We start from the raw sequence: 69,970 nt of genomic DNA on the forward strand, positions 1-69,970 counted from the left end.
TTTAGACTTTTTTTCAGTTTGTTGTGCAACTGATGTCCTAAACTGCTTAGCACGTTTTTACATTCTGTGAATTGCTTAATCTGCTCAACTGGGGTAGACTCTGAGTCGTTTAGCTGATTGTCAATGTGCTTTTGTGCTACTTAAAATATGTCATTGAACACACAAATCTTTGAGTTACAAGGATGGGCAGTGTTCGTCCTTGTGTGCCTTGTATGATTCTTCATTTGGTATATTACTACTACTGTCATAGTACTAGTATGTTTTTCTTCTTATGTCGCTTACTTTCTTGATGTTTTTGCCTGTGGGTTCAAGTCCCCCCAAAAAAAAAAAGTACCTCTGATTGAGCCTTACAACAAGTCTTTTAAACAATTTAGATGGCATTAGTGAAAGACCTCTTTGTTGGTGTGTTAAAGGCCTAAGTTGAATGTTTTTATATTGATACAAAACAAAGTTTAATAACTTTACGAGATAAATTATTAAACTTTAGTGATCTTTTGAGATATTAACTCTGTTTTATTACTTGAGTTTGTTAGATGATATTATGTGGGCAGGCAAGAGCATTTGTATGTAGTCAGTTGATTGTCTGGTTAAATTTCTACTATGTGACTAAACCAGAGTGGTAGATGTAAGCAGTTGATTGTCTAGTAAAAATTCCGCGTAAACTTGAAAAAGACGACTCTATTAAGAAAAATCATTTAAGTACTATTTTTTGGTAAACAAGAAAAAATCATTACCATCTCTTTTGAGAGATTATTATTCATCAATCCACTCTCGTATTAACTAGATAGCATATAAAGTAAACCAAAATAAACAGAATAAAAAACACAACCTAAGATGCTCTCAATGTATATATCTGTTTGTTCTTCATCCAACTCATTAATACTACTACCAACACGTCGAATACTCTCTCTCAGAGTCGGTCTTCTCCCGGCCGTCACGACAGCCACAGGCATCTTGTACCTGCAAACAGGACAGGAACCATGTATCTCCAACCACTGGTTAATACAGTTTGAATGATAACGATGTTTACATGGCATCTCTTTAACTTTTTCCCCAACTTGAAACTCCGACAAGCAAATTGCACATTCACTTTCCTCTTCTATAATTTTAACAATTGGCAGTGCTTCTACTGAAGCCTGTGCCGCTGGTGGTGAAGGCCCGGCTTCATACTGGATGTATGAACTCCTGCGCGCCATCAGAGTGAGATCCCGAAACAACGTTGGCATGGTAAATTGAAGTACTAGGTATAGGATGGATGGTTGTATATAAAGTGTATATTCTCGAACCTAGTTCTAGTTGGATTTGGAATAATAGACTTTTAACAGCACTAATTATAAACCAATATTTAGTAAGGATGTCTAATGGAGGGGTGTATATATAGTGTATATTCTCGAACCTAGTCCTAGTTGGATTGGGAATAATATACTTTTAACAGCACTAATTATAAACCAATATTTTTAGTATTAAGGGTGTATATTCGTAAACCTAGTCCTAGGTGGATTCGGAATAATATACTTTTAATAGCACTAATTGAAAACCGACATTAGAAAGGGTGTCTAATGGTTTAGTTTGGTTAATTGGTTATTCAAAGATATTATATCATATTAATTCTACGGTTATTTTATGAGCAACTTACAAAAATGACTATAGTTATAGGGTTATTGAATTTTAATAGCTATAAGTATGATATTTACCAAAAATGACTACAGTTATATCTATATCTAGCTGTACTTTTGTATAACTTTTATTATTATTATTTATACAACAATACAATTACAATTATAATTCACTAAATAAGGTAATTTATGTTACTATGACAGACAACCCTTTAATTGCTTCCCTAAGACTCTCAACTTTCCATTATTAAATTACCAACTAATATTTACCTATTGAAAACATATTCACTCAAATTCCAAACAAATAAACAAAAATATTGGGATACATTTTACTCCATTGTTCTTACTTCATTGTTCTTATTTAGGCGTCATAAATATATTCATAGAATTTTGTTTAGTTAAATTTATCTATTATATTTGGTGAATTGATTGTATTTGTGAATAAATCTTATTTCTTTCGATTTTAAATAGATGAACTACATGACAAGCATAACTTGTACAATAATTTCGATTTCTATAAATCTACATATGCGACACTTCAAACGAACGATTCACAACATAGAATATGATTTCCTACTAAGAAAAATGTATTATTTATACCGTTAGCATATGAATACTTTGATTTCAAATGGATGCAATGATTTATATAACTTAATGTATTAATATATCTAGGATACAAACCATCATAGAACTTAATGTATTAATATATCAAACTTGGTAAAGTATATCAGTTTAGCATACGAGCACAACAATTTAAATACATTTACCTTATGAATACATCTATATAATATACATATGAATACCCTTGTTGTTAAACAAAAATTAGATACATTGGACAATCCAAAAATAAGAAAAGTAGAACATAACACAATGTGAGTATCCAAGTGTATTCAAATATACTTATATACCCTAATCAACCTTTCAACTTGTGATGATATTTCAATACAATTGGGCAATTAAAAAAAAGAAAAGAAAAAAGACAATGGAATGCAATACAATACAAGTATTCAGATGTATAATTATTTCACTCTATAAAAAATTGAAAATCCCACAATTCACATTGTATTACTTTTTTTTTTACAACTATATACATATGAATACAACTTGTTAATTTTTCCTCCTGTTTTTGTTGTACAACTAAACCTCAATCTCTTTTTCCTTCTGTTCTTGTTGTACTACTTCTTTTCACTGCTATCGAAATCAACGAAGGAAGTTCATCCAACAATTCATCAAATAAATGTATATCAGAGTATTGATTTTTGCCATTATAATGAAAAAAATCTCCAATCGAAATCCTATGAAAATAGATGAAACATATAGATCTATACAAATATTATCTTCATAAAAACAAGAAAAAATGCAATTAGAAGATACCTAATGAAGATGAATCACAAAAATCACTCCTGCAATTATGCAAAAGGATCGTGAATTAGAAGGATTTAAAAAAAAAAACAAAAACAAATTAGTGTTATAGAAATATTGAAAGAGAAAACATTGAAGATGGTAAACATAGGGAACAAGCACCTAAAATATGCCTAGCATAATTGATTAGGCCTGTACTAATTACTTTGCTATTTAATATTTCTTAATATACATATAAAATTGAAAAAAAATGATAATTCATGTATAATTAATTAACTTTGCTATTTAATATTAAAGTGACCCTTCGGGGTGGCCCAGTGGTTTGGGCTTGGGACTTCCATGTTGGAGGTCTCAAGTTCGAAACCCCTTGCCAGCGAAAGCAAGGGGTTTACCTTCTGGGTCGAGCTCGTCGCACCGGGCTTGCCTAGTGCGGGTTACCTCTCCTATGTAGTTTGCGAGCTATTGCATAGGAGCGGGGGTTTTACCCTGTGCGCACCCAAAGGGTAGCGGCTACGGGTTTCCCTTGTCATCAAAAAAAAAAAATTAAAGTGTATCCATATGACACAAAAAAAGTAAACTATAGCTATTCATCTTAAATATATATTAATGTTTGCTATATTCTATAGTATTTCCTTATTTTATTTTATTGTCTATACTTAAAATTTGATTTTTCAAAATCTTGGTTTTTATTGGATATTTTTTTCAGTGCGATTAATTTTCTGTAATGTGATTTTAAAATATCATTTAATAATATGGGGCATAGTAACTAGGTTGTTGTTTATTATGTAAAAAATAATAACTAGTTTCAATGCACTACTAGTTTTAATATACACATATAGGTTAATTATATAAAAAAAATTATAGTGTTACAAAATTAAGAATTTCCAATGTCACAGACTTGATAATTTTGAAAGGTTAAAGCCCAAAAAAAAAGAATATTAATTAAAGCTTAAATTTAGAATTTTATTTATTAACTCTAAATTAAATTAAATTTTATTTATGAAAAGAAAAGGAAGTCAAAATCAAATATTAATCTAATTGGCTACTAATTTATTTTCCCCTTAGATTTTGAAGTTCTAGGTTTCTAATTAAGAATTATTTTGATAAGTATAGTATTAGTTTTGAACTATTTCAAAATATAAAATTACAAACTATCATCTAGAATGTAATTAATTATTCTTATACAAATAAATGATTAAATTATCAATTTATTCTTCTTAATGAGCTCTTTTAAAAATGAAAAAGAAAAAAAGCATAAGGTCAGCAGCCGCAGACATTCGAATGTGCACCTTGACTAGTCCTAAGCACCTCGCATCGCCGGGCTACATCATCTCGTTGTTTTAATGGTGTTCAAAGTGTATAATTTACTCATTTAGAATATCATTATACATAAATTAATCTTTAATAAAAAATTTTGTGTGATTATCTTTAATCTACTATAGCTTTGCTCCTGATTGTCACAATGTATAAATTATATACAAGATTAGTTGTTTGATCAATTTTATTTATATTTGATTTTAGGTGGTTTGTCGCATAAAAACATTAGTGCTTTATAATTGTCTAAATATAAAGACATGACTTATTTAGTACTCTGATTTTTCATCTAGGAAAAAAAGTTTCAAGGCTTGAATGTGTTTCTCTACATTCACTCCTATTTTGGAGTTTATTTTTGTTAGATTTCAATTAATCATAATAAATTTTATTTTCCATATATCATAAAAAAGCTAGAAGATTTTTTTTCTTCTAATATCATTATTATGTGACATTTCAAAATTGGAGCTGATAGAGAAGTATCAATCGCTGTAGTGTAAGTATTAATGGTTATATTAGTAAAACATTGTGTATATGTTTTTACTTCTTTTTGAAAAAATTACTGTATTGTTTGCATTTCGAAAATTGTATAAATGTATAGAAATAACTTTTGATCTACTCACTTTTTCTCCTTATTATAAAGTGGTATAAATAGTTTCATTCCGATTAAACTGAAAAAATTTAGCTCCCTTTCACTTTTAATTTTAACATACAGCAAAATTAAAACTTTGGTCATCATATATTAAGTTCTTCTATAATTGTACGAAGTGCGAGTAATTTCTCTCATCTAATACAATAATAATTAACACACTTATATTGACATGAACTTTTTGCAATTTAGACGGCTAAATTATTGACTAAAATAGACAACTTATGAAAGAATTGGAAGTCTTATATATGGTTCACGGCATCTTATACCTACAAATTGGACAAGATGCATGTATCTCTAACCATCTGTTAATACAATTTGAATGATAGCGATGTTTACATGGCATTTCTTTAGCTGTTTCCTTGACTTGAAATTCTACCAAACAAATAGCACATTCGCTCATCTGTTCTTCTTCTTCTTCTTGTACGATTTCAACATCTGGCAATTTTTCTATTGAAGCCTTTGTCGCTGGTGGTGGTACGGTACTAGTCGTCCTGATTATTGGCTCCCAATTCGTTGCCGTAGGCACTGCCGTCGGAACAACTTCTCTAATGTTTTGTTGGCGCTGGATCCGCGATCGCTCATGCTGCTCCGCCTGAGAGAGTGCGTCGCGCAGCGCGTGGAATCGCGCCATGGCTGCCGGCGGTGGCTGTGGCCGTGGCCGTGGCCGTGGCCGTGGCCGCGGCTGCTCACGGAAAGATCTTCTTCTCGTATTCATAGTATATTTGATGAATCAATTCCCGGACGACAAATTTATAGTATGTATATATTCTTCAACCTAGTTTTAATTGGATTTAGAATAACACAATTCAATTACCGAAATCCTAATTCCTAAACCAGAAGGTAATAGGATAGAAACTCTGTGTTGTTCGTTTAGTAGTTTAGTTTGTTAATTAGTTATCTCAATTTTTATTTTATTGGTAAAATTTTGATTCATCTAATTGGTAACGTTTAATTTCCCACTTTGTAATCCTCTTTTCAATTTCCCCTTGCCCTTATTTATAATTTTAAAAATTTACTCTACGTAATTTAGCTTAACACAAAGTTTAAGAATATAAAAAAAAAAAACTTTCTAATATATCATATGGTCATAAATTAAAGTTAGTTAAACGTATCAAAATGTATAACATTAAATATGTCACGTGAAAAATTGAAAATTAAATTGTTACAATAAATTAAAAAAGGACTTAAATATTTCGAAGTTAGATTCTCTTAAATCTTAATGCACAAAAGTGTGCAACCAATAATAGAGTTGAAAGTGTTGGGTTTAGTAAGGTGTGAATGGGAAATTAAAAAAGAGAAAATGAAAAGTGGAAGAACCAATGAAAAAGGGGAAACCAATTTTGGAGGGAAAAATGAAAAGTCATCATTGCAAAAGTGCAAATGAAAGGTCATTTTTACCATATCGGTAGAAGAAAGGAAATTGTTGTCCTTATATTAGGAAACACTTCCTTTAGTTCTTAAAGGGTTAAGAAGAAGGTACCCCCTCGCGCCGTCGTCGTCGTCGCTCGCTCGGCCTCGGCTTCGGCTTTGGATGTGATTGATTGATAATATTTTTGGACAAAATTTATTTAATCAATCTTGTTAAATCATTTCCTTTCTCTTTTAAATTAATTCAGAATGTTAATTAAATAACAAAATTAATTTGGCGCAACTGAATTTATTTGAAATTCACGTGTAACGGTAATCCTTCCAAAAAGTCGTTACTTTTCCCAAACGGTAATCCTTCCGAAAAGTCGTTACTTTTCCCAAAGGACACAATGTTCTGGAAAAAAAAAATGGGTCTGAACAGACGTATTCCTTGCTGCAAATGGCTATAAATAAGAGGTCTTTTTCGTTTTTTCAAACACTGAAATTTTCCCTCTCTGCATACATTTTCTTACATAAATAAATTTGTCGATCGACTGAGTCTGTGTGTGCTCTTGTTGCTGTTCTTGCGTTCGCTGAAGTTATTAAAGTTTGAGGTACCGCTACTTGTTTAACAGGTTAATCCGTTTTATCTTGGGAGGAATTAATCTGCAACCTCGGGTACAGTGAGGGGATTAAATTTCTTAAGGAAACACAGTGGTTTCTGTGGACTCGGATTAAAAATCATTCTGTCAATTTCATCTTTTTTCTGTTTCTGTATTTTTGACTAACCTGAATACAGGAGATAACAATCTTAAGAAATTTAATAGTTTCTGTATTTGAGGTTTCTGGAGATTAAAACCTTTATGGTTTTCTACTCTGTTTGAATTTTTAAAATTCATTCGGTTAACGATTAAAAGAACATAAAAACTTTATCGTTAAATCAGAAACAGTCTGTGTAAGGATTTAGTCTTTACTGGTAGTATTTCACATACTAAATTGTCTGCCATTTGTGACAGAAAAATGACTAATTCAAGTCTAGTAAATGCTGGAACAGTAAGTGCTGCAACAACATCGGTTGCACACAATCATTCAAATGCTGCCCTAGCACCGGCTGAGAAACCTGCAAAGTTTTCTAGAGTAGACTTCAAGAGATGGCAGCAAAAGATGTTCTTCTATCTGACTACGTTGAGTCTGCAGAGGTTCATTAATGAGAACGTTCCTGTTATGTCGGATGAAACTCCGCCTGAAGAACGATTCTTGGTAACAGAAGCATGGACACATTCTGATTTTTTGTGTAAAAATTATATTCTGAGTGGCCTGCAGGATGATCTGTACAATGTGTACAGTAATATGAAAACCTCAAAAGAACTCTGGGATGCTTTAGAAAAGAAGTACAAAACAGAGGATGCCGGAATGAAGAAGTTTATTGTGGCAAAGTTTCTGGACTATAAGATGATAGACAGTAAGACCGTCGTCACCCAAGTTCAAGAATTGCAGGTCATAATCCATGATCTCCTTGCTGAAGGTATAAATTTATTTAATACCTATGTTGGAAATATTAAGTTTATTCTTAATACTCACATAATCTTTAATGTAGGATTGGTTGTGAATGATGCGTTTCAAGTGGCTGCAATTATTGAGAAGTTACCTCCATTGTGGAAGGACTTCAAAAACTACTTGAAACACAAACGCAAGGAGATGACTGTTGAAGATCTCATGGTAAGGCTGAGAATCGAAGAGGATAACAAGGCCGCAGAAAAGAGATCGCGTGGTAATTCAGCAATATCTGGAGTAAATATTGTTGAAGAAGATCCCACAAAATCAAAGAAAAGAAAGAAAGCATCTGGTCCAAAGAGCAATCCTCCTAAAAAGAAATTCAATGGAAGCTGCTTCAACTGTGGCAAACGTGGTCATAAGGCTACTGAATGTAGGGGTCCCAAGAAGGACAAGAAGAAGGATCAAGCAAATTTGGCTGAATCCAAAGGAGAGATGGACGATCTTTGTGCAATGCTTTCAGAATGCAACTTGGTTGGAAATCCAAGAGAATGGTAGATAGATTCTAGTGCCTCATGCCATGTTTGTGCCAACAAAGAATTATTTTCATCATATACTCCAGCACCTACAGACGAGAAGTTGTTTATGGCAAATTCCGCTGTTGCAAAGGTGGAAGGAACTGGCAAGATCCTCTTAAAGATGACTTCAGGCAAGGTGGTGACTTTGAACAGGGTCTCGTATGTTCCGGAATTGCGAAAGAACCTAGTTTCTATACCAGTTCTGACTAAGAATGGATTCAAATGTGTATTTGTTTCTGATAAAGTTGTAGTAAGTAAGAATGAGATGTATGTAGGAAAAGGTTACCTCACTGAGGGCCTTTTTAAACTCAATGTAATTGCAGTTGATATGAATAAAGATTCTGCTTCTTCTTACTTGCTTGAGTCTAAATGTTTATGGCATGAACGTTTGGGACACGTTAATAACAAAACCTTGCGAAAACTGATTAACTTAAATGTTTTGCCTAAATTTGAGTGCAATAAATCAAAATGTCAAGTTTGCGTTGAATCTAAGTATGCTAAGCATCCTTATAAATCTGTTGCAAGGAGTTCATATCCCTTAGAACTGATTCACACTGACATTTGTGACATGAAGTCAACACCAACACGTGGTGGAAAAAAGTATTTCATAACTTTTATTGACGATTGCACTAAATATTGTTATGTCTATTTGCTAAATGGTAAGGATGAAGCAATAGATGCATTTAGGCAATATAAGACTGAAGTTGAAAATCAATTGGATAGAAAGATCAAAATGATCAGAAGTGATAGAGGTGGAGAATATGAATCTCCATTTGCAGAAATATGTTTGGAAAATGGAATAATCCATCAAACTACTGCTCCTTACTCTCCACAATCTAATGGAATTGCAGAAAGAAAAAACCGAACTTTAAAGGAAATGATGAATGCCTTACTTATAAGTTCAGGTTTACCACAAAACTTGTGGGGGGAGGCTATCCTTACAGCAAATCGAATACTCAATAGAGTGCCTCATACGAAGACACATGTTATTCCATATGAGAAATGGAAAGGTAGAAAACCCAACTTGAAATATTTCAAAGTGTGGGGGTGTCTTGCCAAGGTCCAGGTTCCTATACCTAAGAGGGTGAAAATAGGGCCTAAGACTGTGGATTGTGTATTCATTGGATATGCCACAAATAGTAAGGCATGTCGATTTTTGGTTCATAAGTCCGAACATCCGGATATTCATGATAATACGGTAATGGAATCAGATAATGCTGAATTTTTTGAACATATCTATCCGTATAAAACTAGACTTGAGTCATCTAGTGGGGGGTCTAAACAACCTCGAGAAGAACCAAAAGAGAATGAAACCAATGAAGAGAGTCCAAGGCGCAGTAAACGTCAAAGGACAGCTACTTCATTTGGATCTGATTTTGTAACATTCCTTCTTGAAAGTGAGCCTCAAACATTCAAGGAAGCGATGTTGTCTAGCGACTCAACCTCTTGGAAGGAGGCTGTCAATAGTGAGATTGAATCAATCTTAAGCAATCATACCTGGGAGTTGGTTGATCTTCCTCCAGGGAACAAACCTTTGGGTTCTAAATGGATCTTCAAAAAGAAGATGAAAGATGATGGAACTATTGACAAATATAAAGCAAGACTTGTTGTCAAAGGCTTTAGACAGAAAGAAGGTCTTGATTATTTTGACACATACTCGCCAGTGACTAGGATTACATCAATTCGGATGTTAATTGCCCTAGCTGCAGTATACGGTCTTGAAATCCATCAAATGGATGTGAAAACCGCATTCTTAAATGGAGAGTTGGAGGAAGAAATCTACATGGAACAGCCTGAGGGCTTCGTAGTTCCCGGCAAAGAAAAGAAAGTATGCAAACTTGTTAAGTCACTTTATGGACTAAAACAAGCACCGAAACAATGGCATGCAAAGTTTGATCAAACCATGTTGTCAAATGGATTTAAGATCAATGAGTGTGATAAATGTGTTTACATTAAAGACACTACGGGTCAGGAAGTCATTGTATGCCTATATGTGGATGACATGCTGATAATGAGCAAGGACATTGCCAATATAAAAGCTACTAAGCGTATGCTTGCTAGTAAGTTTGATATGAAAGATCTAGAAGTAGCCGATTTGATATTGGGAATAAAGATTCACAAAACTCCTAGCGGTCTAGCATTGTCTCAATCTCATTATATTCAAAAGGTACTTGAAAAGTTCAAGTATTTGAATTTCAAAAAGGCAAAGACCCCAATTGATGTGAACATTAATCTCGCTAAGAATAAAGGTGAAAGTCAATCTCAATTGGATTACGCAAAAGTATTGGGAAGCTTGATGTATGTCATGAATTGTACACGACCAGACATAGCCTGCGCTATAAGTAAACTGAGTCGATACACAAGTAATCCTAATCAAAATCATTGGTTGGCAATGAAGAGAGTTTTGGGGTACTTAGAAGATACTCAAAACTATGCTTTGCATTACAACAAATATCCAGCAGTTCTTGAAGGATATAGTGATGCAAATTGGATTACTGGGTCAACTGAAACGAAATCCACGAGTGGATATGTTTTCACTATTGGTGGAGGAGCAATTTCTTGGAAATCATCCAAACAAACATGTATAGCTCGCTCTACAATGGAGTCAGAATTCATCGCCTTAGACAAGGCAGGTGAAGAAGCTGAATGGCTCCGGAATTTCTTAGAAGATATTCCGTTTTGGCCCAAACCAATGGCCCCTATATGCATACACTGCGATAGTCAAGCTGCAATAGGAAGGGCTGGAAGTGTTACGTATAACGGGAAGTCTCGTCACATAAGACGAAGACATAACTCTGTTAGACAACTACTCTCTAGTGGAATTATCACAATTGACTATGTAAAGTCAAAGGATAATGTGTCGGATCCACTTACAAAAGGCCTAACTAGAGAGGGAGTTGAGAGATCATCGACGGGAATGGGACTATGGCCGAGAACAAGTCATCGTGGCGGTAACTCTACCTAGAAGACTGGAGATCCCAAGATCTAGGTTCAAGGAGATAAAACAAAGTCATAGATGACGGTTCAACATTGTCAAAACATATTTGATGGTCCATTCTCATGATGAGACAATGTTCAGTAACCAGGATAAAGGCATAAGGACTTTTTAATGGTTTCTAAGTTTGATACAGGGTATATCAAATAGTGTATCTACGGGATAACACAGTTAGAAACCACCTATGTAAGTGTGAAGTGTAAGCCGCTTCAAGGAGAATCAGGTAAGGCCAGTTCTCTAAGCACTTATTAACCGAGATGTGTTCATGGCTGAAACGAACAAAACAATGAGAGCCAAAAACAGTTCAAGGGTTGATTGTGTGACTTATGTTGTCTAGGTATACACTAAAGCTCGACGGTTCAAAGATATCAAATCTACCGATTGACCGAGTATATCCGATATATGTTCACTACGGAAAGTTTAAAGGGAAACCTACTTATCCAGATGCGATTAGCCCTTACTTACAAGACACACAAGTTTTTCATGCATATGTTTTAACAATAGTCATTCCCCATTCATATGGGGGATTGTTGGGTTTAGTAAGGTGTGAATGGGAAATTAAAAAAGAGAAAATGGAAAGTGGAAGAACCAATGAAAAAGGGGGAACCAATTTTGGAAGGAAAAATGAAAAGTCATCATTGCAAAAGTGCAAATGAAAGGTCATTTTTACCGTATCGGTAGAAGAAAGGAAATTGTTGTCCTTATATTAGGAAACACTTCCTTTAGGTTTTAAAGGGTTAAGAAGAAGGTACCCCCTCGCGCCGTCGTCGTCACTCGCTCAGCCTCGGCTTCGGCTTCGTCTTCGGCTTCGGATTCGGATTTGGATTCGAATTTGGATTTGAATTTGGATTTGGATTTGGATTTGGCAAATGATGTGATTGATTGATAATATTTTTAGACAAAATTTATTTAATCAATCTTGTTAAATCATTTCCTTTCTCTTATAAATTAATTTCAGAATGTTAATTAAATAACAGAATTAATTTGGCGCAACTGAATTTATTTGAAATTCACGTGTAACGGTAATCCTTCCAAAAAGTCGTTACTTTTCCCAAACGGTATTTCTTCCGAAAAGTCGTTACTTTTCCCAAAGGACACAATGTTCTGGAAAAAAAAAAACGGGTCTGAACGGATTTTCTGAACAGACGCGTTCCTTGCTGCAAATGGCTATAAATAAGAGGTCTTTTTCGTTTTTTCAAACACTGAAATTTTCCCTCTCTGCATACATTTTCTTACATAAATAAAATTGTCGATCGACTGAGTCTGTGTGTGCTCTTGTTGTTGTTCTTGCGTTCGCTGAAGTTATTGAAGTTTGAGGTACCGCTACTTCTTTAACAGGTTAATCCGTTTTATCTTGGGAGGAATTAATCTGCAACTTCGGGTACAGTGAGGGGATTAAATTTCTTAAGGAAACACAGTGGTTTCTGTAGACTCGGATTAAAAATCATTCTGTCAATTTCATCTTTTTTCTGTTTCTGTATTTTTGACTAACCTGAATACAGGAGATAACAGAAAGTAATTTGCTAAACTAAAACACTTGGCAAATAAAATATGAAAAAAATTGGAAGTCAGAAGCGAATAGTGTCAAAATTTCTTAGTTAATCCAAGCAAAATTGTCCACTAATTCTGGCCTATGGCGGCATCTGTAATATGGACAGGATCCACGTATCTCTAACCTTAATACAATTGGAATGATATCGATGCTTATATGACATCTCTCTAGCTTTATATCTAACTTGAAACTCCAACAAGCAAATCACTCATTTACTTTCCTCTTCTACAATTTCAACAATTGACAGTGCCTATATTGTGTTAGCTAATAAAGTCCTATTTTCCAGCTTTGTCCTAGTCTTTAGGATAGTAGTTTATCATGGATTTGATTCCTATTTTTTAGGATTAATATTACTTAGAGTTTCCAGTTTTATTGCTTAACGTTGTTAATTCTTTGTGCCTATAAAATCTGCAGCCGCAGAGTACTAAATACAGCCAGAAAGAGTTCCTCTTAATTTCAGCGTATCGACTCTCTTCAGTTCTTTTTGCTTTCTGTATATGGTTCATTATTCTGCATCTATTTATAGTGGTATCAGAGCGAGCGTGAGATTCTGCAGTAATATGAAAGAAACAACGATTCTAGAGTGAAAAGAAAATAGCAGCAGCTAAACCTTTTCTTTCTCTTTTCGTTTAACTCATGGCTTCGGATAGTAATTTCATACAAGCAGCGATTCCTCGCTTTGATGGTCATTATGAACATTGGAGCATGCTAATGGAGAATTTCTTACGGTCAAAGGAGTATTGGTCAATTGTTGAGGACGGGATCAGCACTCTGGCAGAAGGCGAAATTTTGACGAATGCTCAAAGGAAGAATTGGAAGCAAAAAAACTGAAAGCGAAGAACAATCTCTTTCAGGCTATCAATCATCCCATCCTAGAAACAATTCTTTGCAAAGAAACTTCTAAGGCTATTTGGGATTCTATGAAGAAAAAATATAAAGGAACTGCCAGAGTGAAGCGTGCACAACTTCAAGCCTTGAGAAGGGATTTCGAGACCTTACAGATGAAGGAAATGGAGTCTGCAAAGAGTTATTGTGCTAGAACAACGGAGATTAGCAACAAAATGCGATTCTATGGCGAGAAGATGAATGATGTCATAATTGTTGAGAAAACTACTACGCTCGCTACGTAAGCGCCACATCATAACCATGTAGGCACCATGTCAATAATCTTTATTTCTTTTTTACTTATTCACTATTTTTTCTGAAACACTTTTTAAAATTAATTATATCAATTGATTAATTTATAAATGCATACCCCCACCCCCACCCCCTCTCTTTCCTCTTCCTTGTTGTTCACCATTATTCCAACCTTCATACTTTCTTTTCTTCTTCTTCACTATTTAACAATTTTTTAAGTCACTTTAAAGAAGAAATTCACATTATCTTCTTCAAAACCTCCCAATGAATTTACCCTCTTGGATGAAGATTGCATAAGAAAGTTGATCCAAAAAAAATATAAATTTTATGAGAAATGTTTGAATGATCTAAAAATCAAAATGGGTCGCTCAAAATTTAAGAAAGTTTACATTTGCCAAATCGATACAAATAATAGAGTGAAATCGACGTCAATAAAATGACATTGCTATTGAATTTTACGATTTAGTAAAAAATTAGTGGAATGAAAATAGTGGATAGAGGTGGGGAAGAAGATGGAGGAAGAGATGTTTTAATGGAGAAAAATGTGTATTGAAGAAGACAACAAAATAAAAATAAAAATAATTTAAAAAAATAAAAAGGGGACCCACTAATTTCATTTACCTCTTAATAAGAAAATTTACATATTTTAAAGATTTAATATATATAAAAAAACTATTTAAATAATTTGCTATATATTGGCCAATAAAAAATGGCCATTTGTAGGGCTTTAAAAATTAACTTTTTTTTTTCTCTTTTTTTACGCACTTTTAGGAAAGTGCACTCACTCTCTCTGCCACATCATCCCTTAGGGGGTGTTTTAATCACTTAAAAGATGTTAAGGGGTATATAAACACCCGTGTAGTTTAAGTACTAAAATAATTTTTCGTGCCAAGTTCAAGAAGGATTTTATGTCTTCTCCCACATATTTACTACATGCTATCTTCATGTTGTCAATATTTGCTACAAAATAATCACTATTTACATATTTCAAACAATTAATTTAAATAATATTCTTAAGTGAAATTAAATAGTAAGATATAATTTTGGGCAATAATATAAAACAATATCAAAATTTTGGAATCATCACTTTCTGAAGAGAGATTTTCTGTGTGGAGGAGTTTTCTCTACATAGTAAAATCATGTTTTATTATTTTAAGTATATGACATCATAGTTTTAGAGAGAACATTGTTAATAGCGTGTTTCTTGCAGGCTGTAATTAACAATGGATTTTGCTTGCCTAAAATGAGGATGAAATACAGTTAAATATTTAATTTATCGATTTAATTATTTTTCTCGTTACTTAAATGATAATTTCTATTGCATGAATTATCTCATGTCATTTTCTAATGACATTTGAAACCATATCAATTATAGGAAACTAATTTAGAACTACAATATGCTATTCTTATTTTTCGAATAGCGAAAGTTTATCGCCATATTCGCCTTATTTTGAAAAATGAAATTAGATATCTCATGATTTTTTTTCAAGTACTCAAATTCTTGATTCATATTAAAATATTATAATAGAATACATGAAGTCTTCAAAATGTTAAAATCACAATAAATCAAGGAAAAGAAAAATTAAGAAGGCATAAACAATATAACAACAAAGGAAAAAGAGGTTACGATGCACCTTTAAATCTTGGCTTCCTTGAAAAATTTAGCACACCACTTTCCTTCATTTTTATCACAAGAAAACTCAAACTCCTCCCACTCAAAAAGAACTGCAACATGCTATTTTTGTCACCATATACGTCTCATTTTTGAAAAAAGAAATTGAATACCTTATAAAAAAAATTCAATGTTCTACTAAAATACATGAAGTCTTCAAAAGGTTAAAATCACAATAATACGAAAAAAGAAAGAATAAATAATATAATAACGAAAAAAAGAGGTTTCAGATACCCCTTTGAATATTGACTTCCTTGAAAAATGTAGCACATCATTTTTCTTCATTTTTATCACTAGAAAGCTCAAGCTCTTACCACTCAAAAGAAATGAAGTGAGGAACTACAAAATTATGAATATTTTATGGGAATGAGAGGAAGGTTAAAAGGTTTGTAACCGATTCGAAATTCTAATGAGTAATTAGTAAAACTCAATTAATAAGAAATAAATGTGATTGAAATTTATCATAATTTAAGATGTGTTTTAATTTTTAATGAATGAAAAAAATATGAGAGAAGGAAGAGGAAGGGTTTTAGGAAAGATCAATTAATATAATCGTTTCATTCAGGTTAAACTGAAAAAATTTGTCTCACTTTCACTTTTACTTTAACGTACAGCAACTAATTTTTTTTAAAATCAAAATTAAAACTTTGGTCATCATATTTTAAGTTCTTCGAAAGAATTCCGTCGGATAATAGGAGAGAAACTCTGTGTTGTTCGTTTAGTAACTTAGTTTGTTAGTTATCTCAACTTTTACTTTATTGGTAAAGGTTTGATTCATCTTTGATTTCCCACTTTGTAATATTTCCCCTTGCCCCTACTCTTTATTTTAAAAATTTACTCCATCTAATTTGACTTTACATAGAATTTAAGAATATAAAAAAACTATGAAATTTTTCAATATATTTTATGCTCATTAATTAAAATTATGTTAAATATATCAAATTGTATGACATTGAATATGTCACGTGGAAAACTGAAACTAAAATATTTTCCAAAAAGTAAAAAGGACTTAGAAGTTAGATTCTCTCAAATCTTAATGCACAAAAATGCGCAACCAATCATAGAATTGAAAGTAATTTTCTAAACAAAAACACTTCGTAAAGAAAATATGGAAAAAATGGAAGTCAGCGGCTAGTCAAAGAAGCGAATAGTGTCAAAGTTTCTTGGTTAATCCAAGTCAAAATTGTCCACTAATTCTGGCCTCTCTTATACATGCAAAATGCACAGCATTCACATATCTCTAATCACATGTTAATACAATTGGAATGATAGCGATGCTTACATGGCATCTCTTTAGCTTTATCCCCTTCTTGAAACCCCAACAAGCAAATCACACATTCACTTTCCTGTTATAATTTCAACAATTGGCAGGGGAAGACACCACTCAGCACCCGCTTCGTGGGGTGGGTTTCAATGCCTAACAAAAAGGGGAGAGAGGGAGACCACTGATTCTGTTGGCTCAGCTCTAAAAACTGAGTGACGAGAATCTATCTTTACTTAAACTTACGAAAGTTCCCCTTAAGCTGATCACTCAGATCTTGCGCCTTTATCGAAACCTATGTGGCAGTTAATAGTCCCTCCTTTTCAATGTATTCGAAATTTCGCGGTAATGGTGAGAATGCAAGTATTAAATAAACAAATAACCACATTGAAGAGTCCATTACTATCAATCCATTGTTTGAATTTGATACCTACAAAATAAAATAAGGTGGTTATGGTTGTGGCATGTTATAAGTAACGACATGGTCTATAGTTGCAAATACGTATGAAGAAGACAGGCCCTTTATGTGTGTGTATAAATAGTATCATGAAGAACCTAGGGTTGATATTCAATAACAATGATTTTGATTTTTATAATTTTGGTATCCCGGTCAGTAGTAAGGGTGTACAAAATCGAAAATTGAGTCAAACAAAAAAAAATCCGACTAATGGTTTGGTATTAGAAAAAAAAATCGACTATACTTGAGTTGGTTTGGTTTTAACTAAAAAAAGTCAACTCGAGACTAAACCAACCCGAAATTATATATATAATTTTTAAAATTTATTTTATAAATAAAAGTATTTATTTTGATGAAATTTCTAAATATTACTATATACGTTTTCATAATTTTTATCTTTTAACATATTTTTTCAAGTTTTTTGAGACTTAAAATTTTGAATGGTCCAATAAATGTTATAGTCCATAGATATTAGTAACTCTAATAAAGCTCAATGCCAAATCAAATCAATACTATATTGCTAACAAAATAAATTAATTCAACACTAAGAATGGCGATAATGTTGAATATTTGTTCTTTAGTTTTACATTGGTTTAGACATTTAAAATACATAATCTAATTTTTAATTTTTTTTTAATGTTTAATCATATAACTAATACTTACTATTAGACTTATTTTACTATAATTTAGTACTTTTAAATTACGTTCATTTTCATTATGACTTTGCAATATTTATTTTATATGATGATTTCTTTATTATTTTTTATTGAATATTTTAGTGTCACCACTGATCTCATATTTTGTGTTATTTTCTTAAGAAACACTTTAGATAGTTGTATTTTGGTTGAAATAAAGAAATATTTAGAGCACAAGTTAATTATCTGTTTGTATGCATACTTTACCGGAAAAATCCAAGGTTTATTAGTTTGGTTTGATTTAAAATTTTAAAAATTCAACACATGGTTTGGTTTGGTATTTGAAAAATTCGAATCAACCCGAGGTTGGAAAACCAGAAAAAAAACCCGAATTTTATTAATTTAATTTGGTTTATATATTTAAAAATTTTACACAAATAATTTGATTTGATATTTGAAAAACTCAAACCAATCAAGTCATGCACACCCCTATCGGTCAGCTTGCGTACACCTCTTGAAACCTCATGATTATTAACCTCTTTATTAGCCAATATCCTTCATGGAAGTTTTTTAGCTCACTTGTTTCCACATTAAAATTTTCTTTTTGCAACACTAATGTCCTAAACTGCGCAGCACTTCAACTTTATACATACAACAGCTTAATTAATCCTCTTGACTATATTCTCCACTTATAGTATCGTGTTTTTCTTCTTATGTTGTTTTCTTATGTTTTTGCATCATGTGGGTTTAATTTCCAAATAGATACACTGATTTAACCTTAAATTGATATTTAAGGCCCTAGAAGCTATTTTACTTGGTTAATAGTGTGCTTAATTTGCAGTTAAATTTGTTCAAATTTCTACAAAAACGTGACTAAGACTAGAATGATGGAGGTAGGCGAGTTGATTGTCTTGTGAAGATTTCATGTAAACTTGAAAAAGAAAACTTTATTAAGAAGCAATAGTGTCAAAATTTGTTGGTTAATACAAGTATAAATTGTCAATTAATTCTGGCCTCTGGCTCCTTCTACAAGGTCGACAGATCAGACGGCATCTTATACCTACAAATTGGACAGGATCCCCGTATCTCTAACCACCTCTTAATACATTTGGAATGATATCGATGCTTACATGGCGTCTCTTTTGCTTTTTCCCCAACTTGAAATTCCACTAAACAAATTGCACATTCACTCATTTGTTCTTCTTGTACGATTTCAACATCTGGCAATTCTTGTGGTGGTGAAGGCCAGCTTTGCCCTATCCTACGTCTCATCAGGAGTAGGATCTGCTCCAAAGCTTCTCTGCCTATCCGGACCTGCTCCAAAACTTCTCTGCTTATCAGGTTCGGGCGATTTTCCTGCCGGGTTCTAGATCTCCGACGCCGCCGCTCTAGGAATGGATCCAAAGAGTCTCCTCTCGAATCCATGAAACTTGATGAATCAATTGTCGGGGTCGAAGTTCTTAATTGTCCATCGGCTGGGTATATATACATAGTATTCTCAAACCTAATTTTGGTTGGATTTGGAATACTATACCTTCAATTCACTAACCGGAGTAATTATAAACCAACCTGTAACAGGGAATAAATTTTAAACACACACAATACATGCACTAAAGCCGAAGTAAGACATTGTGTTGTTTTTGTGGTACGTTTTGGGTTCCCATTCAAGGTTGAGTATTCATATTGAAGCCCATTAACTTTTGATTTGCTCTCTACCAATAATTTATTCATTAATTAAAATTTAATAATATCCATTTTCAACTTATTAACTTTTATATGTTACTATTTAAATAAATAATTTGTATTCATTAACAATAATTATACTCAATCATAAGAACTAGATAATTAGTTCCTTTTAGTATAGAAATAAGTTTTCAAAACACTTTCAAACTTGATATGAATTGTAATAATTGGTTCCTTTTAGTATAGAAATAAGTTTTCAAAACACTCTCAAACTTGATATGAATTATTAATTTATTCCTTCAATTATTGATAGTCTTGAAAATATACATTTATTTGATTAAGTAAATTTAAAAACACTCCTCTTATACCACATGTCATCCACCCATGTATATGTGGATTTTTTTTTTTGCTAATGTGGGGTACACATAATATATATATTAAAAACAAATATTAAAGAATTAAATGCTAAAGTTTAGTAAAGAAGATCTTTTAAAAAAAATAAATTTTTTTCTTATTCCACCCCATCCCCCTACCGAGGGTACCCAAAAAAAAGGATTACTTTTAAAATAAAATTAAAAAAATTCTTACCCTATCCACACATCCCTACCCCCCCCCCCCCCCCCCNNNCCCCCCCCCCCCCCCCCCCCCCCCCCCCCCCCCCGCAAAAAAAAGTTGAAAAGATTTTTTTTTGGGGTTGGGTCGGTAGTGAGGTGGGGTTGGGGTACTGGATAGGGGTGAGGTGGCGTGCTAAAAAGTTTTAATTTTTTTAAAAGAAAAAAAAATCTTCTTTTCTTTTTTAATGGCTTAATTCTTAAAAATTAATTATATAAATATTTTTAAAATGTATCTTTTATTATATATCTATGTGTACACCAAATCAACATAAAATTCTGCATATATGCTTATATGGATGACATGTGGCATACAAAGAGTGTTTTTAAATTCACTTAATTAAGTAAATGCGTGTTTTTAAGGTTGTCAATAATGAAAAAATTGTATGAAATAACAAACTATTAATTCAAATTAAATGTTATAGCCATAATTTGTTTTAATTGTAATTCGTAGCAAACATCCCATTTTTTTGTCATCTGATTCGGTATACAATTAGTCATTTTCAGTATACAATTAGCCATTTTATACATTTTGGTATAAAATGTATAAAATGTGTTTGTGTTTGTATTAAGCGAGAGAAAAGTGTATATACAAATATAAATACATATATTTTCGTTTTATACACTTGTAATTATACAAATACAGATCTTATTATACAAATTACAATGTATAAATAAATTTATACAAAACTGAACAATTTGTATAAAATTGGATGTTTCCAGCGAATTATACAAATCAAAAGCTCCATAGCAAACATAAAATTTGCTATGGAACACAATTATGCAAACTATAGCTATAACATACAAATATAATTTTTATATTTGTTATATGTGAAAGTTGCTCGTCAATAATTGGGGGACTAAATAATAATTCACGTCAAATTTAACATTTTTTTCAATATCTATTTCTTTAGTTTTTTTTTTTAAAAAAAATAATCAAACACATCAACCGCTTATTTCTAACATTTTAATCCATGCATCTACTTATTTATTCAATTCTTATAAGAGACAAGTGTCAAAAACACACATAAATTATCTTCTCTTTTTTTTAGTTTCATACCTCTACTATTGAGAGTGTGAGTTTCATACCTAAACTATCACTTTTTAGTTTGAGAAACACACATCGATGGTGTGTGTAATACACTCTCTCTTTTATTTGAAAAAAACATTGACAAATGACATTCCAAACTAAAAAGTGACAGTTTAGGTATGAAACTCACACTCTCAATAATTTAGATATGAAACTCAAAAAAATTGATATAGTTTATATGTGTTTCTGAAACTTATCTCATTCTTATAAATCTCTCATTCAAATGATGCGATAAGTCTTTGAGAAAACATGCATTAACAAATCATAATCATGTAAATTCATCACGTAAAATGAAACATATATTTATATAATCCATTTGAGAACGTTTCTTGTGCTCATGTGCCCTAAACATAGGCACACTTAATTCTAGTCAAAATCCAAATACGAATCAATCACAGGCATTTGAAATCTACAAATTGGACATGACCGAACCATGTATTTTGATATGAGGCCAAAATACATATTTTTAATTATTATTTATCTCATATTTATTATTTATATTTGTTCTTTTTGAGCCTGAATTTTATAAATTGTGTTAAATAATATATTTTTATTTGTAGGATTGAATTGGTGAAAAGATGAAGAGGTTTGAAGCTAAAACAAATTAAAAATGAAAGGTTGAAAAAGGAAATCAAGCAAGTAGCTTAATAAATTAAATTAATATAATAATATATAATATATAAAGTGCAAATATTTCAAATTGCTAATGGCGATTCAGCGAATAAAAGTCCTGCCACGTGTCACTCACGACGGAAGCTACAGTGAAAACTTTTGAGGCGGTTCAAGCGGAGAGGAATTCTTACTCCGCTTGGTTTTGGTTTTCCGATTTATTTTGGACTCAATTATTTAATTTAGTGTTTTCAACATCTATAAATAGTCCATAGAAATAATTATTGGACGAAAAACCAATATAGAGTAAGAAGACACTTTTGAAGAGAAAATCATCAATACTTTTTAGGGTTCTTTTCTTCTTGTTGTTTTTCTAGACATTAGTACCTAAAGCTTTTGTTCTGGGGCTGTAACTACGGATTCAATGTTGATTATTTAAGGTTTTTGAATTAATTCTTGGTTGTCATTACAAGTTACTTCTGTATTCTTGTTTTAGTATTTTATGCTTGCGCACCATAAGATAAATACATTGTCTAATCTTAAAATCGAGAGAGGAGGGATTGGATAGATCAGAGAATATAGAGAGCTCGGTCCACCCATTAGATTGAGGTGATTAGTGTTCCAGAGTGACGTCCAGACGAACACCTTGCTTGGTTACAAAATAGGATGAAATATAAATGCTCGCCAGTTAGTCTATTTATCTCCGCTCAACGATGTAGTTAGATAGCTAATTGGGGTAGGCGACAAGAGGCGTATAACTCGGATCATATCATCAACCCTATAAACTAGTAACTTGACAACTGAAATTAGTTATAAGCCAAAAATATGATACATGAAATCCAATACATGCTACAGCCCTGGGATTTTCCAACTATTGTAGGTAATTTTATTATTTTGTTCTTACATTCTTCTCTTTTGGCTCTCTTAAATAAATAATTAGATCAGTATAATTTAGTAAAAATAGTTAATTGACAAGTCATTTGGGTTCGATAATATGGTTCTTTTAAGAGCCACTATATTACTTGCGCAACCGCATACACTGAGCAACAAGTTTTTACCAGCCACTTGTTAATACAATTGTAATGATGAAGACGCTTACAAGACATCCTCTTAGGTTTATCCTTAACCTGAAACTCCAACAAACAAATTGCACATTCACTCTCCTCTCGAAGAATTTCAATAATTGGCAGTGTCTCCATTGAAGCCTCTGTTGTAGGTAAAGACCCTCGTTTTCAACGTTTTTAAAATTTATCGATGATGGATTTCTTATAATCATATTAATACAATTCATTGTTTGAATTTAATACCTACTAAATTAAATAAGGTAGATATAGTGGTAAGCGATGACATGATTTATCATTGCAAATACTTTTGAAGAAGACATGTCATTTATGCGTGTATCTATTGTAATGAAAAACCTAATTTTGGTTTGGATTTGAAATAAATATATATTCATTAAAGTCATGCACACAAATGAGCAAAGGGGTAAGTAATCAATTGTGAAAGATAGTTTCTATGTTGTGTAATTGTATACCATATGGTTAAATTATAGAAGAAAGATTTATGTATCATATTTCTAGATAAAGAAGTTTGGATCGGTTTATCTAAGAAGCTAAAGAAATTTTGAGAATTTATACAGTAAATTAATTTGTGGGAAAGCATAAGAGAAATTTTACTATTTAGTTGATAATTTATACCATTTATAAATGAAGTTTTTGAAGATTGGTATTTGCCCTTCACTGACATTTCACATATTATTTCTATTCGTATCAATCATGACATCATATAATCATATATCCTTCATCACCAAATAACTATGCAAAACATTCACCATATGAAAATATAAAATATTGAATCCATCTAGTTATTATTATAATTATTATGAAAAAATAAAAGAGCAATTAAAGGACAAACAAGGATATTTGAAGTGTTGAAGTATTTTATTTTTTTTGGGTTAAAAGGAGTATTAAATTATTAAAATTAACTACATTTGAAAAATAATTTTGAAATAATTTAACTTTAATTTTTTTATTTTACTATTAATAACATAATAATTTCATTAGTATTATGTAGTTTTTAGAAGAATATCTTTCTCCCCAAGAGCCACAATAGTTCCGTTAAATTGAATGAATATTTTGTTTGTTTAAATATATATAAAAAATAATAAACCCAATGAAGCGAAGGATCATGACTCATGATGGTGTCACTTCGAACTACAAATATTAGTATCAGAATATTCCGATAACGGTGCAGATAAATTGTGTCCCAATTCAAAAGAAGCAAAATCAATCGATAACTGGAAATAAAGCTTTGTGTTTCTATCTTTGAATTAGGGTTCTATATTGCGAACCCTAAAATTCCAGTTTTTTCCTAATTCTTGTAGCCATGGACTCTCCCGCTGCAAATCACTTGGATATATTCGATATCTATAGCCGATACTGTGGTATTTTAATCAAGATTCCATTTCTTGTAGTTTTAATTTCGTAATTTTTGTTTCTCTTTATGGATTATCATTAATTTAATGCTACTACTGAATTCCAAACTAGTTGAGTTGTTTATATGAATTGAACCGATTTCATTCAAGAAATCATGCAAGGTTTCATACTTTTGTTTTTGATCTGGAAGTTCGGTTGTCCCTTTAATTACTTAGGTCTCCGTGTTTTTATGTGAAGGCCTTGATGTTCTTGTTTTGCACGTATTTAACTTTTCGTAATTTGTTTGAATTTTTTCGAACACTTTATGTTTATTATATATAAACAAGTCAGGTTTATGTAATTAATTGGTGTTTTTTAACTTATGTTGCTCTGCTTACTGATGGATTTGCTTTGCAGATATCATGTCAGGGGCATATGCTACCAGGAACCTAGTAGATGAATTGCAGAAAGCGAGATTTACAAGAGAGGCATTGAACCAGCTTACGAAATTAGTGGATTCAAGTTTGCATATAAGGCATGTATTTGGTAGGACATGGAACTAGCAGCATCTTTTGGGTCTTCTTTAAAGAGTAGAAATAGATTCACAAAAAAACTGTAGAACTAGGGATTACTGGGGTAAAAGAGTTTGCTAGACTTAAATCCTTTATGTATTTAAGGATCCCAAGAGTCCAAAACTATATCTACGAGAGTTGAACCAAGAGTTTCAATTTCCGCTTTCCACTTGAAACACCGACATGCAAACTTGCAAATGCTTGACCCATATCAAAGAAAAGTTGGGACTTCTGTATGCATACTACCTTTTAAAAATAAAAAATACTTACGGCGATTGCTCTTTCTGTCTTGCAAAGACAAATGTCTAACAGTAGAGAGAATAACAATAACTCAAATGGATTTTCTTGAACGGGTTCTAACAGATTTTTGGTTGATTTTATTAGTTTTGATACTTAGGTCCTTTAAAAAAGAAATTTTCATGTCACTTCTGCTTTGAGTAGGGATATGTGTTTGATATTACATTGGAAAGACTGATACATTTACCAGGTGTACCAAGTGATTCCCAAGACCAATGCCGATATCCTTGTTCTGCTGTTACATTTTTATCGGTGCTTTCTGTCTAAATTCTTATGTGATCATGTGGCTTACTTGTGTTAGTCTTAGATTATAGGTCATAGATAGGTCATTAGAGGTTGACAATATTGACAAATTTGTTTTCAACCATGGCAGGGCAACTATCTTTGAAGAAGTGTACAAGCTTAAGTTGCGGTTGAATTTGGAGGTTTGTTGATTAGATGATGTTATGATGACTGGATTTTCTTTAGTTTGAACTATCTTATATTTGTTAATAAATATAGGAGCTTGGGTTGGAGAAGGGGGGATTTCTTTTCCTGCTTTTCTGTTTCTTCTGTGTGCGCTTGTGTTTTGGGTGGAGGGGTGAAGATTGTGGGTTCTGTTTCATATTCATATCCACGTCCATCTCTTTTACAGTTGGCCATAAAACATTACAAAGTATTTTAATCATCAAAAAAGGAACTTACATTGTATTTCCTTTTGTAGGCAGACTTCTCTGAGTTCTCGCGTTTCTATGATTTTGTCTTCTTCGTTTTCAGAGAAAATGGACAAAAGAACATAAGTAAGTTGATTACTTGTAGATGATTTTGCAGCAGTGTGCTTATTCTTCATAAAGCATTCGTAGTGCAGTTAGTTCTATTTTCAACTTATGTTGAGTTTAAAATATTTTCAGCTATAAGCAAAGCTGTTACTGGTTGGAAAATAGTTTTAGCTGGTAGGTTTCGGCTACTTGATCACTGGTGCGACTTTGTTGAGGTAAGTGTCAGTGGCCCTAATTGATTTGTTGTCATGTGTTCAAACTTCAAATTGCATTGTTCATCTGTTTGTATGTGTTCGAATTATGGAATTTTAAGACTCAATAAATTCATCGATTACAGAGGAGCCATGTGCTTGCTTGTAACTTTGCTTCGTTAAGGTTATTTGAGTAGACAATTAAGTCTACTTTATCAAGTTTGTCTTAAGGGTCAATGGAATAGAAACAATAAGGTTTTGTCTGCTGATGAATAGACGTCGAAGATCGTGGGATGTCACGTCATTAGCACCCATGTGAGTCATAGGCTTATGGAAAGAAGAAACCGGAGAAGTTTTGATGGGATAGAACACGTCTCTGTATATTGAGGAACATCCTCTCATTTGTAGTTTCTTCTTTGATCCATGAAATTCTTGTTTGTATAAAACGTTAGGAGTTATTAGTAGAGAATCCTATTAGTTGTAGATTCTCTGCTAATACATGTACTGCTTGTATACATGAGATTTTCATAGCAGCAACAATAATTAAGCTTGAGTTCCAAACATGTGAGGATTCATCATGAAATTGTCTAGTTTTTGGTTGGCTGGTTGCCTACTGCAACTCCGCTCCTTTTATCCAACTTTAGGACTGGCAATGTGAGCAAGCTTTACCAGCTGGACTGCTGGAGTTACACATCTGATTTTCCCATTATTAAATAAAATTTGCAAAAGAAAAAAAGGTTTTTCCATCTGGTAGATTTTCTTCTTTGTGTTCTTTGTGATTATGGTTGTTTTAGTTGTCTTGTGTTTTTGGTTTGGGCATTGAGGTTTTCAGTTGTAGTTGGATTGGCAGCCAATGCATTATTTAGGCTTGTATTTGTCAACTTAACTCCATGGTGGTACCTTACTTTACAAAGAATGATGTTCTACTTTGTGGTTGGGTGACTGCAGAATGTTGGTAACTGGCAATTTTTCTATATAGTGATTATTTTTTACTGAAATCTCCAGATAAACCAGCGATACAATATATCTGAGGATACTTGGCAGCAAGTTTTGGCCTTCAGCCGTTCTGTGCATGAAAATCTTGAAGGATATGATCGGGAAGGTATTAAATTTATGCAGTTAATTATCACCATCCAGGACATGTCAATGTTACCCTTAAATCACCATCCAGGACATGTCATTGTTACCCTTAAATCATACTTAATTAATAGAGAAGTATTGTAGTTTGGTTCCTGAATTTGGTATTTTATATTTTTTCTATTTAAGAAGTAGCTTCTCTTTTTTTTTCCAATCTTCTGCTAGTTGGTATCATCTATGCATCCTTTACTTCTGTGATGTTCTATTTATGCTATTATCAGAGATTTAAACATAAGTTATTTGCAAGAAGATAGCAGCAAAATGTGGGTTCTTAGTTTTGAAAGAAAGGAAATTAAAAGTTACTCTATTTCGTGGTAGTCTGATCATCAAAGTTTAATTTGAAAGTTTGATTTGTGTATTAAATTGGTAAGATCATGCAAGCATAGTTAATGATGCAAAAACATCACTTCATTGTTTAACTGAGTCTGAATTTTGTATGAAGAGTCTTATAGAATTCTATTATTTTCTTGAAATGTGTCAAACTTGTTGAGAAGTCCTAAGAATGAAAGACTATCATATAAAAATAGGGTAGGAAGGAGAAACATTTTTCAGGTCCCAGAAGTAGGAAGGTTAATGTTGTTTTCCGCTGCCACAATTATTTTCTGTTCTGCCTTGTCATTCTTTTCTGTTGAGTAATTAGTCCTTTACGATATATAATATTGGAATGAATTTGCACTTCTTTGGTATTGTGGAAAGATGATTATGTTTAGAATAGCTGCTTCCTTTTTCGCATATTATGTGTTTCGATCTTACTAACCCCACCGGCCCACTCCTTTAATCGTTATGTTTTTTTGTGGTGATGTTCTCTACAGGAGCTTGGCCTGTTTTGATTGATGACTTTGTTGAGCACATGTACAGGTTGGCTACTAACCAATTTTTCTCCTGGAAATTAATTCCAATGTGTTGCTACTTCTTTCATCTAGATTATATTGGTCCTGTTTAGAAATATTTACTTGGAACAGTAATGGGTTCTCTTCCCTTTTATCTTCACTTTTGGGGCACGAAGAGGTTAGACCATGTCTGGCATGTGTATCTTAGAGATGTAATTACCCCCTATTGCTCATGCTTAGAGAAGATAAGCATGGTATGATATGATTCAGGAGATTGATCTTCATCATTCACTTGTATCATTTAAGATATTCATCTTATTGGATGAATAAGTTCGGGGGACTAACTCAGGTGACTGATGTATAGAACTTTGTGGATTTGGAGTCTGTCTTGGACCGTCATGGTTGGGTCGCTCATGGCTATACAACTTGTGGTTGGTTCCTTCCATGGAATTTCATTGCATGGTCTATTTTTCTTTTACATGGAGGATGTGTCTAGATTTAGATTCAGATTCAGACTGCAGCATAAACAAATAGAGAAATCTTGGCATTGCTTTAGCTATCTTTAGAAAGCCAAACAATTTGCACTGCACTTTTTAAACTAGATTTGACGAGGCAGATTTGTTATGCAGGATTGGAGGAGTCGATACTATTTCTAACTCATTTTGTTGTAGCTGTGGTGATTCGGGAGCCCAGCCATTTGAGGATTCTTTCCCTGGTAATTGCGGCTGAAGATACTGTCTTAGATCACACTGAATTATCTACACTATTTATTACTTACTGTGTTCTTGGTGCAGGATTGAAAAATTTTCCTGGTATGAAGAGGAAAAAATCTTGTGGCAATTTACAAAGAGTAGAAGAATCATCTCATGGACATCCAGACATGGATGTGATTGTCAATTCCAAGAGGAGGAACATTAATTTTGGCAACCAAAATGTTGACTGGACAGAAAACCAATCACATGGTTGCTTGGAAATGGTTAAAGCAAATAGCCCATTAAATCATTCTGCATCTCCATGCGCTGTTGAAGGTTGTTTGTCCAAGGGTTTTGCGGGACTGTTGTCAGGCCCTTCATGTTTGCAGTTTGATAAAGAAAGGAGAACTTCCTATACATAGAAGGTTTTTGATCTTGTTCATTACTGCAAAATATATCAGAAGTAGGAAGCAGGAACCATTATGTAAAAAATTTCGGGGGGTTACATGAAACTGTGTTATGTGTCATTCTTTTTCTTGTTGTTCAACTAGTTTTCCACGTGTTCAAATCTGCTCTCTGGTAACTAATTCTGTGCTTCTTGTCGCAGAACGTCCGGTGATCTGGAAAGAGTGTTAATTGCCATTGGTGATCTCCCAAATTCTATTTCATGCAGATGGATAAGCTTGAAGTGAAGTAGAACTGGGAATATGTAGGTTTGGTATCTAGGATTATCAACAGAGCACAATCAGAAAGTGGCATCTTTGATTTCCGGAGGGAATATGTAGGTGTGACATGAGAAAGTATTTTTTATTTTTGAAAAAAATCAATTCGAACTGTAATATTATATCTGCCAGTGGGTAATGAATTACAGTCTCTTTTTCGGTAACAATCTTTCTGATGCTTATTTTAATCCTCTTGGGTGTGTCTAGGACGCATGCCATTTGTTGAGCAAATCGAGAGGTGCTCTCTGGTATAAAAAAAAGTATGTGATTTAGAAAAATAGTTTGATATATATAAGCTATCCCTAACTATTGCTTTCATGATGATTACTTCTAAATATTCTTGAATTTGCAAGTGGAATTGTAAATTTTATTAGTTGATAAATATTCAATTACTAGGGAATTGGAATTGTTTCGGAGGCTAATAAACTGAGCAAAGGGCGCAAGTGAAAATCATGGATTTGTGTTAAATTATTAGGGAATTTAGGAATGAAGATTGTGTAGGAAACCATGATTAGTTAGGTAGGATTTGATAATTTATTCATGTCTAAATAGGATTCACAATACGAAATTATATATGAATAGGTTTTCCTGTTTTGATTAAAAATATGTTTTATATTATAATAAGGGAAATGAACCTAATATACCTCTCAACTTTGTCATTTGGAGCTGATATGCCCTCATTATGAAAGTGGCTCATATATACCGTTACTGTTATACAAACAACTTATATATACTCCTACCGTTTCAAAATGTGCTCACATATGCCCTTTCATTTAACGGAAATGAAAAAAATTAGTTTTAAATTTATATTTTTTACTTTTAATTTAAAAAAAATTCATGTAGGGATATATATATGATTCTTCTAGCAAAGTTCAAGTTATATTTTAATTTTTTTTCATACATAAATTTTTTTTTGACTTCTTTAATTATCATTATTTGAGTTACTTGTTCTTATTTTATTTTTTTCTTTCATTCTTTGATGTAAAGAAAAAAAATTAAAATTGGTTTCTTTTGTGGCTAATTATAATTTAAAACTATTTTTTCGGCTATATTGTAATTTAGTTTTTGCATTTGAAAAAAAATGGTCATCTATAATAAATTTACAAGAAAATTAGTGAAACACAAATAAATTTGACCATCAAAATAATACATTTAAATTAGTCATTAAAATTAAAAAAAAATACACGTGAGGAGGGTTAAATATACCCGTATGAATTATATTATTTTTTTTTCACTTTCGTTAGAGGAAAAGGGTATATGTAAGTCATTTGTATAACAATAGGATATATATGAATTACTTTCATAACGAGGTATATGAGCTCTAAATGACAAAATTGAGGGTCAGTCTGCTAAAAGCTTACTTGAGTTATGTGAGGATATGTTAATCAAAATAGGGAAAATTGTATGAAATAATAAATTATTAATTCAAATTAAATGTTATAGTCATAGTTTATTTTATTTGTAATTCGTAGCAAATATCCCATTTTTTTGCTATCTGATTCGGTATACAATTAACCATTTTCGGTATACAATTACCCATTCGGTATACAAATGTATAAGATGCGTTTGTGTTTGTATAAAGCGAGATAAAAGTATAAATACATATATTTTTGTCCTATACACTTATAATTATATAAATACAAATCTTATTATACAAATTACAATGTATAAATGAATTTTTACAAAACTGAACAATTTGTATAAAATTGGATGTTTGTAGCGAATTATACAAATCAAAAAATTTGCTATGAAGTGCAATTATGCAAACTATAGTTATAACATACAAATATGATTTTTATGTTTGCTATAGGTAAAAGTTGCTCATCATTGGTCAATTTTCTTGGCAGGGGAGTGAGTGTATATTATTGCTGAGGATTTAGGAAAATCAGAAGGTTTATAATCATGCAACAATGTCCTTTCAGATGCATTCCTGATCTCCTAATTGTAAGATTTTTGCAATTGGAATTCGAACTGTAATAATTTATCAGCACAGAGGTAATAATGTATCTGGCAGTGGTGTTAGATTACACTTTTTTCGGCAAAAACTAACGACTTTCTGATGCTTCGTTTAATCCCCAGGTGTGTGTGTGTAGACGTGTGATGTTTCTGATGTGTGTATCCAACAGAAATGTGCTCTACGGTTTTAAGTGTTTCGAATGGTAACTGGGAATAAATCGATGTACAAACTCTCATGCATCAGGCTCATTCCAGGATACAAGTGCAATGTCATGAGCCTAACTTACCAGAGAGAATACATCTTGAAACTAAAATTGAGGTCGCTGATTATTTGACACTAAAACTTTCAACAAATATAGAGTAGAAATTGCAACATGTAAACTACATTTTGCTAACAAAAGAGTACATACATGATTATATGATCAAGTGCGGCAATCATTCCTGACGTGGTAGTAGTATGATAGTTAGCCAACTTGTTGCATGCATCCTCTCGTGTCGATACCAGAAACATGTCTCTGAAATCCCATCATTAGAACTTGATACAATGGCCAAAATCCCCAAATATCTACAAGTAATGAACCTCACCACTGATACTTAGCAGCGATGAGAACTTCTTCATAGTTTTGAGCAGCATTATCCCAACTTAAGTCTTGTGTCATACAACGTGTCTGAATCCCCTCCCAACTCTTTTTGTACTCACGATAAGTCAGTAAGCAATTTCCTAATGCGTGGATCAGCTGGCTAGCTTCAGCCTTACTGAAGGTCCACCCCAGTCCTGACTCATTAAAAGGATCAAAGGGCTGCACAGTATCTCTGAGTCCTCCTACTGCATGAACAACAGGAATAGTCCCATATTTCATTGCATAAAGCTGGTTCAGTCCGCAAGGCTCAAATCTAGAAGGCATGAGCAGAATGTCTGCACCAGCAGTTATACGATGAGAAGTCTTCACAGAGAAACCAACCCATCCTCTAATTTTATCATTGTGTTGACACTCAAATTGCCTTAGCATCTGTTCAAGGTCACGCCTCCCCGTCCCCAACATGACCAGTTGTACATCCTGACCCATCATCCAAGGCACTGCCTCAGCAATCAGATCAACACCCTTTTGTGGGTCAAGCCTCCCAATGAAACCAATCAGTGGGACATCATCACGAACTGGTAAACCAAGTTCCTTCTGCAATGCAGCTTTACATTGAGGCTTGCCAGTCTGCAGTGTGTCCATGGAGTAGTTCACGTAACCATCTGATTGTAAGTGAACGTCCAACTCAGGGTTCCACTCTTTTGTATCAATCCCATTCACAATACCCCGTAATTTCCAATCGTTCTCATTAATTATCTGATGCAATCCCCAACCACCTTGGGAAGTCTTTAGTTCCCATGAATATCCATGACTAACTGTAACTACACGATCTGCTGTCTTTAGACCAGCCGCAAAAATGTTGAAATGCTCACCTCCTACTGGGTCATACAACTTGAAAGGGTCCATATAGTGTGGTGGAAGATCTACATATGAAAAATCCTCCAAAGGACCACGACCCTGAATGAAATGGAACAAATTATAGAGCTGAAAATGATAGAAAGCTGGCTAAGATTGCTATATAACCCTTATTCACGTCACAGAAAGATAAAATAAATGACACAAATCAGAAAATACTAACAAAATCCAGAACTTGGATAGAGATAACTCCAATTACTCTACTGTTTTATATTCCAAATTATTATTTTACACTCTTCACGTTATACTTAAAGTTATAATCTACCAGACATTTCAAAACAATTGCACAGGTCAAAGTAGGTCATGTTTAATTGGACGAACAGAGTATTTCTAGTTCTCTGCTGCTTATATTACATGTGTAAAATCTTGCTCACTCCATAACTGCTCTTTGTAACTTTCATGAAGAAAATTCATTATAAAATGAAAGTTGTATTCAAATACATATCAAAGGAGGAAAGGAAAATAAAATAAAAAGATGATAACTAGTAGTAGAAGCAAAATGCATCAGTGTCTTAACCATAGCACGTGAGGAAAAGGTAGAGTTGTACTTTGTTAATATAAGGCATCATGTACGACATATATTTTGGTAACTTCTGCGAGATTTTCTTTTGTTCTTTGTCGGATTGATCTCATATTGCTGTAGATCATTACAAATCAAAGCATAATCCAGTATGAAGCTTAAAGGCATCTTCGTCTACCGGCTCACGCCCAGAGATGAGAGAACAACTTTTCAAGGAATTTCACATATCAGGCAATACTCCTAAACAAGTCTAAGGATGGTCTGTGCATGATAAAAAATGCTTTACCTGTAACTAAATTCATTGATAACCTGATACAGTAACTCCCAGTGGGTACCTAAGCTATTGGAACTTAGTGATGCGGAAGTAATAATTATGTCCCAAGAACACCTAGTAGATATATAATATCAAACTAGTCATCGTTATTATTTTATTTTGATAACCGAGAAATCCTCGAGGCCTTCCACAGTTCAAAACTCAGTGGATAATGGGCCCACCCATCGGTTTTCCTATCAAGGTAATCATTTGTTTAAACCTTATGCTTAGTAGTCATAGAAATCATGATATATGACCAACCTCCATTGGAACTTAAAAAATGGCTATACTGTTAAACCATTGGAAATAAAAATGCACAGGTGGATTAGAAAACTGCTATAGTTGCTGATGAAACTGACCTGATGAGCGATGTTATGAATCACCAGGACAGATCTTGTATAGTTCATAATTCCATTGTCACGATAATAAGCTTTCAGATATACTGGCAATAAAGCAGTATGCCAATCATTAGCAATGAACACTAAATTTCCATCTCCATAGCAGACCCCACCACATGGAACATGCCAAGGAACCTGAAATTGCAAATCAGCAAAATGTATTTTGAAATCAAAGCAATAGTAGTGGGCCAAATGTTATGACAGGGTGTGCAGTAAACATGGATAATCATGCCCAAATAGAATGGCTAGGTTTATTTTGCAGTGTTGGTTACAAAGATTGATTAAAGGTTTGCAGTGTCTTTTTTCTGGCCACTGTGGCGTATTGTAGACAAATAGTGTAGGGAGCAATTGGTCAATAATTAGTGCAAGGTTCCTTAAACATCAGAAGTCATACCTCAATTGCTGCTTTGCAAAATAAAACCATGCGTTTTAAAATATCCTGCAACAGGAAGAGAAATAAAGAAGTTAAAAACAGCCAGATAGGTACAGCCAAAACTATTTATGAGAAGGGGATAAACAATTCAAATAAAGCTTCAAGACTGATACATCAATGAATGATGTACAATGCAAAGACGGTAGCTCAAAGTCAATACCAGTGCTCACCAAAGGGATCGTTATCACAATCTCCCTGTTTGTACAGAACATCATTTTAAACCTCTCTCTTAAACTCCCCCACCCAGAAAGAGAAAGGAAAAGTGAAGACACAATCATCTAAGACATCCCAATCCCACAAGGCCCAGATTTTGGTGACAAGGGAAAACATTATGTCAGGCAATTATACAGAGGACTCATTAATAGATTTCAATGTAAATCAAGGAGTCTGAAATTCCAGGATTAAAATGAAACTAAAAATTCAGAAGAAAAGTGAGTGCGGGGATTTACCACACGGTTCCCTCCGTAAATGTTGTTCCCAATGTGTCTAAACATATGACTGTCAATGAAAACAAAATCCACACCATCAATAAAAGCGTGGAAGTAAGTCACTTCCACATCCTGCACAGTTCAAAACTTAAATGCTTAGATATGGATAGTCTTGTGGCCATGAAATCACAAGCATAAATTAAAGACTGCATCTAATTAATGCAGTCAAGCATACCTGACCATCAACTTTATAAATTTTTCTTACACCAGAATCTTGAGGTTCAGGATAGTTGTCATAACGAGGTGCCACAACCTAAGTTTCAGGGAAATGGGGGGAGAAAAAGGAAACTCCATCGTCAGATAACTTTACATCCCATGTGTTTGGAATGGGAAGGCAAAATTCTAAGTACTAAGCAATCTATAGAGTTGTCTGTTTGATGTGTCAAAAAGAAACAAATATTGTCACAAAATTTTTATTATATGATATGATCTATCAAGAGGTTCATATGGTGTCGATAATCTGGTTAGAGAGCATATGTTTTGGAAAGCTTGTGAATTTATATCACAGACTAACTAGTCCAATGGTTAGAAAGATGAAGGATAGAGAATATAACACCTCGTGCAGAACATTCTGAGACTTCATAGACAATTTCTCTCTGTGCTACATTCTACTTGATACATCATTCTTATGAACCCAGCAATTCACAAGGTGAAGGATTAAACTAGTTACCATAACTCTGTGGCCACGTCGAGCCAAAGCTTTGGGTAATGCTCCAGCAACATCTCCAAGCCCACCTAAAAAACTCTTCACAAGTAAAAGATATGCTTGCACTGATATGTATCGAGAGACATAAACACAATAGAATTCATGCAACATCGAAGTCCGAAAAATATGTACGAGCATGATTATATATACGTGCACAGAGCTCATTAGTTTTTAAATGAAGATAACAGAAAAGTTAACAAACAAAATCAAAGTTTGAGAAACCAACAAATCCACCACCCATCCTCAACCATTCAGAAGGCAACAATACTACAGTAGTGAAGAAAGGCAGAATAAATATAGATCTTTTTTCTTTTGACAATCACCTATTCATTTCACTTTGGACGATCAGTGATGGTTTTTCATTTTTCTTAAATGCCTTTTATCACATTATTAAGAAAATGTCACATAATACTTTTGATAGGTATGATAATAATAGATCCTTTTTCTTTTGACGTTCACCTTCTCATTTCACTTTGGACGATCAGTGATGGTTTTTCATTTTTCTTAAATGCCTTTTATCACATTACTAAGAAAATGTCACATAATACTTTTGATAGGTATGATAATATGTTAATCCTTCTACTAATTAGTTATCTTGTTTATCTAGAGATGATGGAATACTGAAAACTTCATGAACACTATAAGTAGGTGAAAAGAAACAACAAGCACCTCATTTTCAATATCTTAATGCTGGTCCTACTCTTTTGCAGTTCCTACGAATTTGAAGTATCATCAACTATATTAGGATACAAACTGTCATAGAAAACTCAACTGTGGATAATGCACCAACTTACGCACTTGTCCCTGGACAGAAGATACATATCCAGTGTAAAATATACCTGTTTTAGACCATGGAGCACATTCTGAAGCCACCAAAATAATGTTCATAACATTTGTTCCTGCCAATGGAGGGGGTTTCTCATCTATATTCACAGGATCTTCAGTCTCTTCGTTTGCCTCAGCACTTGATCCTTGAAGATTTTCATTCCTCTGTTCCACATGGGATGCTGAGGATTCTTTACGTAATGAAGGCATATAAGACTGGATCTTCTTTCCAGGAACATCGACTAAACTTTTGTGTGAATTCACATCCAAAAGTGTCTCTTGACTGGACTTCGGAGTTTCTGGAGAGACATTCAACGTTCTTTTGGAACTTACAGTAGAGGAAATCTGGCTACTGGCTGTGATAGATGATCTTTCATCGGCCAGGTCCCTTTTGATTTCTCTTTTACTTTCAACAAAATCTTGGCTTATAGCAGGCGGTGTATTTTTATCGACAGCAGTAATTGGAGTAGCAGCAGTACTAGGTACAGTAACATTATAATCTTTATCCACGTCAGGGATATCAACATCTGATAAGCTACCATTCCCACCATCATAAGTACCTTTGGCATTGGCAAGACTGCTTTTTATTGAAGAGACTACTTTTCTTCTTTCTGCAATCTGATATGCAAAGAATTCAAGGATGAAGACACTTCAAGAATGTAAATAGTGTTTCTAAACCCACTATAATAAATTGCAAACCAAAACATATGCAATGCTCAGGAAGACAATTAAACCAACAAAAAACCATATGAACTACAGTAACAAATTATCATACAGGCGAACTTCTCCTCTTCTAAATCAGAACACGGTTACAATCTTTATCCACAACATACTGAAACAAATTCTCAGACAACAGTCATATCATACAGATTTCTAAGTTATTTAAATATAGATTTATTTTCAAAATTGACATTCTTGAAAAAATCCTTGAAAATAAATCTCTGTAAACAAGAGGTGATTGTTTCATTTACAGAAATTAGAACATGTGTAATATCTTAAATCAGAATTTTTCTATTCATTATTAGCATATGATGATAACTATATCGCTTCTATCCGCATTTGAGGAAAAACAGTCAAAAGACCCTAAAACAAGTACATCTTTTACTTCTTTATCTTTCTGACTAGGAAAAAGAAATATTTCTTTTCACTTTATGATTGAGTACCAAAAGGATTACCTGTTGAAGTAGGTCCTGTTGCATGGCTAAAACCTTTTTGCTCTTTTCAATTGTAACCTGTAAGGCATCATTCGATTCATCAGCACTTGCAGCTTCCCCAGAATTTTCACCTGTTGCTTTAACGCGCTTGATCCTCCACATTTGCTCTCTACTGGAGCCATGAATTAGAGTGAATTTTTTGGGCCTAAGTGCGAAAAGGGGTAAGTTGGGGTGGAACTGATTTCCACTATGAAGAAGAATGGAATTCTCCATTACAGTAGAAATCACAAAAGATGAAGTTCACAGGGATAATAGGAATCCAAGATTTCAAGAACCAGAGTGACCTAGTGGAAATAGAAGCCGACCCAATAGAGATAATTGACAAGTAAAGAAAACCCAATTGAGATAGAGATTAGTACAGAGAATTAGGGATTGTGAAGCAATATTAAAAGAGAAACCAAGAAGTAACGACAATGGAAGTCAATGTCAAAAACGTTTGGTGAAAAATGGGTCCCCGAAGAGAGGAAAATCATGGAAGCAAGCTCAGCCTCTGAGTAGAAACCAGAAACTTCGAGTTTTTGGACGATGGAATTTAAGCTAGGGCCCTCTTATGAACTCTATTTAATTGTAATTGTAATTGTATTGGGAATATCACGTGTAAATTATGGCTTTGTCACTCGCTAACCCACTTGCTACTCACTACATCCTAATGTATCGCTCTACCCAATCCAAATTTTTTGCCACTCTCCGTCAAAGAGGATTCTATCCGAATTTTAGTTCATACCTATATAAACGATAATTAAATATTACATTAATTTGATATTTTAAACAAAAAAATTAAATATTAAAAACTATACGAAAAGTATCATACATTCCATTTTTTTGTATATGAATATGATGATAAAATACATCATAAAATATTAATCAAAGTTATTATCATTTGATTCTAAAAAAGGAAACTATAACAATTAAAAATGAACGAAGATAATACTGTTTTCTGAATTGGGAGGACAAATAGAATTGTGAGTATGATTTTGCATTTCAGTTGAGCACTGATTATGCTTTACATTTACTATCCAATGATTTTATCCATTTTGTATGTGAAGAAGAACATGTTTTCTTTTCGGCTTAAGTCATCTACAGACACTTAAAGTTGTTCGCATAATTCACTTAGACACTTGAATTCAAATTTGTACCTATTGAACACCTCTACTCCTTAGAATTTGAACCATTTGAACATTTTTTCAACAATCAACTAAAAATATAAAATGAGTGAAATACACTCGTGCTGACGTGGCAATTTGACAAATTAAATAATGACATGTGTTATTTGGATCTCATTAAATTATTTTAAAATGTATTATATGTGAAAGAAAAAGAAAATTATTACTACTTAAAAAAAATAAAAAAAAATAAAAAAAGTACATGTAACCCCACCCTCCCACCACCCAAACCCTTTCCCTGCTATCCCATCACCGTACCACTTTCCAGTTTCCACCACGTCCATTAAGCTTCGGTGTCGTTAAAATCTTCAATAATTAATTTCATACTAACTGCACTTCACATAATAAGATGAAAAAGGATAATAGCTAATTTCTTATTGCCTATCCATTTAGATTAGTATTTTGCTGCTCCAATTGAAAAAAAAAAAAAAAGAAGAATAAATTACAGAGAAATTTAACTCGAAAAAGGCGTCAAGCGCAGATGAAAGCTCAAAAGATGAAGAAACTGGGCTTGAAAAAACTTATAACGATTATGTGGAACTTTATCGTTTTCATTGTCATTTTCATTGTCGTACTGAGGTTCTTGTTGTTCTTCCTCTGGCAAAAAGTAGCCTTGTATGAGTGACAAACTCATCATCACCAGCCGGCAGGATCTGAATAAGCAGAAAGATAAGAAGGGTGTTATTGGTGGATGATTGTGGCCGCGACGACAACAACTACTTGGTTGTAAGGTGGAGGCGTAATGGCAACAAGCAAAAGGAAGAAGAAAGGTGGAGGCGTAATGGCAATAAGCAAAAGGAAGAAGAAAGGTGGAGGAGTAATGGCGCGCATAAGGAGGAAGACAAACTTTTTTTAAAAAAAAAATGTAAGAAAATGCTTTCACGCGCTCATTAGCCGTGTATCACACTCAAAATGTCATGTAGGTAAAAAGTGTTCAAGTGGTATTAATTTAATGTGGGAGAGATGTTCAATAGGTACAAGTCTCAATTCAGGTGTCTAAGTGAATAATGCGGACAACTTTGGCTGGCCAGAGATGACTTAAGCCTTTCTTTTCCAACTTCCTATGATGTGATGAAACGGCATAAATTCTCCCATCAACTTGTATCGAAAAGTCAGTTACACATTTTAACTATTATGACAATCTATTACATACATATTCTTGTTCAAAGTGTAATTAATATCACCTCAAAACTAATGTGAAAATAAAATTTAAAATAAAATTAAATTAGGCACGTCTGAGGTTGAAAATAAAGTCAAAAAAGTATTATTTTTTTAACCCCCAGCCTCTGTTTTCTTCTTTTTCATGGTCCTCTTCTCTTATTTTCCTTCAGAATTTTTCTTCTTTGCACAATTTTTCAATTTGTCACTTAATTTCATCTTTTCTTATCACATTTCTACAATTTTTCACTCAATTTCATCATTATACCTAGAAAAAATAATTTTTTAATTCAAATTTCACAATGATTCTAGAAAGTCGAGACTTTGTTCTCCTAATCTTTCCACTTTCACCTTTAAATTTTCAGCAAAATACAAGCAAAGCCTCCAACCTTAAAATCCCCAAATATACTTGTAGCCTGTAGGCATGCATATACATACACCCACTTGCCTTTTTTTTTATAGTTAAAATTGATTTCTTTTCATATATTTGTATGTGCATATTCACACGCCCACTTGCCTTATTTGTTGGTTGTTCAGATTTGGTAGCACAAAGCTTACTCAAACGTCATGGATCTGAAAAATGAAGCTCATTGAAACGTCATTAGATCCATGGTTAAAGCTTTGAGCTCATCGAAACACCTGCAATAAAAACTAAAAGTAAGAAAATTGAAAAGGGATAAGGTAAAGGGGTTTGATTCGGTGTTCGTCAATGATTGATTTGGAGTTTTGGGTGGCTGTNAAACGAAGCTCATTGAAACGTCATTAGATCCATGGTTAAAGCTTTGAGCTCGTCGAAACACCTGCAATAAAAACTAAAAGTAAGAAAATTGAAAAGGGATAAGGTAAAGGGGTTTGATTCGGTGTTCGTCAATGATTGATTTGGAGTTTTGGGTGGCTGTTTGTGGTGGCTTAGGTAGCTGTTTGGTGGTTGTTCTTTGTCAGAGATGGGTTGGTTGTCGGGAAAAGAGGAGGGGATGACGTTATGGAGGTAGGTTTGTGGTGGTGATAGGTTGATTGTTCTTCGCCGGAGAAGACAGAGAATTGTGATATAACTTCAAATGAATAATTATTCTAGTCAGATTAAGGATAAAAGTGGGTAGGATTTAGATTGGAAGAAGATATGATTATTAGAGAATTTTAATAATTTGTTAGGGATTAATTAGTGTAAAATAGAGTTAACAAAAAAAAGTTAATTAATAAAGAAAAGAAAATAAAAAATTATAATTTATAATGTGGAGTTGACGTGGTGTTGACGTGACAGCGAGTGTAATACACCACATACTGTGAGAGTGGTGTTATGCATCTCAAGGTGGTATTAAATTCACTTTTAAATAGTAAGAGTGTGTAATAGGTCGTCATAATAGTTGAAGTGTGAAACTGACTTTTCGGTACAAGTTTGAGGGAGAATTTATGCCTTTTCCCATGCTAATAAACTGTTTTGTTACTCCTTCTGTCCCTTTTTACTCATTAAAGTTTTACTCTTCTAAAAGTTGCTAGCCAAAAAAAAGTTACCGCTAAAAATTATTTTTGTCGTAAAGGATGCAATTCAGAACCGTATATATATTATATTATATACATCACAGAAAAGCTAGCTAGAGTACAATTTACAAACTAGTAAGAAAATGTGATCTGATCAAGATGGGAACAGCGGTAGGGTAGTAGGGCTCCTTAAAATCTGACCATTTTTGAACTCTATATTATCTAGCTTTTGTTTGCACCATTTGAAATGAGAAGTAGAAATAATGGACATATAGAGAATCCTTGATACCAGCTTCATGTCTATCAATGTTAACACAAACTCTATTTTGCTCAAGTCTTCTTGTTGAGGCTTTATTGCTCTTCTCAGCCAACATTTTCTCTTACCTTTCACGTCCTTCATCCATAACTCTTTCTTCAGGATAACCAATAAAAAATAAATCATCTTGAGTTAGAAAATATTATCCCATGTTTGATTGGAGAGCGAAAAATATTTATATAAGAAAAAAAACAATGATATATATATACAAAGTCATTTTTCCTCTTTTTGCGAAAAAATGTTTATTCCTGATAATCAAACACCAGAACATGACTAATGTTGTTAAAAATATTTTCTTTTATAGAACCTTGTGAGAGGCGTACCATTTGAAGTTTCCTAGTTAAGTCAGGCAGGAGCAGTATGTCTCTGGGGTCTTCAACACGAGATTGACTCCACAAAAATTTATTCTTTTTCTTGCAATCTGTTCTTACATAAAACCAGAAAGCATATATGCATTTCTCTATGGCCTTTAGCACTTCTATTGGCTTGGTTATTTCTCCATCCTGTCTTTCATTTGATTCTACATATCCTACAAAATAGAAGTACGTATATTCAAAATTTTAAGTTTATGAGTTCTGAATTTTAAAATCGACATGTAATTTAATGAGTTATGAATAAAATATTACAGTACATAAAAAGGTCAAAAAGATAATAGTATTGCATATAGTGTTAAATATCCTTGAAGAAATTTCTGACTTTGCCATGTTCTATCTTTTTTTTTAACACTAACAATATTTTTCTTTAAGAGAGCTCTTATAAAATATTTGAAGATAATTAAGTAGTAATTTCTTGGGTATATAGGAACGCAACGTACGAAATAAACTATTTAGGTATTAGGTGGGGGAGTGATTAGTTTTAATTACTCCCCTTTTAGCAGCAGAATAAATCAATGGCGACTGAGATCTTCTTAATACTAATTTGTAATTATTGAAATTGCATGTACCCAAAATAAAATACTATTTCGTATAAGCTTGTAATAAAAAAAAAAGTTGTATAAGCTAAGCTAGAAGACAGTGGGTCTATTCAACTTTGATAATAAAGTTTTTACATATAAGTACTAGTAATTATTTAATGAAAGAAGTTCTATCAGTGTTAATTAATACTCCTACAAGAAATGGAGATCTAGTCGTTACACGTAGGAACTAGATAAGCGACGCACTAATGAATCTCAACTTGCCATGTAAGTCAAAATTAGAGGGTCCAATCAAATTTAGGAATAATAATATTAGAAATTAGTAACTAGATTTTGGATTTACTTCTTTATATATATATATATATATATCTAGTTGATTATTTAATACAAACAGAAAGTTTGGATCTTAGCTATTAGATTTTTAGGTAATCTTTCAGCTCAACCCCTAATTTATATATATTGAAAGTATACAACAACACTCAATATATTTAGCAGGTAATTTATCATTTTTGAGGTTACTATTTTTACATGAATGAGAGCTTGTAATTGATATTTAATTTAGGTGACTTGAAAATGTAACAATTTGTGTTACGTCATGTTCCGGGGGTTTTGGGAAATAGTCTGTATTTTTTATCTATATAAGGTCTATGTGCACTGTATCTTTTCCAGGCAATAGTGATTTCACATAGAAATTGAATTCTTCAAAAAATGTCTAAGTGGCAAAAGATTACCAGAAATCTCTGGAACTTGGAGGAGATTCTTTTGGGAAAATCTTGTATGAACATAATTCAAATGCCTTTTGCCTCCACAGCTATCATCTTCCACAAATCTTTCTAGCAGTACTTGGAATTTCTGAAATGTTGCTGCCACATTACCATAAAAGACCCCATTTTTTGAAGTTGAACAACAAAGAGCCTTTACTTTTTTATACTGATGATGAAGTGCTTCCCATGACAAACATGATTGTGCCACATAAACCAACTCTAAATCACTCTCTAAGCTTCTCACAATTTTTTTTCTATCCACTTTGCTCAATGAAATATATTGGACAGGCAAACCAACTGTAGGCTCCATTTCATACTCAAATGAATTTGGACTTGACAAGTGCTTCCTCAATACTGCACCTAATTAAATTATAACCAACAATTAATAACATTGTTAAGGATTACTTAAGCATACTATAATATACATAGAGGGACCTATAGTTCAAGAAACACATATAAAAAAATATTTACATAGAGGGACCTATAGTTCAAGAAACACATATAAAAAAATATGAAGAAAAATATTGCAACCAGGATGTGGCCTACTGGTCAATAATAACATGAAAAAAATCATGATAGATCAGGGTTTAATTTTTCATACGACTTTGTCATTTCATTCCATCTCCCCGAACTTTGGTGGATAGTGTTACTTTATATTTGTGTGGCTGTGCTAGTAGAAAGTACTAAGTATCTGGTCAAATAGTCGAGCAGCGCACAAGTTGGACAAAACAACATGGTTATAATATAAGAAATTTTAAAAAAAAAAAAAGTAATTGAGCAAAAGGAGAAACTCACTTAAGGCACATAGCTTTTCATGATTGAGAACATCAAACCAGCTCATTCTTTCAGCATATTTCTTGTATAACAAATCTACTTCTTCCTCTGCACAACTTGTGTACTCATGACCCAGCTGTTGATCCATTTCCATAACATTTGTATAGCTATTAAGTGACGGAAAATTTTGGTTCATCGTGCCATAATCCAAAGGGGACGGAAAATTTTGGTTCATCGTGCCATAATCCAAAGGGGACGAAAAATTAGAGCTACTAGGAGATGGAAAATATTCGTCAAACCCCTGACGATTAATACCTGGTGACAAACTGGAAACAGAACTCGATAGGGAAAACTCAAGTTCTAGCTCTGTTTCAGATAAAACTGAACCAGGAGATAAAGGGGCAATATTATATTTATCAAATAAATTCATTTTTTCATCGACAGAAGAAATGACTGAACAACAGTCAATAAGTACTTCACTAGGATCCTTTTCATGTTCTTCATCAAGTTCCATAAACTCACCTTGATTAGGTTCAACAAACGAACTAATCTTGTGATCTTTATCGAACATTTGAGAGACTCTAGATTGAAAATCATATACGTAGATCATGTCATCATACGATTTATTTTTCATGTTGAAATAATGGACTGTTTCATACGATTCACTAGAACTTCGTCTCATGTTCAAGCTCGTATAAAGGATGATTTCATTTTGGTTTTCAGTATTTGGTATAACATCATAGTACTCCTCAACTTCTTCAATAGGGATATGATTATTTTTTCTATTTGGTAAGATGAAGTTACACTTCTTGAAGAAGAGAAGGCAGAATTTTGGAACATATGAAATTAAGAAACAAGAGGACTTATAAACAAAAAGAATGAAGGTTAATAGATATTTTTGTAACACTTTGATCAAAAGATAAAGTTGGCAGAAAGGAAGAAGAAAAGGGTGGATATAGAAACTCAAAAAATACCACTTTAGATATCCATGTGGGATCACGTATAGTTCAATCAAAAGCCAACAGGTCGATAACGGTGTCATTTCAGAAATCTAAAGACTCCCAGAAACAATGAAGGAGCAAGATTGGTTTGAGAGTACTGCCCTCTGTGCCAATTTATATTACCCTACTTCCTTTTTAGTCCGTCTAAAAAAAATAACATATTTTTATATTTAGCAACAATATAATTTTGAAATGATTTATAAACACACAAACATCTATGACTTATTTTAGATCATAGGTTTCAAAAGTCAGTTTTTCTTTACTAAACTTCTTGTCAAATCACATAAATTGGGATGGATATATGATTTTGGACTTAATTATTTTCTTAACTTGAGGCTGGAAATGCGTGCAGGGAAGTTATCCAATTGAAGGAGCTTGCTTCCGTTGACTAGATGATACGTACAATAGTTGTTAGTTGGTCATTATATTGATAGTTTTTTGTTGAGGGGTTTTCAACTTTCTCAGCAGGACGGAACAAACGTGGCTCATAATGCAGTTGGTGAGCATACTTAAACTGTGCATTACTACAAACCATAAGTTTATAATATTTACAAATTAAGAAGTTTCCCTTGGTCAATATTATAATACAGCCATGAGTCATGACGCTACTGTTTGAATCATGTCACCCCAAGAAGCAAATGCATAGCTGAGATTTCCAAATCTTAGCTTGAATCCTTGTCTTTTTTAAATTAAGGATTCAGAATTTAATATTCGTTGAAACTTCTGTGATTGTTTTTGTTGAACTCATAAAAAAGGCTGCATGCAGCATGTCCCTCCATTAAGAAGTGACTCGTCGATCTTATTGAGAAGCTCCACATACCAAAGGTGTTATTAATTAAATGATCAAATTCATTTGCTAGAATCTTGGTTATTGACAGGAAGGTTGAAAGAATCATAATGAAAACTGCAAGGAAAGTTCTCTATGATAAGATTAGGTACACTGAAAACTTTAATAAATGTCAACATAATAAGATAAAGAAATGAGAATTGTCTTTTGGAGAGGCAATCAGTTAAGGTTGGGGCCGTTTGGCGCAAGGCCATTTACACGAGTCCGCTCCTTTTTTAATGGAGGTAAATCTAAGTATTCGTCCCACTAGGCACTAACTTATATGAGAAAACATGTGGAGCCTAAATATGAAATTAAACTAGGAGGATGCCATGTCATTATCTTGTCTGGTCTTACCTCAAAGCTGAATAAGAAAGATAATCGTGGATCAAGTCAATTGCGTCTACACCTTTGGCGCATATTCAAACTTTATATTTAGATAATTGTTAACTTACTGTTCCTGTAATAGTGATGGGACTTGGGAGTGCACATCCTGGCTCCTGCACAGAAACTGAAACCGTACATGTGGCTCTAGGGACACAAGTCGCATAACTGAAAACAATCTCATACATGTGGCTTTAGGGACACAAGTCACATATATATTATCTTTTTCGTCAAAAATTCTAAAATAATAATAATTGTTTTGACTGTCTTATACCCATGGCAGCGACATCAACTAATAATTAATTGATATGAAGTGTGTTGGTACACGCAAACCACTGTCCATATAGTCTTCAACAACAGTTGTTACTATATTGTAGAACTTAAATTAATCAAATACGTTTACAAATGCAGTTCTAATCCTGTCAGTTGAATCTGAACCAGTTACTAAGAGTAGGATCACCGGAACTACAGTAAAGCGTACTCACAACCACTAACTCAAATCCAAGTTTCAAACAAGTGCCTATAATCTTCAAGTAAAATTGAAATCGTGACACTCGGAAATACTCCCATTAATGCTATGCAACATCAAAATTTGACTGTTTAAAAATATATTCTAATAGAAAGTAGCCATTAACTACAAACACAAACTTTCATTAATCATATCAATAAGTATTCCGTAACTCATTAGATGAAATATACATATTACAATGACTTCCAACAAAATACAGAACTTACCATGTTAGCTTAAGGTGTTAATCAACCAGATTCTTGTCAGCACAGGGAAGATAGAAGAAAGGGATCAGAAATTCTAAAACAACCTCAAGCAACTTTCTGAGAAACTACAAAGCTTCCTGGATTGATAGTAATGCTCTTGGTGCAGTTATCCGTTTTGTAGATTCCAACTAGCCTATCTGCTAGCTCAAACATATTGTTTCTAAGGCTGCATATCATCAAAACAAAAATTAGATAACTATAGCTTCTTAGTGCTTGTTTCTTTGAATCGGACAAATGCCAATACAGTACCTTATGATTATGAACTGTGCATCTTTAGTTCTGTCCTTGACATAATGCCCCACAATTGAGACATTCTTAAAATCTGTGACATACAAGGAAATCACAAAGAAAGCATGAAGATATTGGGAGCTTGATCTTTATTAGCCAAATGCAACAAGCAGAAAAAGAACATACCCAAAGCAGCATCAATCTCATCCATCACATAAAGTGGAGTGGGTTTATAGTGGTGGAGTGCAAAAACAAGAGCCAATGAGCTGAGGGTCTGAAATTAACATTGCTATTAGAAACCGGATTGCTTTTATACAATGTTTCACTAACATACAAAAACCACCATAGCCACTCTTTGACACTCACCTTTTCACCACCTGATAAGTTAGCAATATTCTTCCAGCTTTTCTTTGGAGGTCTAACACTGAAAACAACACCTTCAGAAAACGGATCAAGAGAATCCACTAATTCCAGTTCTGCGTCGCCTCCAAGGGTGATCATCTGGGGAGATCACCAAAAGAAGTAATACACTATTAATCTAGGTGTATATTTCATGCAGGTAATAACTTTACAATTTGCTATTTTATTTTATTTTTTGATGACAACAATTTGCTATTTTTGCTATTATATTTAAAAGGTTCTTTTACTTAGAAATGGTTAACTAGTTGTATATCATGAACTAAAAGAGTCCCCAAAACCCAAAAGGATAACCATCAACATACTTGCTTTTCCATAACATGGAAAGAAATTTGAAGCGAAAATTTTTTTTTTTTGGCACACAACATAAATCCCAATTTCTAAACAAATAGGTCCATGCACCAGAAAAATGAGCAAATATCCAAATCAGACATAACAAGAAAATAAGAAGAAGATGCCCTGCAACTACAGGATTAATAAAAGGAAAACAATCAAGATGATGTACAATATTAAGTGATATAATCACTTACCCAGAAGAAATTCAACTCAAGTACTAGATGGGCAAAACTTTAATATAAGAAAACATGTCAAATATGAGTTGAATACCTGATACATGCAACTACAGGATTAAGAACAGGAAAACAATTGCACCCAAGGGTGTGGCCTAGTGGTCCATAAAGTGGTTGAGAACCCTAAGGTCTCAGGTTTAAAACTCAGCGGGAGACAAAAAAACACTAAATGATTCTTCCCATCTGTCCTAGCCTTGGTGGACAGAATTACATGGTACCTATTGCTGATGGGAGGTGGCAGGTATCCAGTGGAATTAGTCGAGGTGCGCGAAAGTTGGCCCGTACACCACAGTCATAAAAAGAAAACAAAAATATATATACCCTACTATCTTTGCTAAAGCACACTTTACTCCTCTACACCTAAAATTATGAATGGCAGAATCACTGATCCAGATGAAATTCAACTCGAGTATTACATGGGGAAAACTTTCATATTAAAAAACAAGTCAAAAATGAGCTGAATACCTGATACATTTCTTTAAGCTTCAAAGATATGGTATTAAAGCCCTCCATGAACTCATCCAACCTACAGAGATGTTCTAAGCTAATGAAGGAAAACATTGGCAAATGGAAGAGAGAAATCTAATTTGTAGGATGGACGGAACTTACCTTCTCTTTCTCCACTCATCATATTGTTTTTTAATATCATCACGCTCTTGAGTAACAGAATTAAGCTCTTGAGCTCTTTCATTGTACACAGATACTTTCTTCCGATACCTAGTGACAGTAGAGACTATTAGCAATTAATATCAAGAAACATAGTCATGCTACTAGCTTCTCTATAAATGAGTACAAGTGTTTACTCAGAAATTGAGTCAAGATTTGGGTTCATCTCTTTCAGTTGAGCCTCTAGAAGTGAAACTGTCTCAAGAGCTGTCTTAAGATCACAAGTCTGAGCAAGAGTTTCGTCACTTAGAGTTGCCTGAAGCTTTTCCGGGTCCACCAAGTCTTTTTGAATTCTATACACAGATAAAGTACAAAAAAAAAAAAATAATAACAGATGAGGGGGTCTGTGTGTATCAGAAAGAGATTGGAAGCTGACAATGTGATGACATGTTTTGCCTCAGAAAGAAATCTCCCGGACTTACTGCTCAATATGCTTTGACAGAGCAGTATGCAAATCATCGAGTTTTTTCTTGTATCCTTTCCCTTTGAGTTCCAAGTCTTTATAAACCTTCTTCATATCTTGTAACTTGTAGTCCGCATCTACCTGCAGCTCCACTTGCATTAGATCACATAAGCATTTATAAATGAAAGGAAGAAAAAATGTCAAAATGAGTGCCATAAAACCTCTGATGACCGCATCTCATCCATAGTCTTCTTCAAATTTTCATATTCATTTTTAGCACCATTCAGAGCATCTTTGTGCTGATCAATGAGCTAGAAAATCATTAAAACAAAAACATTAGGAAAAAAAATAGAAATTTGCAAAAACAATCAAAGCAACTTGCACAATCATATGATGCACATCTTAACATGAAATAATGGTACAACCTCCTGTATCTTTTTATAGTCCTCCTGAACAGTAAAAGCTTTCTGTTCGACCTCTTTGAAGATGGAAAGTAACTTCTCCTTCTCAGCAAGTAGACTTTCCTTCTCTTTGTTTGATTCCTCAATCCCCTTTGTCAGTTTTTTAATCATTTTCTGTCCTGTTTCAATCTGAACCTTACGACGGTTGATCTCTGTGCTCTTTTTATCGATATCCTACAGCGGGGAAAAAGTGTGTGTAAACAGTAAATCACATAAGCTTAGCATGCACAAAGATCAGTTTTCCACTTACAGATTGTATTTTAGTAACTTTTGCCTTTTGATTTTTCAATCGCTCGCCACCTGCATTCTCTATTTTATTCTGAAGTTCTGAAGCCTGAAGACATAAAACATTGGATTTTGAAACAGCCTTTGGAGCTAGCTTCACTTGAAAATAATAATAGAATGGTCTTAAGAAAAGGATAAACTGCTAGACATGTTATATCACCTTCTCTTTCAGCTGTTTTGAACCTTGTGTAAGCCTGTCCATTTCTTTTTCTTCAGCAGAAATTATCTTCTTGAGTTCCTTCAATCTATTAACTTCATCCTTACTAGGTTCTGATGCACTTCTCAAGGAATCCAGTTGCTTTTTTAGATCATCGCATTGGGACTTCAGGCTGTCAATCTGTACAGAAAGCAAAAAAGCATTTAGCTCTGATGGTGCAAGACAAACATTAAGAGAGATTAAAAATAGTCATAGAAAACAATTGCAAATAACATCAATCAAACATGCACGTCAGACCTCTTTTTTGCATTTGGCTAATTCCATCTCGCCAAGAGAAAGAGCCTTCTCTGAGGCCTGGTAACACTTCACAGCATCAGTAATTCTTTGGCGTACATTATCCAAGTTTTCGGCTATCTGTGAAAGTTCTTTTTCAGCAGCAGATATAGCCTCTGGTGAAACACTAGCAGCACGGATAGATGTGCCCATTTTACCACCACGAGGTTTACCCCCTCCACCACTCATTGTTCCAGATTTTTCAAAAAGAGCACCTTCAAGTGTTACAACACGGCGAAACTCTCTGTCCCCACCATATGCAATACGTGATGCCTGCAAAATTAACAGTGTCGCAAATTCTTGATCCAGCAATTGTGACTAACAATGAAAATACATATAATGCATGTTGTCCGAGTCTTGACGTACAATTATAGCAATCAGCAATCCTTACAAAAATAGTATTTGAAATCTCCATGTTATTGTATGTCCAAAAATAGATAACTGGAGAACCCCAGCTAAAATCTCGTTTCAAGACGTCCAAGTGTTAAATTTCTCAATCTTCCATTTTGGCGGCAAAGAAAATAATCATTGCATTTGCTAATCAGTCAAAATGTTGACTAGAGATAATTTTACCAAGCAGGTCAAGAAATAGTATGACAAGCCAAATAGTCAATGCAGTTTTATTCATCACGAAAGAATTAAAAGAATTATGTAAACATCACCTGATCAATATCTTCTGCAACAACTGTATTTCCTAATGCCGCAAAAAATGCTAGTTTCATCCTCTCATCTCGGACCTTAACCAAATCAAAAAGGCGTGGGACTCCTTCTGGCGTTCTGACTTTCTCTTTGATTTTAGGCAAATAATGAGCTTGTTTTTCCTGCGAAAAATATGTAAAATCAAATATACATTTGAAATAATACCAATGATTTTACTTTTCAGGGGCTCCTTCCCAATGTGTTTTTTGGAAGTGTAATTTTTAAAGGTAATAACACACTTTCTAGTTCAAATCAAATACATTTAATCCCCAAAATCAATGTGAGATTTATCTACTATTTGAATGCAATACTTTTATCCACTTAATTTCAATTTTTTTTGTAGCCAACTAGCATTAGGAAAATACTACCAACTACAAAAGTACTGTGATCCTCACGGAGGTCAATTTATGATCCAGCTTCTTATTTAATTTTCACTGAAGCAATCATATTCTTTCATATGTTCAACAGAGACAGTAAGATTTCAATCCAATTATAGACCAGTTGGTTAGCTTCTCTAAAGGTGGTGCATAGTTTAAGAAGCTACAAAAATAAAGGAGACATACCAAAATCATGAAAGTTGCTACACCAAGGGTTTTGCTTCGAAGAAGCTCCACGCAAGCTTGTGCTGCTTCTGTAGTTTCTACAACAATATATTCAAGCCCAGCACATGCGGTTGATATGGCAACATCATACTTTGCTGTGGGAAAATAAAATATTCAGTAATTTATGCTCAAATTATGTGAGCTATAGTTCAGCTCTTAATTTCACTCTGTCAACAAATGAAACAATAATAAAGCAAAGAACACGAACTAGTTTTAAATGTGACACGAATATGCTCACCATCAATCGCACCCAAGTCACCCATTCGACCATAAATGCCATCTATCACATTTGCCTCCTTAGCATGCATTATTGCTTTTAGGACAGATCCCTGGCTCTTCTCAGATTCCATAACAGATGAAAGCTCAGTAAGCTTTTGTCTGGCAGCTTGTTCTAGAGGTATCAATAATTCTTGCTCTTGAAGGCATTCCTACAACCAGTCAAGTACATCACATCCCAGAACAAATTCAAGAGCTGGTTAAAATGACAAATGGTAGAGATAGTCAAAACACATACCTTTTCAACAGCTCGAGCCTCAAGTGCTTTAAGCTTGTGCTTCTCAAGCTCATTGGCGATGTTTTTTGTGCTTGCCGATTTCATCTCTACTCGTTTCTGTATTTCCACAATCTGCTCTTGTGCTTCAATATACGCAGCACGCCCAGCCTCATGCTGAAAGCATTAATGACAAACCCCATTAGTGAAAGATTAAATAGCTAGCTTAAGGAAGTGTGTATTATTCTGAAAAACTGCTAGTGGAACTTGACATGAGGTAATGCGCTTGGCATTTTAAGCGTCAATGTTGGAATAAGACAGGTCATGACTAAAATACTTCATGCAGCTTCAGTTAAAAAGTGCAGATCTCATAGAGTAAGTGAATCATATTGTAAGGAATGAGCTGCCGGTGTATGAGTAGAGAGGAGATCTTAAATGTTATAATCAGCAAATACCTTCTCACTCAAAAGTTTACTTTCAGTTGATGCCACTTCAAGCTTTCCCTTGTGCTCAATTAAGTGCTTTTCCCAAGGCTCTAATTCAGATCGAACAGCAGAAAGCTCACTGCGGAAAGCCTCGGTTTCAACTATTTGGAAACAATTGTACAAGAGTGAGACCAATATATTTTGATAAGTTAGAGCTAGACCAATAAATAAGGCTGTTATTAGCAATAAGCACCAACGGTTTCATGCAAAAGTGACCTTATGTAATAACTAATAACTTAAATTGCTAATCATCTAACTCTTACCCAAAACCACCAATAAGAACAACCATTAATTATCAAACCAAGGAAATATTTTCTAAAGAGGTCAAAAAGAAAAGGAGACCTTTAAAATGAGAAACGAGCCAGCAGCTTAAAGTCAAGAAGGCTTCTGAGTGTGATGCCACTCCATATGTACTGATCAAGAGTTATGAGAAAATAACCTTATAACCGATACGGTGATATCAATTACTTTGAAAAAGGAATGGTAATTGTTGTTGCTGTTACACTCACTTCTGATCTTAAGTTCTTAAAAGGTATTTACTCTGGTCAGGAACTTACATGCCTGGGCAGCAGAGATAAGTGTGAGATCTAGAGATCCCTAACTGGACAAAATAATGTAGAACCAAACATAAGAATATAGCCGACCCCAACTAATTGGAATTGAGGTGTAGTTGAAAGATTAACTAATTGTAAAATGTTGCATAATGGCAATAGGACAAATTCAGAGTATTTGACATACAAACCTCCAAACAAGCACTTGGTTCAAGTACAATACCTTTAGAATTCTCCTTTATTTCCTCTAAAAATTTCTCCTCACCCACCAAAAGTTGTTGCAAGCTTGGAATATCTTTCTCCAATTTTGGAATAAGATTTGCAGACTCCTCGCACTCATTAGTTGTGTCAGCAATTTTACGAGAATCCTTTCAAAATGAAATAAAAACAGTAAGATTACGAGTAACTAAGATTCTCTTCTTCACAAAGATGTATTTATTTGTAATCTAAGGTACAACTTTCAGCATATCATACCTTATCAATTTTATCAGTCAGTTTCTTTATCTTCTGCTTCAAGTGATTTAAATCTTCTCGATACTTTACATCTTGCCTCTCAAATTCCTTGAACTCATCCTTGCAGCGCCTTAGACTGTTATCAAGCTCCTACAAGTTTCGAACAAAATAAATCTGTATTCTTTGACCATTGTAATAGTACTCAAACCAATTAATCAAGATACTTAATTCAACTCAGCAAGTAGGAGAAGAATCCACCTCATTCTGGTTTATCAGATTTAAAACCATAAGATCGTAATGCTTACGGATTCCCAAAGAAACCACCTCATTCTTAATTACATGATAATATGCAAAGGGTATACACACTTTTTATTCCATACCTCTTGTCTTTTCAGAAACTTTGAATGCTTTGACTCAAGGTCCTTCAATGCCTTGCTATTTTCCTTAATTTTCTCCCTGGAAAGTTAAAACATTCATTGAGTTCAGCACTCAATGAAAGCACTATTGTAATGAAGGGGGGTTGTATTGAAATGAAGAAATGTAACTACAGGCACTGATAGAGGAATTCGCCTCTTTTCTTGCAAAGAAACTAAGGGAAAAAAGGGAAAACAAAGAAGGGAGGGAAGTTCCATATTTATTCTAAGTAAACAACAAATAATAAAGCACTATGCTCTTGCATAGCCCTCACAAAATATAGTAAACCACCTTTCACTTTTAAGGTTCTCTTCTTGTCCAGAAATGTTCGCCTGCATCTCCGTAATTCGCGTTGAATTATCTTCAAAAGCCAATTTTGTTGCTTTCTCTTGCCATTTGAGAAGTGATAATTCTTTAAGCATGTAGGCTTCTGCGTCATTTTTTACTCCCTGTTATTGAAGAAATGGACAACATGAACACATTTCTAAGAGCACAAGCAAATCATAAATTATGTAATGGTCTAACCTTACCTCCAAGTTATCTCTTTCTTTCTCAGCTAACTTAACCATTTGAACAACACCAGACCTTCTTTCATTGAGGGATTCTAGCCTATGATAGCATCAAAAAATAGTGAATGCAGATTCTAGAGGCATCAAGTGCATCTTTTTAGGCACATAATCTTCTCACTGAGGATGCAAAACATACACAACGGAGAAGGAAAGAACATACTGGTAAGGAAAAGAGTAGCATAACTATTATGATATCACAAGATTCAGTTTGAAACTAAGAACATTTTTTGTGCCAAAAAGAATTTCATTTCAGAGTGAGAACTAACTGCTTGAATGATTCATCAATCTTCTCAACGTATTTTTCGGTTCCGATAATATCCTCTAAATACTCAAGAAAGCCTTCATCATGTGGTCCTTGTCCTCTAGGTTTCATCAGTGATATTTGTTCAACCTCACCCTGCAAAAGAACCACCTATTTAGTGTGGTTCGTTCAAGAAATTCCTACCTCTCTATCTATCTATGAGAAGTTTGGATTTTTCAAAATTCCATGGACATCTCCATATGAATAGAATCCAATTTGTGAATTAACAAAGATCACATGACAAAAACAATATAGACCTGAAGAATCAGAAATCGGTTGTTATCTAGATCAATCCCTTTCCCTTTTAGCATCTTAGTGACCTCTGTGAAGTTACTTGTCCGGTCATTGATATAGTACTTAGAGGAATTATCTCGAAATGCCACACGTGTAATTACAAAATCACTTCCAGGAACAGCTTCATATGTCTCATCATCCTATTTAAACAAAAGAAACACTTAGAATATAACAGAGATTCTAAATAGTTATCTCAGAAACAGGAAAATACACATTTACCAAATCAATAATCTCCTGAAAATGAACAGACACGCCAGCACTTTCCAAATTCTGGTGGTTAGTTGAATTGTGGATGAGCTCTGACACTTTGTTTAGACGCATCTGCAGAGTTTATCATTGAAGCTCAAATTTCAATAAGCATACAGATGGAACGGTCCATTTTAAAAGGCTTGTTGTCCCCAAGCTCCAACATAGCAGAGCTAACAGCCGTTTACAATCATACAGGTTAGTGAGTTTTACATCAAAGGTAACTAAGCTAGTGATCAACTAATTTTGTAGCATAGTCAACTTTTACTTTATTCACCAAGAGAATAATATTTTAGAAGTTATGACAATGAGTTTTCCAATTTTGTCAGTCATGGTGCCAAAAAACACGGAAAAAAAAAATACTCATAATCTTACCTGTTTGGCCCGCTTTCCGAAGACGAAGAGCATTGCGTCGATGACATTACTCTTTCCACTACCATTAGGACCAACAACTGCAGAAAAACTCTGTACAGTGGGAAATTTTATTACATAAAAGGAATGAACTTAATTTCTAAAATATTCAATTACCACCTAATTCCTGAAATACTCAATTACTGGAAAATATGTAAAAGCAAACCCTAACCTTATGGAATGGGCCAACGCGCTGTTCGCCCGCATAAGATTTGAAGTTTCTCATCACCATCTCTTTAATGAATAGCCTGGGAGGTCTAGATCCAGGATGAGATGACTCATTTTTGGATTCGTGGGAGTTCGAGAATTCCTTATCTACGGCCATGTTTACTCCCGGAGAATAGCTTTAGGCTGTACCGAAAAGAAGGACGGAAAGACTGGCTACTGAAGGTCAACTCCAGCGAAGTGCTGGAGTAGAAGAGGAGTCCGGCGAAGTGCTGGGGTAGAAGAGGAGCGTGAGAGAAGATTTGAACTACCTTTTTTTTTTTTTTTAGTGGTAGCGTAAGAATTTAAATTTTTGGTAAGAACAACTAGGAATAGATGGGCGGGAAACTCCGGTATGATTTAGCCTCTTATAATGGGCTCTTCTAAGCCAAAGCCCAGCCCAGTCAATTGAACCGTTTGAACGTCGTAAACGGCATCGCGTCGGCCTAATTTCCTGATGCCCAAATAATCCTTTCCTGGCCTAAATCTTGGTACGCGTAGGTCCATAAGGTTTGGAATCTCAATTTCATAGTTTTTATTTGAAATCAGTGTATGCTTATGAAAATTGCTTAAAATTTCAAATTCTAAATTCTTCAAAATTCAAATTGTAATTTCAAAATTTTTGAACTCTAAAACATGGCTTTGTATCATGTGAAAAAATTATTTTGAATACTAGCTAACTAATTAGCACTATCATTGATTAGTGGATCTTTGTATAACTATGTGTATTTGAAATTTTGTAATAGCGTGTAGTTGCAGACATCCATTTGTAAAATAAAAATGAAAACATGTGATTTATTAATGTGGTGCCTTGAGATATTTTGATACCTATGATGTATGATTTGCTCTTTGATAATATATTGTTTGAGAAGGCCTTGTTTGAGAACTTAATGTCAAGTTCAACAAAGAGAAGGTGACAATTTGAAGATACCTTAGACACTTGAAAGTTGAAATGGTTCAAAGAAACTATTTAAACGTCAATTGAGGTACTGTATAATTCAATGTGTAAGCATCGTAATACTAATCCATTATGAATACAAGCTGTATATATATCTCATTCTATATAAGCTAGCGTTTCGTCATAGATTTTCAAATATTCTTGGCAAATATAAATTTTACCATGTGTTTAGCCATAATATTTGGAAAATATATTTCATTTTTTTAGAAAAATATAATTTATACCCATAAGTTTTAAAAACTATCAAAACTAACCATAATTTGGTATTACAAGTCAATTGGATCTTCGTTGCAACAAATAACAAGTAGTGTCCATGACACTAGAGCAATGTGGTAGTTTGGAGTGAGTGCAACAAGCATCGTGAAGTAGACATAACACATGATTTTGTTACCCTGAGCCGATTGTTCATCATTTTCATCAACAACCATATCATCACTTTCATATTTCATCACTATTTTGGTGTTCACGTAAAAAATTATGTAATACAACGCAAATAACTATTATAGAGGGTGTTTTTGTAAAATATAAAAGTTTGGTGTAAAATTTTAATTTTCAAAAGATCCTAAATAATGAGATTTGGCCCAAATACTAGAAAAAACTAGTGTTTGGGAATTTGGGATATTTGCCAAAAATATTTGTCAAATAATGACAAATTGTACGGATAAACACTATTTGCCAAAATTTTATCTAAATATTATTTGGGAAATCTATGGTCAGACGGGCCTTAAGTGAGCCTCTTTTACCTTACTTAAAATTACGTGTCTATTCACTAGATACCCATCTGGCTACAATTTCCATTTTTCCAAACATATCTGTTCCTATTGGACTGCAATTGAATTCTCATCTGTCTACACTTCAAAAAAAAATTGGTAGCTAGGAAAGTGGCGCCTATGGCTTTTTTTGTTTTTTTTGCTTTTCTTTGCAAACTATACAACACGACATAAAATCTTAAATTATTTAGATGGATAAAAATAAAGAATAGAATACGTAGTGTTTTATTTATCAAGCACACCATTTGCTAATTGAGTGGTATTAAGGTATCATTTTCATCCCTCAAATGTGGAGGCCATGAGAATCCACAACCATACAAAAAATTAAATCATGCAGAATGGTTTGAAACTGCATTTGCGGAATGGGACTAATTATCAAAAATACCTGAAGTGCTGACATATATGGTTAAAAGTTGAAACTTAAAGACGTGTTTTGTTAGCTTGATATTGTTTCAATTTTCAAATAAGTAAATAAACTTAGAAAAAAATTAAAACTTAAAGAGTATAATTTGAATAGCGACCTCAAAATTATGTCTGCTCCTGCATGAACAAGCCTAGAATAATGTGTTCGAATTATTTTCAGGCCAATGTAAAATTGTGTTTGGCCCACTGATCGAGAAAAAAACTGCAACTCTAAATTTTAGATAGATTTCACCACTGAAAAATATGAAATGATATTGTACATTTTTCCTTATTTCTTTCATTTTGAATATGATTGAGTTAGATAATTTTTCCTTATTTCTATTTCTTGCACATTTTTGTTAGTTTCATTCAAATGGACAGTCCTTAAATTTGGCCTAAGATAAATGATTTATCACTATCAGGAGCATAGAATGATCAAGAATGAATGCACTAAATGTCGCCATAGTACTTTCTCCAATGAGTTTAATTAGCAAGTTAGCTCATCATATAACATGAACAATAAGGGATCGTTTGGTGTGAGGAATAAAAATAAATAATGATAGGATAAAAAATTTGTATCTTGTTTGGTTGTCATCTTTGAGATAACTTATCCCACCATTTATATCATAGTGATGGGATAAGTTATCCCATATACATGGTGGATAAATTATCCCAGGATAGCTAACCCCAAGATAACTAATCCTGGGATAACTTATTTCCAATCAAACGACCCCTAATAGATCTGGGTGAAGACCATGTAAAAAAGAGAAAAAAGAATACCCACTCTTTAATTATACATATTGTACCGTAACTTTTACTGGGGAAATTTGGTACAAAATTAAAGTATTTCACATTCACACAAGATTTGGAAAAGAGCTGAGTCACACTCCAAAGGCAGTGTGATGTAGGTAGTGCAAATTAACAGTCTATCTCAATACACATAATGATTGATTGTACTGCTCGAATTCATAGCCTATAAATCACATGGAGAAAATAAATTTACATTGACGTTAAGTGGAACTGCAAGCTAAATTAAAGAAAGTAGAGGAATTTCCGAAAAAAAACATGCGGCTGTTAGGCTTCAAAAATTCATAGATTTGACACATACCTGATTAAAAATTAACACTTACCTAAAGCTTTGTTCCCTTCCATAATACCTAACTCTATCTAAGATGTATATATCACACAATTGTGCTGGTCTTATCCAGCCACATGCAATCTTAAGAACATGACATATATTGTTGTGCTCGTTTTAATAAGAGCGCACCAAACGTGAGTCTTTTTGCAATATCTCCCCCTTCTGTTAATTTTCCCTAGCACTTACAATTATCAGCCACATATAATTTGGGGTATATGGAGAATGATGTTGAGAAATTTGCTGCCATACTCTTTTAATAACTTAGCTTTGTTTTCTTGAAAGAACTTGGGTAAAAGAATCATTTGGGTTATATAACAAAAAACATGATAACATATACTCAAGGGATGCAGAAGATTAGTAAGCAATCGAACATAAATTAAAATAGCTTACCCACTACATTAAGGATAGAATTCCAAGACAATATCAAATTTATGTAGAGACTTGAGCAAAACTTGACACTTATAATGCCATTTGCTCTATCCATCTTGTTAAAGAATGACAAAAGTCCCACATCGGTGGTTAATGAGATGGGTGGACTCCTTATAAGACTTGGGCATTCCTCCTCCCTTTGAGCTAGCTTTTGAGGTGTGAGTTAGGCCTAAGACCTAATTTAACACATCTCTGATTAAAAAATAACTCAATAACATGACACGACACCATCATGGCAACTTCTACATAATCAGTTCAATAACATGACACGACACCATCATGGCAACTTCTACATAATCAGTTAGTCACTATATATGTAAGGGGAATTCTTATCATCACCTAATAAAGATGACCATTACAAGAAAAGCATTCGGACTTAATCAATGGCTGAGACAGAATTTTCATCATCGTCCTACTCCCCTCCCAATCAAAGCTCCAATTCAAACAACATCATAATCTTTAACTGATATCCACAAGTTTGGAATAACTTTAATTTTGTTTGGCACAAACAAATTTTTTGATAACACAAAATGCTTATGTCATACTTAACACATCACATATAAAAAAAATTGAGAAACAAACCATCAAGTCTAATCAAAATAGAAACACATTTTTTCTCCCCTAAATTCATTACTAATTTATTACATATAAATAAAAGGTTCATTCTTGACCATCAACATCCAAATCATTACAAACGATTTCACACCTTATTCACACACACACACACATATATGTTTATAAAACACAAGCTTCCAAATAGGGAAATTAGAAACCCCTCCCCATAAATTTCTTCACTCCTTCAACACAAACACACAAGAGACAAATCCCATTAAAAATTAAACTTACTTCTTCATGTAGTAGTGGAAGAAGCAGAAGTACATTCAGAAGCAACATCAGTTTCCACTTCCCTTCTGTGGAAATTGCGGTGGCAGCCACAGGCTGCACAATTTAGGGTGCCGGAAGTACTGCCCTGGGGCATGTACTCCCGGCACCCGTCGATGACATATCCACCGACACTAGCAGCATGATTTCTCTGGCACTCTACATATCTCACTGTCCTCATGGTAAAGGATGAATTTGTAGAGTTTCTTGAGTAGTCATTTCTCCTCAAAACTTTTTTCATCTCTTCTAATAATTCAGCCAAATGAGAAAATTGAATATGGCATATGGGTTACTGGAACAGAATAATAAAACACCCTTTGCTTATCTGGAAAACCCTAACCCTAGAAGGCATATTTATACAACAACCTAATGAACCTTTTTCTTTGTATCCATATAATAGTAGTTAAGTAATTAAAATAAGACGTTCTTTTGTAAATCTTAATTATTACAGTGTTTTTACTGTTACGTTCTTTTATTAATGCCATGGTAATCTTTTTTCTATATATAGTTATATTTGTAATGAATTGATTGAGCCAACTTCTAATCACGTAGTATCAAACTATCTAGATTGCTTTAAAAGGATTTGCCGCCACTAGTTTTTTGGAAAAATATTAATAATTCATTACATTATAATTACCTATGGTTATTGGTGATGGATTTTTATGGAATGGCAGCTATATATTTTTACTACTTACTGTTTAAGACTAATTAAAGTAGTGTGGCCCTCACTGATGATAATTAAAGTCATAGTCTATTTCTAATTATCAAAGGCTACCAAGAAAGTTCAAGAGTCTATTAATCAAAAATATGCAATTTGATTATTTGTAGTATAACCTACCAAAATTGCGTAGACAAACCTTTTGTCCTCCCCTCGAGTTTATTTCCATGCAGATGTAAGAAGAAAAAATGTTTAGCGTAGTAATTACACAAATTAATATGATGGTCCATTGATATTCAAATTTAAGTAACTACATTTTTTTTGGTTCATACCATTAATTTAACTAACTATTGAATATTCCAATTACTACGTACGCTGTACGCATATATTAAAAATGAACGAACTCTATATTCTTCATTTGGTTATTAGGAATAAACTCTCTTTTTCAGCATCTTTTTTCCAGTGTATAAATCATCATCATTTTTATTATTGAAACCAATTGTCGTATATCAAATTCTATGACTAGTTATTTAGACACATTTATGATGAATAAGCAAGACTACTATATACTTGTATTATACAATGAGAGAATTATTAAAAACAATCTTGAACTTGACGCGAATTATTAGTTTCGTTCCTGAACTACCTTTTTATACTTGACTAACTGAAATTAAGTACACCTCTGATCTGCTACATGGCGTGGCAAGTGGTCTCAAACTAAGAGCTTGGAACTGATCTTAGATTCTTAATACATAAAAAAAATCAAGAGAAATAACGAAAATTATTAATTTCGTTCCCGAACTATTTGCATAAACAACCCGAAAATTAGGCCTCACATGTAATAACATTTGATTCATCGAGACAATGTGTTTGGCAATGTTGGATAACGACCTCAACGAGCCTTAAAAGTTTTTCACCCATTTATGTTTCACTTATATAGATCGGTTCAAGTTCCAATTTAAAGGCCGGCCACAAAATGCGTTATACGGTATAGTAGTTTATATAAGTGCTTTTCATTCATTCCATGCTTACGGTAAAGGGTGATAAGAGTTAAATTCACCTGAATGAACATTATATATTTGTCCAATAATTTTGGTCATGCACGTTTCAAACTTTACGCACTTGCATGTATATATTAGCCATTAAAGTATCCTTCTACCCAACTATTTTCCTTTATTTTATTTATATATATATATTACAATTTCTATGTTAAAACAATCCACATTTATTAAAAATATATAATTACGTCTAAGGTGTCGCGGCTAAATAATCGACATATGAAGACCAAAAATTGATATAATACTTACTCTATGAGATAACTTTCGATACGATCTAATAAAATCACAAAAATTGTTTGCATGCGCACATTAATGCATTTTTATATATACATAAGATATACAAATATGGAAGGTGCTCGAGTGAGTATATATGTCGATACAAAGAGGAGGGGTGGGTGAAGGAAGGTAGTTAAATATAATTATGCTATGCATTAGATAAAGTAATTGAAATAAAGTTAATAAAGAAGGTAGTTAGTAAATGTTAATATTAATGGGATTTTGAGTTTGATAGGACCTTAATTAAAGAGAAACATGATTGTACTTTAGTGAAGGTTAAATTGAATTATGACTCATAAGGCAGAATTTGTTTCTCACCTACCCGACCCATCTTTGTGATGCCCACACCAAAAATAAAAATAAAAAGATTTCTGAATTTTATTAGCTTTTGGGACCAGTAAACAAAGAATCTTAGGCACCTAAATTTAGCTTTTCCTCTATTGACGTAACTAATTATCAAATCAATAAGACAACTAAGCACGGGTTTAATTATTGACACTGATAATGAAATTGTTTGCTTAAATTAGGAAATTTGGCGTTGATTGATGCAGCCTGACACTAGTTAGATGCCGTCTCATACTTTTGTAATTGCAAAATATATATAAGAATATTTGCTTTAACTAACGGGAAGATCTACTTAATTTTTCCTTTCTTTATTTAATTAATTTGTTGTTCTTCATACGATAAGTATATATTACCTTATAAATTTTTGAAGCATATACTATAGTACTAGTAAACAAAATAAATAATACTCCCTTTGTTTCAATTTATATAAATTAGTTTGATTTAGCACGGACTTTAAGAAAGAAAATGAGATTACAATTATATTTCGATCTACAAATTTTTAATATAAAGAGATAATAATGGATCCACATAAGCTTTTTATCATTATCTCTATGATTCACTTATTTTACAGATATGAATTATGGTCTGGAGGACTTTTAATCTATAGATTTTAATATTTGAATTATGTCATGAAAGAATAATTAAAAGGCAAGGTCAACGCATCCAAACGCAAAGGTCAACTTCTTGACTGTTCTTTTGTATCTAATTATTTAATTTACGACATGGCTAGTTTTCTGTTTCTTTGTTTAATTTTTCTTAGTGAAAAAAATATTGGGAGTATCATACAAGCAACTTGTTGGACAAATAAGATTTCATCTGGCCCCATAGTTGTAGTAGTGCTTCTTCTGTTTCTTTTTAAGTCAAATCAATATTTTATATATATAAAAGTCATCACATAGTGAAAGTAGTCAAAGTTGATAAAATAGGAACCGACCAAGATAAAGTTTAACAACTTCAATATAGATCATCAACATGAGTTATGATGATATAGTTACGATCCTTCTAGCTTAAAAACTCTCTGGTTTGAGTTTTTTAAAAAAAAATCACATCGACGTGTCACTTCTCAAATATTGGCCCTGCAACTCATAATTCGAATTTAATCAAGTATCAACCTGGGTACCCCAAATATCGAATGAACAGTAAATGCTCTAGATTTACTTTTTCCTAGGAATATGGAAATATATTGAAAACTACATAGAATTTGTCTTTGCAAACAAAATCATCAAATGTGTTTCTCATTAATTTCCTTTTCCTTTTGAGCTAACATTAGAAGAGTCGAAAACCGGTGCAGAGCCCAAATTTTCAGTCTGCAAACAAAACATGGGCTGAATAACCATCTGCAGTACTATTGGGCCCTTTTTATCAAGTGGGCTAATTGTTAGGTCCAGTACGTTAATAGCTACTTGGAGCATCACTGTTTAAAAAATAGTTAAAAATCATAAAGTATTTGATATTTGGCCATCTCAGTATCAACTTTAAATTTATAGGACTGAATCGAAAATTCTTGTTCTATAATTCGAAACTTCAAACATATCTGAAATTTGGAACTATCAAACCTAACTTCATATCCAAATATCTGAAGTAGTCACCAATTTAATACTCATAGAAAAAGACATAACTTCACACTCCAAATATGAGAACTTGACTAACTACTAAATAGAAAAAGATTATTTCAAATAAAAACATAAAAGAGGCGTAGTTTTTTCACAATCCATAGAGGAATGTCTACAATATTCCAAATAAAATTTTAAAACAAATGAGTATACATTTCACATTAAACCAACGTTCATGAATAAAAGCAACTTGTGAATCAAACAAGTATAGGGACAATTTTGCACATTTCGCAAACCACAAGGGTAAGTTTAAATATTTTGTTTATCTTTTATTTTTCGCCACTTTGTTAGTAATACTAGCAAATGTGTGTCAGTTCTATAACAACGAGAGCATAATTGACCCCAATGCTAAGCATAAAGAAAAAACAAACCATTTCTCAAATTACAAAACCAATTATGAATCTTTTCCCTGAAATCTTTATATCAATTATTTAGTCGATTTGATTTGATTTTTCAATTAGAACATCCCTACCTGCTTTAATGGTAAAGCCTACAAAATGAGTTGCTGGTCATGTTCAATTGTAATTAAATAAAACCACATGGAAGAGTTAAATGAGCTATAGGACTAGCAAAAATGTCTTTGTCCAATGTAGCACATGACTGTGTTTCCTATTATATGATGTGTTATTGACTCTTGTCCATTTCTTGGCTGAGTAAGTGTATGGTCCTACCCCATGTGACTACATAATCCTAAATTGTCAAATCATTTATTACTTGGACTCTCTTCATTTAGAAAAAACAGAAAAGCAACAAACTATTGAGACATAGACTCCATATTTAGCAGGGGCCATACATGACAACGGAGTTAAACGGATCATTTTTCTTATCAGTATCGATCTGTATTATTTGTGTCATTGTATCTAGTACTTGGCTCATTTTGTGTGATGGTATTTGATGGTTGAAGAAGCAATAAGATCACTTTGACGGAATTTTTTTTACTATGTTAATAGTATGCATAAATCTAGTTATCTGTAAGTTACCTTTATATTAATGACGACAATAATCATAATTACGTACAAAGTTGACTTGGGCAGTTCCACCAAATAAAATCCTACTAGTTGAAAATTGGAGAGGGCACTTTGCATGTGAGCATTAAAGGCCAAGAGATGCAAATTTCCAAAGCAAATTCTACCCACATACATTGCTAAAGTCTGATAGCAACGCCTGAGTGTATCATGTGAAGTTAGTGAGCAAAGAAACTTTTCTACAATTGTGAATAAAATGGGCGACTCCAGCATGTCACAGGGTGTACATCAAATCGGACTCTCATAATTCTCCTTTATAATAATATGTATATACTACCTTCATAGTCAAATAGTACCCATAAATATCCTCCCCTAAAAATTGTTACATTTTAGCTCTAGCCTATGGGATGGAGTACTGTTTTCTCCATTCACTTTTACTTGTCCACAGACCAAAATATATTTTAAACCTCTCATAGTGAGTAATTTTAAGGATAAAAATGCTAAAGTGAATTTATTTTTACAGCATAGCAGACAAGATAGTGAGTGTAATATTGTATGTAGAAGATATGGTTGACTTTGATGTTTTCTAGATATGTTCGTTGACTTTGATTTAGGTCAAAGAGATTGTTGTTGCCTTTGTATTGTAGGAAACATCCAATTCGTCCAAGCAACGTGTATCCTCGATTTCATGCAGATTATACTCACATAGACAAAATGGAGATGAATTTAAATTTTGTCCATTACTATTTATACTCATTACTCTCCATAAATTTTGTCCATTACTATTTATACTCATTACTCTCCATTTTATGTTACTTGTATCCTGATTTATAAAAAATTATTAAGAATATAATTTTATCAATGATGTTTTGGAATTCTAAATTTGATTATTAATGTTTTATATTGTTATTTAATACTAAAAATAATAAAACTTTCTTAATTTGCTAAAATATATCAATAAAGTGAAACTTTTATTTTTTGGTGTAGTGATCAAGTATTGTATAAGATATTTTATGCCGTAACTCCTTATATTAAGTCGGATATACTTGCTGAAAATAGACAGAAAACTTAATATAACAAGATAAATTGCATTAATAATATAAAAATTCTCTGTAAGACTTAATTCCAGTACACGTCAGAGAATAAATAGCTTTCATAATCAAGCAAAGCACAAAGCTAATTTTTTGCTTTGCTTAATTATGAAAGTTAAAATATACACTAATGTTAAAAAGCATTGTGTACCAGACAAAAAATAAGAATGAGGATGACATCCATCCCTAGTTAAAATGCTACTACCAGTAACTAATTGGGAATTTGGGAGTAAGAAAAACAAAAGATAATGGAACACACCCCAAATAGAAAAGCAAAAACAAATCCTTCTAAATTAATAAATCGTCATTTTCATCAAACAGCCAACTCTCCAGCATTACTGACAATTGAATTTCATCATCTATTTCTCTTTTGCTTTCACCATGAAATTTACCAGCAGCTTCAGGTGTCGTAGCTTGAGAAAATTGATCTGAATTCGACGGTTCAAATGAAGACGAATATTCAGTCATGGCATTATTATTATTATTATTAGTATTACAAGAATATTGAGTACTTGACGAAGCCTTTGATTGCTCGGAATTATATGTGGAATCGCTTCTGGTCCATTGTTTGAGTAATTTGGCTATGTTTTCAGCATTTGATGCGTAAGTAGTAGTAGACATTTTTGCTTCTTGTTTGATGTATGAGTAACATCCAATATCAGTAATTGTATAGTCAGGAACTGGGCTTGATTTATCGACTGACAGTGCATTTTGTAAAGCTTGTTTGGCTGTGTTAATATCAGCTTGAAGTGTCCTTTCCCATTGGCCTCTGGAAGTTGAATTATATGTTGATAAACAATGTCCATCATTTGAGTATAAATCACTTGTTTCAAGCTTCTTCAGTTTCTTCTTTAAATGAGTATTCCAGTAATTTTTAATATCGTTATCTGTTCTCTCTGGGAGATATGAAGCTATGGCTGCCCATCTGTTAAAAGAATACAGAAAATCAGTAACAGCTAGGGGACAAAACAGACTACTACTAGAGGTACTGTATTATTTAGGAAATAATTACTCTTAAAAAATTTCCATAATGAAAAAATAATACATCAAGTGACCATCCAGATCTACATATAGTAAATTAATGTCATGACATGTTTAAGACCGTAAATTGAATAAAGTTAATATAGCAGAAATTGGTATTTCTATTTTAAAACTCTTTAACTCATTTTTTTGTCAAATAGTACCGTCATATGAAATGAAACAAAGAGGATCAAGATAGTACTTAATGAAAGGAACATACTTGTTGCCTAAAAGAGCCTGAAGCTGGATAATCATCTTCTCTTCTTGATCAGAGAAGCTACCTCTCTTGATTCCTGGTCTGAGATAGTTAGTCCACCTTAGCCTGCAGCTCTTGCTACATCTACGCAACCCTGCACATTAAAACAAACACTTATTACACTTTGAAATATTTGACATAGACAGACGATCAATCTAGCAAAAAAGAAATGAACCTGTATGAGTGGGAACAGTCCTCCAATTCCCTGGACCGTGTTCTTGAACAAAAGAGACTAGCATAATATCTTCTTCAGGAGTCCATGGTCCTTTCTTCACCCCTGTTTTATCACAACAAGGTGGTCTACCCATCTCTGTTTCTTGGTGCAACTCTCTTCGTACGTATATTTTACTTCTCTTCTTGGAAAAAGCAGAGACAAAGGTCTAAGGGGCTAAGGTTGTTTGATCTGGGATATATAGAAAGAATTGAAGAAGACTTGCCAATTCAGTGAGAGAGAGAATACGATGACCCCTAATTTAATGCTCCCTCCCTCCGCCTTTCGAGAGTCAAACTTTTTATTTTTGATCATAAATTCACACTATTATAAGTCACAAAAATGGATAATTTAAAAGACATAGTGAAAAGATTGGGATCAAACGAAAAATTTGTTGGACTCTTGAAATTCGAAAAATGTCACATAAATTAGAGTAGTGCATAGGAGGGGCTGAGGGGTAGTGAAAGAGTCAAAAGGTGACAGCAAGAGCATTTACTCCTCCCATGGGAGCCTCAGCCTAAAGTCAGCTGCCCTGTTTCTCTCTCTGCTTCCTCGAAACCGCGTGGGCATTCAATGTTCACCCTATCATTATTTCTTGCCATTAACAATCCTAATTAAGGCACTCTGTATACTTTTTACTGCTTCATCAAATAAAGCAAAGTGCAGTAACACTTATCAAAAGCTTCGATTCATTGTAGTTTGAATAAGTCTAACCTACTCTGTACCAAGATATATAGTTGTTTCCCACTTTTCTTCACTGTATTCTTCTGTGCCACGAACATGGAAATAATAAACTTTCAGTGTAGATACAGAGTGATGAAATGAGTGTGTGTTTTATTGTGTGTTTAGGTAACGCCAACATCTTGCTTATAGCGAGGTCCAAGTGATGGAATTGGAATGTTAACAAATCACAACTAGGGTCATGGTTGAACATGACATGATTTGATAAATTTAGTTAAGAAATAAAGTTGCAATCTTACTTTTGCATAAAGTTTTGGACCAACAGTAAAATTATTTTTATGTGATTTATAGATCACATTTCGAGCTACTAATGCCAGCAGTAGGACAAACTGTCTATATTCTT

General features: G+C 33.3%; 6 protein-coding genes across 8 annotated transcripts; 1 reads left to right on the top strand and 5 right to left on the bottom strand.

Moving 5' to 3' along the window:
* Positions 1–5,191: 5,191 nt before the first annotated feature.
* On the bottom strand, positions 5,192–5,572 carry LOC125847486 (E3 ubiquitin-protein ligase MPSR1-like). Its single transcript, XM_049527095.1, has one exon. It carries the CDS (start codon positions 5,570–5,572, stop codon positions 5,192–5,194), a length of 381 nt encoding a protein of 126 aa, XP_049383052.1.
* An 18,664-nt stretch (positions 5,573–24,236) lies between these two features.
* LOC125849490 (defective in cullin neddylation protein AAR3) lies at positions 24,237–29,907 on the top strand. 3 transcript variants are annotated; one of them, XR_007444646.1, is made up of 11 exons: positions 24,264–24,505; positions 24,894–25,011; positions 25,719–25,770; positions 26,049–26,124; positions 26,236–26,318; positions 27,300–27,396; positions 28,244–28,289; positions 28,891–28,976; positions 29,056–29,378; positions 29,561–29,666; positions 29,739–29,907. XR_007444646.1 is itself a non-coding variant. In XM_049529578.1 (10 exons), the coding sequence occupies exons 1-9, from the start codon at positions 24,448–24,450 to the stop codon at positions 29,373–29,375; spliced, it is 936 nt and encodes a 311-aa protein (XP_049385535.1). In that variant the 5' UTR covers positions 24,237–24,447; the 3' UTR covers positions 29,376–29,378; positions 29,561–29,906. The 3 variants fall into 3 exon arrangements, 2 of the variants coding, with proteins under 2 accessions (XP_049385535.1, XP_049385536.1); XM_049529578.1 differs by having other exon boundaries at positions 24,237–24,505; positions 29,561–29,906; XM_049529579.1 differs by lacking the exons at positions 29,561–29,666; positions 29,739–29,907 and having other exon boundaries at positions 29,056–29,506.
* A 2,046-nt stretch (positions 29,908–31,953) lies between these two features.
* LOC125849489 (granule-bound starch synthase 2, chloroplastic/amyloplastic) lies at positions 31,954–38,540 on the bottom strand. Its single transcript, XM_049529577.1, has 8 exons — positions 37,986–38,540; positions 36,825–37,428; positions 35,950–36,014; positions 35,455–35,532; positions 35,241–35,351; positions 34,753–34,797; positions 34,320–34,493; positions 31,954–33,169 (listed from the first exon to the last, which is right to left on the bottom strand). The coding sequence occupies exons 1-8, from the start codon at positions 38,235–38,237 to the stop codon at positions 32,213–32,215; spliced, it is 2,286 nt and encodes a 761-aa protein (XP_049385534.1). The 5' UTR covers positions 38,238–38,540; the 3' UTR covers positions 31,954–32,212.
* Positions 38,541–41,960: 3,420 nt separating this feature from the next.
* Positions 41,961–45,661, bottom strand: LOC125848454 (uncharacterized). The gene is made up of 4 exons (XM_049528316.1): positions 44,613–45,661; positions 43,785–44,177; positions 42,464–42,669; positions 41,961–42,236 (listed from the first exon to the last, which is right to left on the bottom strand). The coding sequence occupies exons 1-4, from the start codon at positions 45,631–45,633 to the stop codon at positions 41,979–41,981; spliced, it is 1,878 nt and encodes a 625-aa protein (XP_049384273.1). The 5' UTR covers positions 45,634–45,661; the 3' UTR covers positions 41,961–41,978.
* A 1,771-nt stretch (positions 45,662–47,432) lies between these two features.
* On the bottom strand, positions 47,433–57,105 carry LOC125847995 (structural maintenance of chromosomes protein 4). The gene is made up of 28 exons (XM_049527770.1): positions 56,783–57,105; positions 56,575–56,664; positions 56,173–56,274; positions 55,917–56,093; positions 55,625–55,755; positions 55,320–55,398; positions 55,081–55,238; positions 54,756–54,831; positions 54,397–54,525; positions 54,146–54,290; positions 53,342–53,472; positions 52,911–53,063; positions 52,635–52,824; positions 52,358–52,491; positions 51,758–51,916; positions 51,060–51,368; positions 50,766–50,942; positions 50,571–50,654; positions 50,285–50,494; positions 50,081–50,170; positions 49,879–50,000; positions 49,594–49,749; positions 49,400–49,507; positions 49,256–49,316; positions 48,171–48,305; positions 47,991–48,078; positions 47,826–47,898; positions 47,433–47,742 (listed from the first exon to the last, which is right to left on the bottom strand). Exons 1-28 carry the CDS (start codon positions 56,933–56,935, stop codon positions 47,622–47,624), a joined length of 3,741 nt encoding a protein of 1,246 aa, XP_049383727.1. The 5' UTR covers positions 56,936–57,105; the 3' UTR covers positions 47,433–47,621.
* Positions 57,106–67,664: 10,559 nt separating this feature from the next.
* LOC125847990 (myb-related protein 306-like) lies at positions 67,665–69,135 on the bottom strand. The gene is made up of 3 exons (XM_049527763.1): positions 68,851–69,135; positions 68,640–68,769; positions 67,665–68,324 (listed from the first exon to the last, which is right to left on the bottom strand). Exons 1-3 carry the CDS (start codon positions 68,981–68,983, stop codon positions 67,688–67,690), a joined length of 900 nt encoding a protein of 299 aa, XP_049383720.1. The 5' UTR covers positions 68,984–69,135; the 3' UTR covers positions 67,665–67,687.
* Between the last annotated feature and the right edge of the window lie 835 nt (positions 69,136–69,970).

Source organism: Solanum stenotomum, chromosome 12 (genome assembly GCF_019186545.1).
Source record: "Solanum stenotomum isolate F172 chromosome 12, ASM1918654v1, whole genome shotgun sequence".
NCBI lineage: Eukaryota > Viridiplantae > Streptophyta > Magnoliopsida > Solanales > Solanaceae > Solanum > Solanum stenotomum.

What these genes read in the sequence shown, in the direction of transcription:
- LOC125847486 (XM_049527095.1), bottom strand. Translation starts at nt 5,572, where the DNA reads ATGGCGCGATTCCACGCGCTGCGCGACGCACTCTCTCAGGCGGAGCAG.
- LOC125849490 (XM_049529578.1), top strand. Translation starts at nt 24,448, where the DNA reads ATGGACTCTCCCGCTGCAAATCACTTGGATATATTCGATATCTATAGC. An exon ending in GATTCAAGTTTGCATATAAG is followed by an intron (nt 25,012 to 25,718) that starts GCATGTATTTGG and finishes CAACCATGGCAG; the next exon opens with GGCAACTATCTTTGAAGAAG. An exon ending in TTTGTTGAGCACATGTACAG is followed by an intron (nt 28,290 to 28,890) that starts GTTGGCTACTAA and finishes TTTGTTATGCAG; the next exon opens with GATTGGAGGAGTCGATACTA.
- LOC125849489 (XM_049529577.1), bottom strand. Translation starts at nt 38,237, where the DNA reads ATGGAGAATTCCATTCTTCTTCATAGTGGAAATCAGTTCCACCCCAAC. An exon ending in TTTACGGAGGGAACCGTGTG is followed by an intron (nt 34,798 to 35,240) that starts GTAAATCCCCGC and finishes TTCCTGTTGCAG; the next exon opens with GATATTTTAAAACGCATGGT. An exon ending in TTCATAACATCGCTCATCAG is followed by an intron (nt 33,170 to 34,319) that starts GTCAGTTTCATC and finishes CATTTCATTCAG; the next exon opens with GGTCGTGGTCCTTTGGAGGA.
- LOC125848454 (XM_049528316.1), bottom strand. Translation starts at nt 45,633, where the DNA reads ATGACACCGTTATCGACCTGTTGGCTTTTGATTGAACTATACGTGATC. An exon ending in TGAAAAGCTATGTGCCTTAA is followed by an intron (nt 44,178 to 44,612) that starts GTGAGTTTCTCC and finishes TAATTTAATTAG; the next exon opens with GTGCAGTATTGAGGAAGCAC. An exon ending in TAACTAGGAAACTTCAAATG is followed by an intron (nt 42,237 to 42,463) that starts GTACGCCTCTCA and finishes GTTATCCTGAAG; the next exon opens with AAAGAGTTATGGATGAAGGA.
- LOC125847995 (XM_049527770.1), bottom strand. Translation starts at nt 56,935, where the DNA reads ATGGCCGTAGATAAGGAATTCTCGAACTCCCACGAATCCAAAAATGAG. An exon ending in TCGGAAAGCGGGCCAAACAG is followed by an intron (nt 56,275 to 56,574) that starts GTAAGATTATGA and finishes TAAACTCTGCAG; the next exon opens with ATGCGTCTAAACAAAGTGTC. An exon ending in TAGCCAAATGCAAAAAAGAG is followed by an intron (nt 50,943 to 51,059) that starts GTCTGACGTGCA and finishes CTTTCTGTACAG; the next exon opens with ATTGACAGCCTGAAGTCCCA.
- LOC125847990 (XM_049527763.1), bottom strand. Translation starts at nt 68,983, where the DNA reads ATGGGTAGACCACCTTGTTGTGATAAAACAGGGGTGAAGAAAGGACCA. An exon ending in GACTGTTCCCACTCATACAG is followed by an intron (nt 68,770 to 68,850) that starts GTTCATTTCTTT and finishes TTTAATGTGCAG; the next exon opens with GGTTGCGTAGATGTAGCAAG. An exon ending in CAGGCTCTTTTAGGCAACAA is followed by an intron (nt 68,325 to 68,639) that starts GTATGTTCCTTT and finishes TTCTTTTAACAG; the next exon opens with ATGGGCAGCCATAGCTTCAT.